Here is a 71,806-nt window from a genome sequence, read left to right as displayed (position 1 = left end):
GAAACCCCTCTATGGTTTTGAGTGAGGAAAAGGGAGTATAATCTATTGCATACTCCTCTTCCACTATCCTGTGTTTTGTGCGAGGGAGCTGATCATATCACTGTCTCACTTTTACTTGCTGTACGAGGGAGCTGATCATATCATTCTCTTGCTGTTACTTGCTTTGTTGAACTTAAGACAAGAATGAGCCGACACCGCTTAGTTCCAATGCTGTCTTCCGTGACAACAGGCGGCGCTTTATCGCGGTAAGCTGCTCGGGCTGCTGCCTATGACATTGTGTACTTCTGAAGGTGCAATAAGCCATGTTGCACCTTCATTTACTGTGTTTGCTGTTCAGAGTAATGCCTTACATGTATGTATACAGGCCATTTTAGTCCTCTCATAAAAAAAACGTCATCATATTAAATCTTCCTTGGGTCATAATGGGTCAAACCTTGAGTAAAAAAGTGCTTGCCCTCCCCTTTGGAATGCTCTTCCCCTTATGTTTCTGAAGTCTATTTCTCCAAAATGTAAGCGGACCATGGATAGGATTCCGGCCAGGTTTTGCCCCAAAAGCACTGAATTAGGAAAACCTTGAAAATCCTGGCCTTTTGACTCCACTTCCAACAGTACATTATGCGGTTCGAACCCCGTTTGAGGTAACCTTTTTAACTCGTTTTTAACCAGTGCATGCATGAGTCTCCCGTTTGAAGAATTGTGAAAGGTAACGGTCACCTTCTTCGTGTTTCCTTCTGGTAGTTTACTCCGGGGATTGCTGTTCACATCATGTTTTGATACATTTACAGGCCCTGTCATGCATCACATGCCATGTTTACTGGCGTAAGCATGAATTGGCTGGCGGTGTGTACTTGCTTAGATGCATGCATAGTCAAGACATTCAAGAATATTTCCCATCAAAATATAATTCCACCAGTTAGGGGTGTGCAGAATAGCCCTAGTGCAGATCAGCAGCTGCCGGCATAATAACAGAAGTGAAAATAAGGATAGGGCTGATAAAGTGAAAATAAGGATAGGGCTGATAAAACGAAAGGTCCATGCATGTGATAAGACAGAAAAAAGAAGGGAGCGAGGAAGAAAGAGAAAGCATTGGAGAGATAGATCGTAGTGAAAGAGAGAGGTGCAAAACACCAACTGAGAGAGAGAGAGAGAGAGAGAGAGAGAGAGAGAGAGAGAGAGAGAGAGAGAGAGAGAGAGAGAGAGAGAGAGAGAGAGAGAGAGAGAGAGAGAGATGAACAGAAAGAGAAAGTGATAGAGATAGAGACATTCTGATGACGTTTGAGGTCGCCACTTCTGCGGAACAACTGTCCGCATGCACAGCTAAACGGCTTGGCGGGTGGAGGAGCCGGAGGAGGGAGCGGTCCCCAGAGATCTTCCGTCGCCAAGCTGGACGATCCTGTGCCATGGCTAACCACTGCTGTTCAAGAATGTCCGCGGCATGCAAGTCGTCAACAATGACATCTCGTCAGCGCTTCTTGGGATCATGGCGTGGTCGAGTTGGCGACTATTCTCCGAAGAGAACTTGCTGAGGCATCCGCTCCGGAGTCCGGGCTCATACGTGCAGCGTGTTTCTTGCCTTGTTCTTGGCTGGAAGTTGTAAGTTCAGTGTTTGAGGTAAGCAGCAGCGGGCTTGCCCGCAAATAAGGCTGTGAACTGTCGTGTGAACACACACGCACACACGCACATCTTGTTCATTTTCCTTCCCTTCCCTACCCTTCTTCATCATCAGCCTAAGTATCAATATGATAACAAATGCAACCTGTACGATGAACGTTTTTCCACTGTCAGCGTCAGCTTTGGAGCCAAAGTCATTTACTTACTCATCACTGGTGTCATTTCCGAGGTGGATAATGATGGGACTGAGCATCTCTTCCTGGATGCCATCAGCGATGAAGGCCTCATCCACCTTTCCAGCACAGTGACGGCATGCGTTTGGCCACAGTGTTGCTGTCGCGCCGTTGAAAGACGTGCTGCTTTACGTCAGTGTATCTTGAGCATCTTGTTGTGTTTGGCAACCTCCTGCTTCACCCACGCTCGTACCAGTTTGATTGGGTTGAAAACACAACAGTAGGTAGGCAGGCAGGCAGCCGAACACCCTCCTACGCCGCTGCAATCTCATCACGGACGTATGTTGACTTGGTCTTGGGCTTGTTAGCCCTGACCGACTCGAAGAGCTCCAGTTTTTTCAGCACACTCGCCGTCCAAAGGATGTTGCGTTTCGATAGTCAGGTCTGGATTTCCGAGATGACGCCGCGTACTGTAGCGCGTTATCCATAGCAGTAACAGCACCTGGTGGAAGGTTCGGCAGAAGCTGTTCCGCCCATCATTCGGTGAAATGCTGAGCATTCATTTCATCATGATAGTCGTGGGATTTGGTGTTGCCCACAGACACCAACTGGCAGTTTGGCACGAATCCATCCTTTGAACCAGCATGCAGGATGATGAGGCGCTGTCCCTTTCCAGAAGGAGCTTCAGAGGGTTGCTGAGTACCAACAGGAACACCACTATCATACCGTTTTCTGAACACAGTATGATGGGTGTTGACCCATGTTTCATCAAGCTAAACGATGGGTCTGCCAGCTCCCTGTGCCTTGATCTCCCTTAGGTAGAGACACAGCCACGTGACGATGTCATTGCGCTCCATCAGCAGCATTGTGTTGCCCTCTGTCTTGCTATAGCGGAATCCAATAGAATGCAATGTTTTCCAGAAGGTGGTGCGTGCCATATCTGCAAACTGTTTTATGTCCTACTTGCCGAGGGCCAACACTTTGTCGACGGTGGAGAGCTCTTTCTTCAAATGGACAACGTGAACCTTACTTCTGATGGGACCTCTAGGAAAGCTGTCAACAATAACTTGTCGGCGACCTTGAGTCTCACAATCTCCACCAGAAGCTAGGTCGTCCTGCGGCTATGCAGCGCAGTCAGCTACATGACACAAAGCAATAGCAGCAGCACCTATCCTGCTGATGGTTGTTGTTGCCACACCGTCCTCCTCACCTCACGCTCGAGATATGGACAAAAAATGTCAAGGCCCTTCCAAGGCCCATTTCCCCATCATTTTTCACTCATCCCCCCCCCCCCCCCCCCCCCCCACACACACACACAACACGATCATTACCATACGTTACTCATCCTGGAGTGTGTTCGCATAAGCATGACCAACAAAGTTGGAAGTGACATAGCGAGTCACGACTCTGCCGTCGTCCCAAATACGCACTAAAATATCCATCTGCTTCAACTGAACAACATCGTTCAGCTTTCGTCGAACATGACGACATAGTCGTTCGACGTCTTGATCTGAAAGTTTCACGAACAGAAAATAGATACAACACGAACGATTGATTCGGAAATACATGTACAGTACTGGCGACGCCACGACAAAGAAACTCACCTTCGACGTGAGAAGAGTCTGCAGGTACGGAGCGATTCCGTACGTGGCAATGTAATTGACCTTCTGCTCGCCGCAGCGAAACTTCTTTGCGATGGCCGAGTCCGGAAACATCTCTGCAAACAAGGCGCTCATTCCTTGCGAACTTCGGAACGAGAAGTTTTTGGCAATGACAGTCAGAGCCCAGAGGACCTCAGCTTTCAGCGTCTCCCTAGTGCTGACGAATTGCACCAACGTTGAACTTGGAGCAACTGATTCTGCAGCAGCTGCAGTAGACGACGGCGACGACGGCTGCTGGGGCAGGAACGATCTCATGCCAACTGATGAGCTGGCACAGGAACGCATCTCACGATGTTTTTTCCCGTCAGCATGGCTGCTAAGGGCAGCTTCGCCCATGGCGGCGACTGAGAAAGTCGTTCTGCACAGCTTACACCGAGCACGGTGTTTATCCGAATCGCCGGCCAGCCATGACTTGTACTTCTGCTCCTCGAGCCACTTCGCTTGAAACGAGCACTTGCCCATTTTCTTCGTGTCACAGGAAACAAAACAAAAGTGATTGATGGAAGCCCAAGTCGAGCAAAAGCTGTTTTCAATGTTCGACAAGCGCGACGTCAACGGAAAAAAGTAACCGTTTTTAGAAGGCTAATGCCGCGGTCACACACAGCTACGGCGGAGGTGGAAGTCCCGCCAAAGACATGTGTGACCGCGGTCTGAGGTGTCATTTTTGAACAAAAACCGTTTTTCAAGGCTTTTCAAGGCCTTTCTGCGCTTTTTTCCAAAATTCAAGAACTATTCAAGGGCCTTGAAGGATTTTTCAAAATTCAAGCACTTTCAAGGCGTTCAAGGCCCTGTGCGAACCATGCGTTTCTCATGCCCCTCCATTTCAAAGAAATCGAGAAAGCGCAACACTATGGAGTCTGGACCTCTCCCCAGGAGAATAATCTTTCCTGCCTGGCATGGCGACGTTAGGAAACAAACGCGGAGGAAGAGCATCGGCATTCAGTCACAGCAGAAGCAGCAAAGAAACAACACGTCGTCTTGTCAACATGCATGCTTCAGTTTCCTGCACACGCTCCACGAAATGCTGGCTTCCGGTTCTTCAACAACATTCTGAAATTTTTCACAAGTATTAAATCTTTCGTGCCTTCTCTTTAGGTGATGTACAGGCAAGAGGAAACTGCACGATTTCAGGATGTTATTGAATAACCTCAAGTGTCTGCTGCTCCTACTAAGTGTTATACAGTCGTCCCTCTCTGATCCAGCACTTGATAATCCAGCACCCTCGATAACCAGCACGATTTTCAGTAGCCAAAATGTCCTCTTCATGCACATTGCAGCAGTCAATCAGATTTGTTAATCCAGCACCCTCCCTAATCCAGCAGATTTTCCGTGGCACAAATGGTGCCGGTTTATAGAGGGACCACTGTAGCTGTTTTGTCTCCGAGGAAACTTTTACCTGTTTCTAATTTCGTGACACTGCACCGTGTGCGATAGCCGAAAATCACCAAATACGGAAGCTCACCAGAGCCAGAGGTCATCCTTTGATGAATGGACTGTAGGGTATTGTGTAGTACCAGGGTGTTGGGGACTGTAGGTCTTCCAACTGCTCGCTGCCATAGTCTGTGCATGTTGATTTGTACATGACTTGTGTTGGTGTGGTTGTTTGTCCTGGTTAAGTCTAACATTCATCAGTCTTTGTCCGTTGTGTGTTCACTCTCTGCCTTGTGTTCAGTCAATGGTGGAAATGGCCGTGAATGAGATGATGATTGGAAAGTATCAACATGCCCTGAGTATGCAGCTGCGGCCGCATGAACTCACCATGCATCCAAAGAGACTCGAAGCCAACATCGAACGCTCCAGGGATGTACCCATTCTCAGTGCCACCGCAGGTAAGTGAATCGATGACCCGATATTTGGGTATGCAGGGTCCTCAAGAAGTGTTTTTATATCCAATGCCAGGAGAAAAGTGTTATTATTATTATTATTATTACCAGGTTCAAGTCCTGCTTGGAAGCGGAAGGAATTTTTCCAGCCGTGCTGCGACCCACAGTTAATTGGGAACTCGTGGCCTGGCACGAGGGTAACATGGATGCAGCTAATGGGATTTCGGTCTTTGACACTTGGTGGTGGGTCTGATCTACTCACCTCCCACCGTTTAGGCGCTGCATCTGCGCCTTTGATCCTAGAGGGTGGTGGCGTTCCCATGGCGGATGCGGAAAACTCGGCTTCAGCCGAGTCTCACGCGAACCGTGAAATTAAAAAAAAAAATTATGCACTTACGCGTCAATGTCAGCGGTGGAAAACCGCCCACAAATTCGCACGTGCTGAATGGACTTGGGAATTGGGAAATGAAAAATAAAAATAAAAAGAGCAACGACAACAGAAATAGAAATACAATACAAGACGTACCTGCTAGGAGAAAAGTATACTAGTAGCATTTATTCATAGAGGTCTTGCAGTATGTTACATCTGATTCTAGGCGGAGCGTGTATAAACGAGGCTTTCGGTCTAAGTGGAGGGTGCATGAACTAGGTCTTCAGTCAATCAGGAAGTCCTGCAAGACCACTATGGTCGTGTCTCGGCTGTTCTGCCTACCCATACGGGTGGCGGTCGGGAACGTGGTGCACTCAGGCGTATAAGGTCCAGATTGTTTTGTTCCCAAGCTTCAACACGAGTCAGTTTCCAAACTCAGCCGAAGACTTGAACACGGGTCGTCCCCTTTTAAAAGTCCGTTTTGCCGCAATTTATTACAATCGCGTTTTCTCGTTTTCACTATAGTGAAGTGAAATGCGTACGCTTCAGCTTGACATGAATATTACCGTAAAGTACCGCCAGAGCGCCCCGTCTCGCCAGAGCGCCCCACCTTGATTTTACAGCCAGAGAAAGGAAAATCGTATGGCAGAGTGCAACGAAGTTTGTACGATGTAAGAATCTTAGTGTACTAAGGTCACACTTGGCAGGTTTTGTGTGGAGCTTGTGTTCGCTCGAAGGTACGGATTGACTGCAAAACGTGCTATATGTGTACAAGGTTCATGTCGTATGACCTACAAACAGCAGACCACCTCCACAATACGACCACGAAAGGATGAGATGGTGGGGCGCTCTGGCGGTACTTTACGGTACTAGCTTCAGGCTTGCCTGTACAATTCGGCACAGCTGCCCTAGGCCAGCTCAGGTTTTTGGTGGAAAATCCATTGCGGTGTGTCCGTGTTTGTTTTGTTGTGAGCAAAACGTTTCAATGATCTCAGGATGACGACCCCTTGCCCCCCTTCTCAGCCCACCGCAGCCAGCCGCTACTGTAGGAACCTGATGCAGGTGCAGTTGACTACACTAACCCACATGAATATGTGCGTACGTGCGTGTGTATAATTTGCAGAGGACATTCCACAGCCGCCGAATGTGGACAGGGACGAAGGCAAGCCTATCTTGTATACACTGCAGGAGGGCAGAGCGGCAGCCAATCGCCGTGCCAGAAGCAGCAAGCTGGCCATGTTTGAAGTCATGAGCCAAGACGCAATCAAGAAGCAGCTCGAGTCAACGTGATGATGTTAGTAGTTTAAGATAGAGCAATGACCTGTGAGCTTCCTGCCGCTTCGTGCCTAGCATGCATTGCCTGTACACGCAATTCAAACGATACGAGTACACGCACACAGTCCATGTGATGTACATGACGATCATGCATGGTGTATCACTGCATCCGCTCGCTGGGTCCAGCAGCCACAGTAATCACAGCAGCGTGCTACAGCAGTGGGCATCTCGCATCATGACATGCGTGACACCCTAACTCTCGCCCTTATTTACCTGTGTGGGTGTCAAACTTGACATCCTTTTTTGGGCAATTTGCGAAATTATGAATTACAGTTGTACTGCAGTAAAACCTGTCAAGTTGACCCCTGTGATAAAGCAACCACCTCTCCCGGAGGACCACTACAACTGCCCTGGATATGGTGACCATCTGCACATGGCAAGTTGGCTTGAGTGGTCGTCTTTAAAAGACAGGTTTCACCATAGTGGTTGCTATGTGCAAGTGGTATCCAGCAAGAATGCATGAACTTCGGTGAATTGAGCCAATGCTGTGTGCTAGGCGTGCTGTGCTGCCCTGGACATCCTGTGAAATAAAGAAAACAAACACTTGAATGAGTATGGTCAGTGAAAACCGCAGTGAAGACGGAAAGGCAAAAAAACCACAATGATAACTCCCTCGCTGCTCGACCGGTTTGGTCTACCCATGTGGCCCTGTACCTACCTCGCCCAATGGCTAGTGCTCAAACAGTTGGGCGAGGTAGGTACAGGGCCACATGGGTAGACCAAACCGGTCGAGCAGCGAGGGAGTTATCATTGCGGGTTTTTTGCCTTTCCACGAGAAATTAGCATGTCTACCAGTGCGGGAAGGGTCAGAAGAAAAACCTGGCAAACCTGGTAAGCTCGAGGGAACAGAGAACAATTGGCCTGACAGATCAACATGGCAAGCCGGAGCTGAGCACAAGAACACACACACCTGTAAGCCTGACAGATCAACATGGCCAGCCGGAGCTGAGCTCAAGAACACTCACACACCTGTAGCACCAGGACAACACTCACATGATGGACTATTCACAGCAGACAGTGCCCTTTCAACCCATGCACGAGCGCATGCACGCACACACACACACACACACCCTTGAATCTTGAAACTGCCACCTAAAGGCGATGCAGTGCCTCAAAGAGGCAAATAGGATGCAGTGCCTCAAAGAGGCAAATAGGGCAAGGGCAGGGTACTTCTTGAATTTGTGTTGAGCCAGATACTGGGGACATGTAACTTCCGAGAGCAGGTCCGGCATGGGACGGTGCGGCACTCGGAGCCAGTCCAAGGACATTGCAATGCAACAAAGTACAGGCTAGCCATGCCTAATAATAATAATAATAAACACAGCTCGCATCTTCCCTGAACCTGTTAGACAGGAGCAGAGTCGACGCACCTGTCAACAGTGTCAAGCCAAGTTAGTCTATCTCCTGCAGCTTGGAGAGCCATGCCTAGTACAGGTCCTCCCTCGTTAGTAGATAATCTCTGGGCCATCGAAAAAGTTATCTTATAACGAGACTTATCTTGTAGCAGGACTTGCAGCTAAAGGTAAAATAGGCACTACTTCGTACTTACCGGGGCTACCCTCGATACAACATAAATTTTCGATGCTTCAACTCGTTATAAGATAATTGAATATCTCCAACGTAACCCTTCCTTGGATCCAAAGGATCTTCCATATTCACGAATACATAGACATACTACGTTTCCTCTTTCTGCTTTATCCTACGTGTTTTGGCCTTGGTCCTGCATGGTCAATATTATTTTATACTGAGGGTTTGGCACTCCTGGGACCTGGGCAAAGGGTCGTTATACCGGATTTTATGTACTAACGGATTATGTTGTAACCGGACCTGTAAACAGTTGTATAGACCACATTTCGCCACGGGATTTCAGATTTCTATTTACTAACGGGGTTTATGTACTAACCGGACTCGTTGTAACAAGGGAGGACCTGTACTACATATAATTATGTCATGTAGTATTGGCATAGTGCAATGTCACAGCAGAGCATAGCCCGGTGATCATACCACTACCTGGCACTTGATACTACCAGTACAGTCTATGTGTAGAACATACATGTGCATAGAGAAATGTCCAAGGTCAAGCAGAACTGCATACCCGGACCAATGCCAACATATTTTATCAGAGGGGAAGTCCGCTGGAAAATGAAAAAAAAACTCAGGATCCGTAGAGATGGGGGGTACTGACTCATGTGGCCTTTCGTGCAGAATGGTAAGATATTCCCAATCAAATATCGCGTACAGGAGCCAGGCGTACATCGTGAAGCGGGAGGATTCACTGGAGTGGCAAACCAGCTAAACATATCTCGGTGCTGCGGCTTTGCTACTCCATACAGATCATTCCAACTGATGGTGTTACTGTACAGGGGCATACTCGAAGGGCTTGGGAACCGGTACGACCAAAGGACGGAGCAGCGAGCTGTGGGGGGGGGGGGGGTCCGGGGGTCCTCCCGGGGGAAATTTTGTAAAAAAAAAAAAGACAATCCTGTGTTCTGGGTACTTCTGGCACATTTTTTACTAATTTTTAGTCATAGAATTTTATGGTTCACGTGCAGAAAACTAAGTTGCCATGAACCCAGTGTGCCTAATGGCCGTGTTGAGTCAGGTATGAGTCAAACAAGAGTCAAAGATCTGACGGGTCCCGATTTTTTATTACGGTTTTGCACGTTCCAGACGGTCCACACTTTTCGAAACGTGGTACGGCCATGGTCGTTCCAGTCGTAGCGGGTGCCACGCCCCTGATATAATAATCCTCGATGCCTTGTCATTAGCTTGCGGGTTGTGACCTGCTGGATGATGCTCATGTGAATGAATGAGGTACTAGGAAGAGTATAGATTAATAGTCCCTTTTTGGCCCATTCACAATACCACTTTTTGCGACACGACATGCGACACCTGCAACGTGCTGCGACGCGCGATTCGCCATCTTTTTGGTTTTGCAACATCCCTGTGCACTAGTTATCTAGTCTACAGTGCTGCTCAATGAAATCCAGTCACGTAACTCAAGTTTGCGCCTTGCACCATCTCGCAGCCCAGTGTTGGCAGGTCTACCGCTGTGCAACACCCGGCGTGCACTTGAGTGATGCGACTGGATTTCATGGGAGCAGTACTGTAGTGTGCAGTGCATGTACTTTCACTGCACGTACACCTAGAGTAGGACTGTACTCTATTTATGTATGTTTCGCGGCGCATGTAGCAAAAAATAAATTTCAGTATAAACTTCTGGCAGTGGCCTTGCGACTGCTAGCATACCAACGACAGTACGCGCCAGGCACTTGCACGTCGCAAGTGCTGTGTGTTGCACAACGTGTCCCAGAAAGTGGTTTGTGAATGGGCCTTCACGGTCCTGTCACTCTATAGCCAATACAGACTGTGCGATGTAGCTATGCAAAGATTTAAGTGAAGGTAGACGTCCAAATAGTGCTTCCTCCAACAATACTAGAAGTTATGCGAATACATTATCAGTTGAGATGCGTTGGCAAAGTCGCAGACTCGTGGCACAGAGCTGCACTTGCACTAGTAGTGACTCGCGCTGCACCTATTCGGAAAAAGATGCCGACTCACGCTCGCATACTCGAGTCCATTTGAAAATCTCGATGAAATCATTCGCATAGCCTCTATAACTGGGGGTAAAGACTGGCTTTGCTTGCACTGTGGCTGGCCAGTGTGGGGTGGTGGCCGAACACCAGGTGTATACTGTTAACTGCCTATTGTTTACAACGTATCGATGCTTGCTAATTTTGCGAGAAGAGCATAACGCAAATACAAACTTCAACAGTGGGTGTATAATGTGTGCCAGCAGTGCTCTGCAAACATTTGCCATCGTGAACTCGCTGGTTCTGAGAGATCGCGACAATTTAGTGACGCAAACGGCATTGGGCGGATTACAGTACTACCGTAAAATTCCGTAAATAAGCCCACTCTAAATAACGCCCATGTCCGATAATAAGCCCAGTTTTAGGCGGTGTACACTTCAAGTCCGTTTTAGCGCCCATGCCCGAAATAAGCCCAGGGCGTAAAGTGGACTCAAAATGACCAGCGCGTGAGCGTGCGTTCGCGTACATGCCGGTACCTGTTGTGCCTTGTACTTACCATAGCAAGTGGTTTACCTATCAAATCTGTAATTTATCGCTACATTCTTGGTTACGCCCAAATTTCCAGCTGTGGTTTGATGTACCTGTACCGCGCTCAGTGTGAATGGTGGTTCACTGAAACTAGTGGGTTGCTGATAGCTTGATCTTCTGCAGATTGCGTCCGAAATAACGCCCATGCCCAAATATTCGCCGGAATTTTACGGTAGTACAGAGAGGCCTCGCTTATCTGCTCCTCTTTTATCCGGATCCCTCGCCATCCGGAAGAAAATCGAAAATCGTTGGTTACGGATTTACAGCATTTGTCATGCATACATACAGTATATGTGTTCGATTATCCGGTTCCCTCCCCCATCCCTGGTCAATAGGCGTTTCCCAAATCGGCCCGTTTTTCGCCTATTTGGCTTTTCGCTAAGCTCAGAAATACATCAGATTCGGCTGCAAAATCAGCTGCAAAATTGGAATATATTGGAAAATCGGCTAAAAGAATTGTTGGCATATTGGCTTCAAAATTGGTAAGATACTGGAAGTTTTGGTAGATTTTCGGCGATTGTCAAAGAACCCCTCCAAAATCAGCGAAAAGTTTACAATTTTTCGATAAGTCTCGTTTTTGGCGAATTTTTCGGCCAGCCGATTTGGGGATTTTTCTAGTAACGATCTTCCTAATGGCTAATGTTTGTTTGAGAGGAGGTCAAAGGACACGAGTCACATGACCTCAACGCACTAGTACTACAAGTACTGATGTAGAGAGCTCGAGCGGTCATGCTTACTGGCAGCAGGTTGCCAGCAACATCATTCGTTCGTAAATGTCTTTGCTACAACATAAAATGTTGTTGTTTTGGTAGATTTTCGGCGATTCTCAAAGGAACCCTCCAAAATCGGCGAAAGGCTTAGCGATTTTTCGACAAGTCTCTTTTTCGGCGAATTTTTCGGCCAGCCGATTTGAGGAAGCCTACTAACCAATCCGCACTCCCATTCTTTCATTATTTAGTGTGCTACGATGTGACGGTGCTCAATAGCATGAAATACGGCTTACAATACTCAACCACAACAGCGACAGCAGCAGCAGCAACCTGGCAGCTCAGATTCATTTAACACGTCACACCTGTGAAGACTTTGGGATAGACGACAAGCTGCTGCCATCACAACCAGTCTCCCTTCTTTCAAAATTAATAGTGGCTGCAGTGACTGAGTCAGACTACCGGTAGATTGTATTGCATGGACCAGTATGCTAATGCCGTAATGGCAGTGCAAAGGAACCGGCCTCCAAGCGGAAGTCATAAACAGTGCAGACTAGGCCCCGGTGTAATATGCCCGAAACTTTGCCGAAAATGCTTTTGGGAAATTCTCGTAAACCTTGCCGAAAATGCTCACTTTTTGTCATCCTCAGCACACGCCGTCAAAACCAGGGAGTCAGAAAATACTCAATAAGAGACTTGTTCGAGTCTGCCATGGTAAACAATTCATAAACTACTCAACAAGAAGCTAACCCACGGAATGCGGAAGTGACGTTCTTGTTTGGGAAGTTTTTCTTCTCTCAATTTTGATACACAACGGCCAAGTGCTCCGTTTCCCCCAAAATGCTGCATCACGAGCCCAAAGTGCTGGGTTCGCGGATTGTACCGAAAATGCTCAAAAAAATGCCGGCATATTACACGGGGGCCTAGCGCAGACACGTATACACTTACTAGTGTTGCCATTAGTATCACTATCCGTCGACCAAAGCCAGCTGGTCCATAGACGATAGTGACGTATTTCTGGACTCAGTGAAATGCAGTCTACTCTCCACGTAGATTTACTCGCGAATTACTTCCATGGCACCATACGGTTACCGGGAGGGAGTCGTAAAATACGACTCCCTGCCGGTATTAAAGGGGAAGTATACCCTAAAATCAAATTTTCACCAGTTGTAGTCTTCGGGGTGCTGAGTCGAATGGTCTTGGTCCGAGGAAGCTGAGACGCTCCCTTCCTACTTGAATCCCAATCGAACTCGCGCACTTCCACCGAAACTGGGTGACTGCGCCCTACGAGATGGGGATTTGTATGCAAAATGTCACTAAAAGCGCCATTTCGTTCTTATAAAAGCACGGATGACCGCGATTGGCCCATATGTTGTAGTCTTTTGGACGCTGAGTCGATTGGTTTTGGTCCGAAAAGGCTGCGATGCAGCGTTCCTCTTTTATTCCCAATCGAACATGGTTGAACAAGCGGTCACGTGCTCCTGCGTACACCAGTCACCTGGTCACCGTGCCTGCAGGGTACAACTTACTAGCCTGTTTGACCTTTTTTGGGTGCAGTCCTGTCACTCGAGTTGAACTCGTGTTGAACCTTGGTGTGAAAGTTGTCGCCTGCTGGCGCGGTGACCAGGTGATTTGGGCACCCAGGAGCACGTGACCGCTTCTTCAACCATGTTCGATTGGGAATAAAGGAGGAACGCTGCATCGCAGCCTTTTCGGACCAAAACCAGTCGACTCAGCGTCCAAAAGACTACAACATATGGGCCAATCGCGGTCATCCACGCTTTTATAAGAACGAAATGGCGCTTTTAGTGACATTTTGCATACAAATCCCCATCTAGTAGGGCGCAGTCACCCAGTTTCGGTGGAAGTGCGCGAGTTCGATTGGGATTCAAGTAGGAAGGGAGCCGCGGTCGCAGCTTCCTCGGACCAAGACCATTCGACTCAGCACCCAGAAGACTACAACTGGTAAAAATTTGATTTTAGGGTATACTTCCCCTTTAATGCCATGCAGATCATAATTATGGCCATGCGCCAGGCCAGGAAGAGTAAAACCCTAAGAAGAAGAAAAAGGTCTAAACAGAAATACCAAGTTCACCAGCAAACGAAGCAGCAAGCTAACCGTCTGAGAGCGAGCCACCTCAGCGGCACTACAACCTATGTTAGAGTGACTGGGCCAGGAGTGTACGAGTACTTACAAAGACGTGCACGCTTTCTTTTCCGAAACAAACACTGAAGACAGGTACGGAAAGCGGGCGGAATGTTTTCAAGCGAGCCTCCAAGTCGGTTCCGCACCTGCCCAAGAACATCCTGCGGGCAGGCTCTCTTCTCGAGCTCCATAGGCTAGCCAGTATTGATACGTTCCCAATCTACATATGGCAGCACTGAGACAGAACGTCCACTCCGTCGCTGATTGTATACTCGCACAGCCCAGAGCAACGCACACTTACTTACGTACAAGACGGCCAAGTGTTTCACACCACGATAGGTCGGGCCAGGGTGAAGACCTGTTACCAGAATCTTGAGTTGTGAAACCCAACAACTACATCTACACGCTCTGAATAATACCTTAGCTTAGGCTTTGATCTACCTAGGCTACCGCCTACCTTGTAAGCTGGTCGTGTTTCTCAACACCAGTTGTAACCCGGACGTGCTAACTTTGCTTTTCCATCGCCTATCGGTACCGGTCTGTGCGCACTTGGCAGGTCTACCATGTACCAGGACACCGCCATATTTACTATGATGGGCCATGGGGCAAGTATAAGTGAAAATAGTTGATGCCGCGTAACGTTCCGCGGCATCAACTAACCGTTACTTAAAGTCTTTACTTATTTGCCCCAGTCGTGCATGAAGGAGCTCCATCATGATAATTATGAGGTGGAGCCGCAGCCCCTACTGCCCTAGCTGGCGAAACCTTTTACCATCGCCATCGGTCAGCCAACACTGATCCTGATGCCCGTGCCGACCTGCGGGTGAAGGGATTCTGGACTGATACTGATAGCCGTAGAGCATTCTTCGATACATGTACTGTACATGTACAAGGGTGTTTTATCCCCATGCGTCAAGCTAGTATTGTGCTCCCTGTACCGAATTTCTTATTTAGCGCGAAGGTTTGAAGGCGAGAAGAAGCGTGTCTACGGTGAACGTGTCAATGAAGTCGAGCATGGCTCCTTCACACCTTGGGCTTGGCTTTAGTGTTCTCCTCCTGTGGTGGCATGGGCCCAGAAGCAGCCGTGGTAATCAAGAGGCTGGCGCACGGCTTGGCCACCAAGCGCAATGCTGCCATAGCCGGGTTGTAGCTTCTGCGGTGCTGCTTGGCATTTTCTCTCGCCAGGTCTGCCATCTGTTACGTCCGCGGATCATGCTCTGTTCGCCGTCGTCACTTCGACCTCGCGCCTGTCCACCTCGTCTGGCTCGACATTAGACCAGGGAGCCCTACACATACCATAATAATAATTATGACATGTTGCCAGGTGCCTGTTTACCACCACAATTATGACTTTCTTGCCCCCATCATGGTCTGTAGATGATGGTAGATGTTGTTGGTTGACACTTGACAGCATGTAACGACATGTTTTCAACAAAACAAGGTTTATCTAATACTGTAATAGTAAATACCATCATGATAGATCCGCTACCACGTGTGCATGGACCGGTCAGGGTAACATCCTTTATTGCTGAACCCACAAATTGTGATACAGATTGTAAAGAACCATTCGAGGTAAAAGGAAAAGCCGCTAATGAAAAAAGAAGAAGAAGAACAGGTTATTGTACCATGCCATGTACGAATTGAAGTGCACGGGCCGGTTGGCAGTAAAAAAAAAGAAGAAAAAAAAGAAATGAAGTTCTCACATTCGCGTTACAACTGCCAACATTATTATTACTGGTGTTGAGAAACAGAACAGGCAGAGGCGGTAGCCTAAGTAGATCAACAGTACTATTCAGAGCGTGTAGATGAAGTAAGTCGTTGGTTTTCACGACTCAACCTCCGCCCGCTGAAGATCACGAACATAATCGCGCAATGCCGGCAGTGCAATGCAGCCGTGAAAAGAGACGACGCAATCAGCCAGTGCTATGGCATGGCGCCGCGGGTACAGTATGTCCACCGGTATGACGGGCGGAAGACGCGCCAGCGGCCAAGCAGCATAGCATAGCATAGCATAGCATAGCATAGCATAGCAGGCATGCATGCATGAACACCAGAACAATGACTACTGTAAAAGCTATTACTAAGTATTCTAACGAGGCGCATATATGGCCCAGAATCTGCGAAAACCAGGCTTAGGGTGAAATTTCACAAAATGACTTTTTCCCATTTTCAGCTTCTACTGGGCATGGGCGGTCAGGAAACAAAATATTACAGGTGTGGGTCCACTAATAGTGGTATTAAAAGTATCTCAAACACACCAGGGTATTGTGTTAAAAAATCCCAAAAAAACACAAAATTGTTATCACAGGAAACAAATGAAGAGAGATCCACCAGACTGAATGAAGAGACATGGATGATTCTTGTTTAGGTGACATGACAAGGTAGGCATCCACCAGACTGAATGAAGAGACATGGATGATTCTTGTTTAGGTGACATGACAAGGTAGGCATGTGGGGGCAGGCTTGTTGTGGCCCCTTGGTGGTGCAGGCTGTAGTGGCCATGCACAGTTCTACATGAATTTTGTTTGCTTCTCACTCAGCACATTCTGGGGCTGAATACATGTATGTTGTGTTTGAAGTATGATGCACTGGCATACTCTGGCGCTATACACCACAAGGAAACCCGACTCCAGTTGAGATGGCACCTTTTGAAGGGTGAATCTAGTACAACTGTTCAGAATCAAGCAAGAACACAGCCTTTCAAACTGTTCCACTATTCATAGGCATAGTGTGCTGGCGTGCTGCAGTATCTGCTTGGTGCTGACCAGCAAATATCAGCACGCCGTACAATCCCTTGCAGCTAGCTGTCCAGCGAGGAAAGTCTCGAGTGGGGGCCTCTCGATCTGCTCGCTCATTCGCCTGGCCTTCAGTAGCACTTCATCGCCAAGGACTTCAATTCAAAACAGTTTTCACACTGCGCTTCAAGCCTTTTCCTCGTGAACTTGCTGCAAACGTGTGAGCTCTGCTGCGCGTGTTCCCTTTGCGTGAGGCCCAGAAACAGCTAGTATCTCCGTACTTCGATTGGCTGGATCGATGTCGTCCAGTTTCTCCTCGCTATCGCCATCACGACTCTAACTGGAGACGATTTCTTCACCATTTTCCGCAAGCAGCAGCTAGCGCAGAAATTTCGCCATCCCTGAGTGTAAGAGATGGAATCCGTTCGATCAGCTCAAAAACTCTTCGCTGTGACTAGAGGAGTAGCAGGGAATATTCTACCGGAAGCACTTTGACTTCCCTGACTGCTGAAACCCTTCCTGCCATGACTGCTACTTCTTCAAACAAGCGAGATTCTCTTTGCCTTTGGCTTTGGTTCCACTTCACTGCACTCGATCGTCCACGCGCGCGACACAACCTTTTTACAAAACATCATTTTTCTCAAAAAAATGATTTTCACCCTAAGCCTGGTTTTCGCAGATTCTGGGCCATATAACGATTTCCCAAAATTGACTAGTTTACGTGTACCAAAGGTAATGATTTTCACTCATTCTCAACGCTCAATAGGACAGTATATGTATCGATTTCTGTATAACGATTTCTATTTTAACGACAGATGTCTCCTCGTTAACTCGTTAGAGTTAGCACTTCATTATATATTATGGCTTTTACAGTATGTGTTTCTGGTGACAAATGACTTGAAATGTATTCGTATTCATGGCAACTGAGCAGCGGATGCATGTCAACCAACTTACTTACTTACTTCGTGGTTAGTACATGTATGACTTGGTACATGTACTTATATGTAAATATGTTGGACGGTTGCCAGCATGTGGTCACGTCCGGCACAAAGCGAAGGGACACACTGTGTTGTCACTGTTGAGAACAGTGCTCCCGACTACGACCATACACCACTGTACACCCGGTTGGGAGAGTAAAAACATAACACAACGAACCAGGAATAACGCAGACAAGAATACAAACGAAAGGAATACGGCTGGAAGGACATTGCACAGGACGCACATCCAACTACAGCACGAACAAAAATACTTGACAGACACACCAGACGTATTCTACTCCAGTGCTCTTGCTAGTGCTGCTAATCGTTCCATCGTTGTTTCAGGTACTGTTGCTGCTGCTGCTGCTGCTGGTGTTGACTTCGGTAGTGACTGGCAGGCGCTTTCATCCTTCTGATAGCATTGCGATTTTTCGGGAAAGCACAATAATGCATATAACGCGCACAGACAAGAAGGCACACACATACACGCAGACAAACCGGAAAAGGGGATAAACATAATCATCGGCTAGTCCAAAAGACAGCATACACACAGACCTGGAACAAGTATCCCTATTGTTTGTTACACCAATGCTTTTGCAAGCAGTGCGGGAGCAGTGGAGTAGGGAGAAAGAAGGATCACGAGCCCAGTACTGGCCTGAAGGTGAGTCTCCCGGCATGTCTCAGCACACAGGGATAGTTGTGATAGCCGACATGCAGCAACTAGAACATCTGTCCATTTGCACGAGGATCCAAGTTGGGAGAATCCCGCATGCTTAGTCCGTGCTATTGGAAATATCTGAGAGCACGTCACGGCATTCCTTGCAGTTTCACTGCTTGTTCTCATCTACATGTATGTACATGTAGTTATGCACGAGTCACAGAGTACCACGTGTCTGGTTTGTTACTAATACTTCTGAAGTAGTTTCATGCCACGTGGCAATCTTCAGGCAACTGATAAGATGCACTTGTATGGTATTTATACAGCGATATAGGAGGGGAATCAGTTTGTTGGAGGTCTGGAGATTCCAATCTCTCTACATGTAGTCAGGGATATTTCGCAACAGCTCCCCTTGCAGCCCACTGAACAAGACTATCTGCCATAATACCTAACTATCTCTGGCGGTACGGGTAGAGTGTGTAGCTTTCACAGGACCTGCACTCATGTATTTACCGCCTTTTCACCAGGTGTGTCTACCACCTGAGGTGCATAACTCCAAACTAGTTCTGCAGTAATATTAAATTTTGTAATTTTAAAGGTCAATACAGTAGTTGCTGGAAAAGATCTAAAAGTTGTGCCCAGCTATTGTAACGCTCGGTATAACGTTATTAGAGCAACTTCATTTTGCTTATTTGAAGTTATTTCTTCTGAAGTGCATTTTGCGAGTTGAACCAAGTTTACATCGCTCTTGGGCGTCGCGCATTGTATCACAAAGCCCTTCTGTGAACTTTGCTTTGCTCTTTTCACTGTCAGAACACATTGCTAGTGCCAACTGTTCATAAAATCAACACAAAGTTGAGAACGTACCACAGCTGCCGACATTTCAGTGAGGACCTCCAGAATTCGGACCATCTCCGGCTTCCATTTCTCCAGCTGCTGTCGCGACGTCTTGACCAGCGAATTTAGTCTATCCACGCGCTTGAGCCATTTAGTGTAATCCAGGTGACTCCAAGTCCAACCAGTGCAAACTTTTTGCCAGAGCTCGTACAGTCGATACACCTCCTCCAGTTCATGCTCAGCCTGCACGTTTGTCTCATCTCCAGTAGACCATTGTCGACGCAGGTCAGAATGCATCGCTTCCGCATCTCTGCTCAGCACATCCCGGGGTTTCCCATCGTACTCCGCTATGCGTGCGTGCAGCGTGGCTAGACTGCCCTCCACTAGTACAGCTCTCTGTTTCTGGCTGTCAATCGTATCCCGAAGAGTCTGACAAGCAGCCTCGGTGCCCTCGCATTCTTCGGACAACGAGGAATTATTTGTTCGAAGCTCGTGAGAATTCTCTTGCAACTTGGCACACTTCCTTTGCACAGTCTGTAGCTCAGCAAAGGCAATCCCGATAGCCTGAATATCACACACGCAGACATGCGCACATGCACGCGCACACACACACACACACACACACACACACACACACACGCATGACGACATATACATCAAGCAAGAAGTCTCCACACACCGGCAATGGTCTAGGACCTGAAAAATGAACAAAATTAATGATCTGGTTTAGGCTGTCTGATAATCGCTTTGGTATCAACAGCTTCCGGAACAAATAACTTTGCTTTTTCTGTGCTCAGCATGGGGCTTAAAATTCAACTTGACGATTTGAACAGCGAAATGGAGGCTTCCGCACTAACACCCGCCTTAGCAAACAAAGAAGAGTTGTCTGTAAACTGAACCTCCAAAGCAGCAGTAACACACACACGCATGCACATTCGCACGCACGCACACACAAACACACACAGACATGAACACACAAGCACCCTGCCGCCAGCGCCACCACATTTAATTCACTCTACACCCACACGCAGACACACATGTTGGCTCCTTACTTTTAGCTTTTCTTTGTCGATTGTGACGTCATCACCTGCTGCAGTCTGCATAGTTCCGCGAGATTTCTGTTGCAAGTAAGTTGGTACAACAAATAACAGAATAATGGGGAAGATTGGAACCGTGCAGGCTTCTTTACACCCAGCAAAGATTCTGATTTTTGACTTGTAATCCCCACGTAGGACTTTCTTATTTTTTACAAAGACCACTTAAATACCAAACATGAGATGCAGCTAGCGGAAGCACACACGACCTGAATCGTGGCAGTGATCCGGTGGGGTTTAGGGAGCTCCGCCGACCTAGGGTCTCGACTTCATGGCCACCTAGACGCACCGAGAGTGGGTGGGGGGGGGAGCGAGAGAGAGAGAGAGAGAGAGAGAGAGAGAGAGAGAGAGAGAGAGAGAGAGAGAGAGAGAGAGAGAGAGAGAGAGAGAGAGAGAGAGAGAGAGAGAGAGAGAGAGAGAGAGAGAGAGAGAGAGAGAGAGAGAGAGAGAGAGAGAGAGAGAGAAAGAGAAAGAGAGAGAGAGAGAGAGAGAGAGAGAGAGAAAGAGAGAGACAGAGAGACAGAGACACAGAGACAGAGAGGGAGGGAGAGACACAGAGAGAGACAAAGAGAGAGAGAGAGACAGAGAATGAGAGAGAGAGAGGTTGTGAAATTGTTAAAGTGAAATAAAAGGAACATTGAAAACATGAGATGATTGGTGAGTTGACTGCAGCCTCAGCTATTTGGCCAGCAAAGTCATAATTGTTACAGTAGGCCAGCTATTACATGGACAAGGGAGCCACTGTGCTGCAACATGGAGCGAGGGAGATTATAAGCTAGCGAAAAAGACACGGTCTCACTATGGCTGAGGTGGGTGTGAGAGGTCTGCTAGAGGCTCTCAGTCGCCCAGCTCCAGTGGTGCAGCTGGAGGTGACGGTGGATACGGCACTTAAAGGCTTGCAGGCCCTCCAGGTGTGGGGGTCTCAGCAGCATGCTTTGGGGCGGAGCATTCCATGTCTGCACAGCGCTGGCAGGAAATGCGCAAAGACAGCTGTTTCGCGTGCGTGCTGGGAGGTTAATTGATAGCTGGTGTGGGTGCGTAGGCTGAGCAGACTCGCGGGTGAGCTGTATGTCCTGAGGTCGACGTTGGGCACCAGGTGGGGGGGGGGGAGGATCTTCTTTAGCAGGTTGTCCGCATCCCGGCAGAATAGCTTGTACAAGTATGCAAGCGAAGCCACTGTCCGCCGCAGAGATAGACTAGGGAGCCAGGAGCCCGATCCGATGATGTGGATGGCTTGTCGCTGGATCTGGTCTAGCTTGGCCAAGTGTGAGGGTGGCGCACCAAGCCAGACCAGGGGACAGTACTCCAGCACAGGGCGGACAAACCCATTGTAGGCTCGGAGTCGGCCAGGGGGCTCTAGGATAGCAGAGACCTTCCGCAGGAAGCCTAGGCGTTGCTGTGCTCTGGAGCGGATCGTGCGGATGTGCTACGCATATGTCAGCTGGGAGTCAAAAGTGACCCCCAGGAGCTTCAGGTGGCCTGCTTCGCTGACTGGCGGAGCGTCGAAAGTGGTTCCCGGGAGCTGCCAAGGCTGGCGATGATGTGCGATTGTCATGGCTTGGGTCTTGGAGGGCTCAAACTTGATTTTCCACTCCATGCCCCAGCGAGACAGTGCATCCACACCCTGTTGCATGATAGCAGAGCTGCCAGGTATGGACACTCTTGAGGTGATGAAGTTGAAGAGCGTAGTGTCGTCGGCATATGCTGCGAGGTCCATTCCAGGAGGGAGATGGTCCTCGGCGTCATTTGTGTACAGGATGAACAGTGTCGGTCCCGGGATGCTGCCCTGGGGGACGCCAGCTCTCACTGGGTAGGGCTGAGATAGCTCCCCACCAACAGCTGCGGCAAGGTTCCGGTTGCTCAGGTAGTCGCGGAGCCAGCCAAGCAGGTGACCAGCTACGCCATATCACTCTGCCTTGTGGAGCTCTCCGGTGTGCGAGACACGGTCAAACGCACCAGCCACATCCACTGCGATCACCCTTACTGCACCACCGCTTGCGGCCACCCTGCCCCACTGCGAATTCAACAGGGTGAGGATATCCTGGGTGCCAAGTCTGCTGCGGAACCCATACTGGCTCTGGGAGAGGATATTGTTTGACTCAAGGAATTTCCTGAGGGCACGATTGACGATAGCCTCCATCACCTTGGACACTTTCCTGCGTGTATTACACAGGGCTCTGTTTGTACCATGAATTGCAAGAACGAAATGTGTGACTATATAGCGCTGAGCCGAGTGTCAGGTATCCCTGCAGCTGGCCTAAGGGTGTTCGTTGCCACAACCGGTTTTTTCATTAAGTCACAACGTGCACATGTCACAGCTCCACCCTTTCCAATTTGGCCCTACATACCCAAAAGGACCAACGGTACTCGCACACCACTACCACCCCCCCCCCCCACGCAACCAACACCGCAACCGGCAACTACAGTGAAGACGACGACAACCACAACAACAACGACGACAACGACAACAACACTAGCTATAAGAGGTAGCTTACCCAACATGGAGGAATTGGCTGAGAAATACCTAAACACAGGGATCAGATACAGTAAGCATGGAGAAATGCAGGAATTCTGACACTAGCAATGATAATTTGTTATAGTTTGTTGCTCGATCCACCTCTACTGACTTTTTTTAATTCTTAGAAGTACACAAACAAGGGTTAACTTGAAGCGGCGACATTTCCCTCAACGGAGGAGTGTGGCTGATAAACTGATGGGGTGATTTTTCACCTGAAATAATCTACCATCTCCCTTGCATCTGGTAGTAGTTTGTCATGTGCTGACAGCTACAGGCCATCGTTGACCTCTCCAGTGTACTTTTCAGAGAGTGCATTTCATAGAGAGAGAAAAACAGACATGCGGTACAGTAGATTCCCATAATTATTATGAATATGGCTCCTGGCAATTTGAGCGTTTGCTTTCTAAATTTATCAGGAAGACTTGCTCTGGATATTGGAGGCTTGATATAGCATACGGAAGTTAGTTGCTCCCACATTGGAGCGCATGCCTTTCCCGCTGACATGACTTGACACTTGACTGACCCATGACTGCCATACAGAGCACACGAGAAGTCCATCGAACCTTCAGTTCCACTCAGCAAACCTGCTAGAAAGCACCACTTCCTGCCCAATACACTGTGTTTCGGAGAAAAGTCATTCCCTATGAGTTGTGCTTGAGTAGGCTAAGTAAGGTTGTACCTGAAGAGCACCACCTATGTAGTGCTCTCCATGCTGCCAAACCATCAACAAGGATACAAACTGACAGAGAAAACGTAGAGTGCGGCCTCCAGTGTGAGAGCAACCAACTTCTTTATTGAATTAGCATGACTATTGTACTTGTCAGGTAATTTCACTGTACATGTACATTTATTATTGGACTCGGATGGAGAGCCCGGGATAAATTTATAGAAAAGAAAAGGACCAAGGAACCACAAGTTACGCTATAACGTCCACTAATACCACCAGTTACTAAACAATCAGCTCATGCGGTAAAATTGCACGACACTGACCGACGGTACTGACGTTCTACAGCTAACTGGCTAACAGCTCTAGCACATCTTGGATGCGCACTCCAACCTTCAAGATGTGCTAGAGCTGTTAGCCAGTTAGTTGTAGAAGGTCAGTACCGTCGGTCAGTGTCGTGCAATTTTACCGCATGAGCTGATTGTTTAGTAACTGGTGGTATTAGTGGACGTTATAGCGTAACTTGTGGTTCCTTGGTCCTTTTCTTTTCTATACATTACTTCAAAGTATTATTATTTATATTGTTATTGCCCATGTGTGTCGGCATCGGGAGACTGAATAAGTCAGACTCCCTAGCTTTCACTCAGGCCGTTCAGAGCGGGAGTGAAAAATAGACTAAAAAGTGACAGGAAGAAGAAGAAGAAGAAAGAAACAAAAGAAAAGCACACATCGATCCTTGATACAAAAATGAAACACATCGAAATGTTGCGAAGCTGCAATGTCAGCAGATATGAACCAACACATGTGTATCAGGCTGCATGTCCATCTGCAGATATGAGCCATCTATTATCCTGGAATATGCCGGGGCATCGACATTAACATACAATCTAATGACGGCTTTGGCTCTGAAGCGAGCGCTCAGTTCATGAGAAAGAATATTGGAAAGAGAGCAAGAGAAAGAGAAAGAGAGAGAGAGAGAGACAGAGAGCAGGAGAAAGAGAAAGAGAGAGAGAGACAGAGAGAGAGAGACAGACAGAAAGAAGAGAGAGACAGAGAGAGAGAGAGACAGAGAGATAGAGAGAGAGAGAGAGAGAGAGAGAGAGAGAGAGAGAGAGAGAGAGAGAGAGAGAGAGAGAGAGAGAGAGAGAGAGAGAGAGAGAGAGAGAGAGAGAGAGAGAGAGAGAGAGAGAGAGAGAGAGAGAGAGAGAGAGAGAGACAGACAGAGAGAGAGTGAGAGAAGAAAAGAAGAAGAAAAGCGGAAGAGAGAGAGAGAGAGAGAGAGAGAGAGAGAGAGAGAGAGAGAGAGAGAGAGAGAGAGAGAGAGAGAGAGAGAGAGAGAGAGAGAGAGAGAGGGAGGAGAGAGAGAGAGAGAGAGAGAGAGAGAGAGAGAGAGAGAGAGAGAGAGAGAGAGAGAGAGAGAGAGAGAGAGAGAGAGAGAGAGAGAGAGAGAGAGAGAGAGAGAGAGAGAGAGAGAGAGAGAGAGAGAAGAGAGAAAACACTTTCACAGAATGTTCACAAAGGCCATCACTCGAGCGGCAGTCCCAGGCACAATAGCCTGGTACACGGCCAGCCATGCGCGCCGATCCTGTGCCATGCACCTCATCTGCTCGAAATCCTGCACACTCTTGAGGGGAATGCCAGCCATCGCAAGGTCACTTTGGAGGACCAAGGGCAAAGTGGACCTGGGCCTGCCTCTGTACTTCCCAGCGCCTTCATAGCCTAGTGTGATGGGATCCGCTCATCATCCTTACCAGCAATATGGGATATGGGACCAGAAGGCTCTACCTTGAGGCCCGGACAAGAGTGCTGATTGGGTCACCATCAGTGCGCCGGTAGAGCTCCTGGTTCTTGACCACCGGGGGGGGGGGGGGGGGGGGAGGAGTGTTGGATACCGATCACACATCGCAACTGTTGGCGATGGCATGCATCCAAGGAATTCAGTTGCCATTGGCTGAGGCCCCATGTTGACATGATATTTCTGCGGTGAGCAGCTCCTTCAATAGTATTGTCACTCCAAGTCATCCGGACACCCTACAGATGCCCCATGGTCCCTGCACCCGCACCTCACTATCAGCTCTCCTGTCAACGACCTGTCCGGCAGTACAGCGACTACTCGCCACAATCAATCCTGACAAGGCTACAGGCAGTGACGAGATCCCTGGCCGTCTGCTGCGAGCCTGCAGTGATATTGTTGCCCCGCACTTATGCGACCTCTTCAATGCCTCCTTGCATTCTGGTCGCCTACCGATGCCGTTCAAACACGCCCTTGTAAGTTGTAAAGCCGCTTTACAATGCAGGGGACCCAACAGTTGCCACTAATTACAGACCCGTGTCATTATTACCAATCGTTGCGAAGCTGCTTGAAAAGATAGTCCATTGCCAGCTTGTGAGGTTCCTCGCGGCAAACGACGTGCTGCCGACCACACAATTTGCATATCGAACAAACCACTGCACTGAAGACGCTTTGGTACTCCTGACGCAGAACATTCTCAATGCAAAGGACGCACGACTAGCCAGTCACCGGGTGTGTGTTTGCTGGACATGTCGAAGGCTTTCGGAAAAAAGCATGACATTCTTTTACTCGATCTTTTCGAAGTTGGTCTTCATGGCACTGCACTCCAATGGTTTGCAGACTACCTCGAAGGACGCACCCAACAAGTGCAAATCGCTGGATCCGTCGGTGTCTGTGGCACATGTTCCCGCAGGGTTCCGTTCTGGGACCCGTGCCTTTCAACATCTACCTGTACACCAGGCATGTGCCTACCGTTGTCAGCCCGTCTCTCTCAGTACAGTTTGCTGACGATATTGCTCTCCCGTTCAGCCACCCTGATTGCCATGAAGCAGGCGCGTGCACCGTATGAGTTTTTTGGTGTCTGGAAACCACCTTTTTTCGGGCAATCTTGCCAAAGGAAAATCGTGCCTACTGGATTGGTTATCCTGCATACGCGTCGATCGACGGGCAGTTTACAGTACAGTGACTATGTCCTTATTTCGAAGTGAGAGAGAGAGTTGCTTTGCATGCAGTTCAAAATACATTATTCTCTCCTTCTTCAGTGGAGAGTAGCGACAGAGAGATCGATCTCTAGATCTGGTTCGCTCCTGGATTGGCGATGACGTTCAAGAAATCCGTTCTGTCTCGAAATTTGAGTAAAGCACGCGCGATGCAAGTCAGTTCAAGGATATGATTGACGATATCTCGTTCCAAACTGTTGACTCAAATAAAGATCTCCACAGCCTTTCTTTCTCGCTCATGTGCGCAGCAGAGATGTTCGTCAAAAACGTTGTCGACTGGAAGACGTAAAAATGTGCGCCCAGTCCATGATCCACTTGCGCTGCTTCAGAACGAAGCTTGGCTCCGGCCGCGACTCAAGGACGCGGAGCTTCGCTTTTCTTCCGCAAGCTTCCATCGAACCAAGGCCCATAACTCTTTATTGAAATCATGTGGAACATTGCCAACACATGCACAATGCTGAAAACTTCGTCATAAGAACAGAAAGAAAGATCCGTCGAATGTAAGCAGTGTTTTGATGAAACAAACATGCCTGGAGTGGACTAGTGAAGTACCATAGACATAGTGATATTACTAGTCTTATAGACTGTAGTGTAGCCTGGGCGGCTAGGCCTATCAAACTGTTACGTGTTCAATATGACAAACATGTCATTGTATACGAGTACATTGACTTTTGCACCCTCTTTGCAAATGCTTTTTCAAGTGCTGGTATGTAAAAGGTAACCCGTTTTATCCTGTTACCGGTTATACATGTACCAACATTTTCATGCAACATCGTCCCCTCCCTCCATTCCTCATTACTCTTATTTCTGTCTTTTCTACCTCTGTACCTGGTTCCCTCTTAGACGCGTTTGTGCCGGCATGATCTGATGATAGCAGTCGGACGAGCCCAGCATCTCATCAGCACCAGTATTCATTGGTGCCCTGCACCCCTGATCTTGAGTCCCCCCCTCCCTCCTCCCTAGGCCTAGCCCTCGCCGTTATCTCCGACGGGATGTTCGGGGGATGCGCACAAATACAATAATAATATTATACAGTGGGTCCCCCAAAAAAATTTACCAACTCTAGAAACCCCCCTTTCAAGACTCGGTGCACGCCACTGATGAAGTATCGCACATTCTCACAAAGTCTACAACCGAGATTGCTAACCACCTCCAGGAACGGAATCTAATCCTGAACACTAGGAAAAGCCATGTCCAGGGAATTTCCGGCCAAGACATTTCTGCCAAATGCTGTGGAAACTCGCTACCAGTAGTCCCCCAATGCGAGGTACCTGAGCATCACGATAGACGAGCACGTTCGATTTGACGAACACATTACCAATGCTATAAAGAACGTCTCGCAGAAGGTGGTAGCACTCTGGAAAGCCCGCCGTTACCTTACAAGAAGGTCCAGAGAATAGTACGTGAAATACGTTGTGATGCCAGATTTGCTCTACGGGTCCAGCAAACCGTGCGGCATGCGCCGTATTCGGCCTGCCACCTCGCACAAGCGCCCAGCCTCTGCTTACTCGTCTGCAGCTGTATGGCATCGAAGAGCTCCACAAGCAAAATAACCTTGTTATGATCTGGCGTTGCTCGAATGGTCGGGCAAGCAATGTACTGCAAGCCCTTCTAGAGCGTCCCAGTACTCGCACAACGCGCACGCAACGCAGCTTGGGCCTTCAGGTGCCCAAATCTGCCTTCGAAGCCGAAACACTGTTTTCTGACGATCGCTTAGTGCGTGAAACTCAGAGTTAAAATAATTTTTCCGTCCTCTTATTGTTCAATCTGATTATAGATTGGTACTGACACTCCATTCTGCGATGAACGGTATCCGGTCCATGTACATTAAATGATTTATAAAAATTAATTGCATTCATGGGGTGTCCATCTGAAATACATGATTTTAAAAACACAATGAAAAAAACAGCCCAGTATCTTCTCACCTCTCGACGATGGTGCCAAACCCAAACCAGTCGTCTGAAACCACTGTTTCGGCAGTCTCTCAAGCAGCACTTGGAGCTCGCTGACTCGTGCCATTGCTGTCTCCATTACCTTGAGCAACTTCTCCACATCCAAACAGAGCAGCTGTGTGGGTGCAGCATCCTGTGTGTCCTCCTTGTTGATTGCAATGAGGCGTTTGCGCAGGTCGCTGCGCCGTTCTGAAATCTCTTTCAGGACAGCAGCCAGTGGTTTAGTCTCATATTTCAGCATGAGAACGTTCAGGTTTTCATGCTGACCTTCGAGTTCAGTGATTGATTCTGCCAGGACTGCGTGATGCTGTTGGAGTTGCTTCATGTCACTGGTGTGGCCCTGGAGACGCTTCTCCAGGACACAGTTCTCCTCACGTAGCCTGCTGGTGTTCTCCTTGAGCTTCTCATGCACTTGTTGCGCCTTTACAACTTCTTGGAGCAGGTGATCTGCTGAGCTGGTGTGAAGTGCTTCTAGGTAAAGTTGAGCGTCAGTGAGGACGGGACGTTTGTCAGGGTCCGGTTCGAGCAATGCCATCACCAACGTGTTGAATTCCGGCAAGTATTCGCTGGGTAATGGCTGAATGTTGACATCTTCCATGTCGTACACCACCTCAAGATCACCGCCGCCTCCATCTCTAGTTCTGTATATGCGGTATACGATTGGATAGTTTGGTAGCGGATGAGTTTTCATCACAAACTCGTATATTAGGACGCCCACAGCCCAGCTGGTCTGTCTGTCAATGGCGTACTCAGTCCAAGGAGACCGTGGGCGAGTATGCTGATTGTGAACCTCAGGCGCAACATGCTGGTCGTTGTTCCGTTCACAGGGAATGTATTGTGAGCCCTCTTTGAGGTACAGGTACTCCTCATGGCCAATTCCTGCCAGGACAATGTCACCATTGCTCTGCAAGTTGCCATCGCTCTTCATTAGCAAGTGCTCCAATTTCAGGTCGCAGTGCACTATGCCATGGTCCCTCAAGAAGCACAAAGCATCCAGCAGTTGCATGGCGAATTTCTTGGCCTGTGCGTAGGGCGGTGGTCTGTCGCCAGGCAGTGGCCTGTCGCCAGACAGACCGCTGCGGCAGACTACTAGCGGAACATGGAGATCAAACAATACAAACTGAGCACGGCGACCACCACGCGTAAAAACCGACTGCTCGATTGTGCCCTTCACATCCTCAGTTAGCTTCTTCCACAGGTCATCCTCGATGGTATCCTCAAACCAGGTCAAAATACCAACGATATTCTTGTGTCTCAGGACTCGACTGCGTTTCAGCCACTTCTGGTCTCCAGTACAGTTGGACTGGCTGGTCATCGTGTCGTCGATTGCAGTTTTAGGTGAGGGCGACCGAGCGTAAGATGTTGCCGCTGCAGCGTCCGACCAACTAGTAGTACCGATTTCGTGGTAGAACATCTTGAGCGCGTATAATTTATTAGGCGGCAGTCCTTCCAGCGTGCATCGTACAGCGAATACACTACTCTGAGAGCCGCTGGCTACCAATCCGACGAACTGGAAATCCGAGGAGCGAGCGCGGTGCAGGATGGACGGCTGCTCTTCAACATCACTACCAACTGCTTCGAAACTTGAATGAAGCGAAGCCATTGGCATTGGAGGCACACACCCGTCACGGCGTGACCTGCAACACAGTAGCTTCAGTGACTTTGACTGAATCAATGATTATGTACCGGTAGATCTACACAGCGAGCGCGAACCTTGCGGACTGAATGACTCCGAGATGCAACCTTATGCTTGTACAGTAACATCAACCAGAGACAGTAGTATCCAGGGTGTCCTTATCCCAACACTACAATAAAAAATCTATGATTATGTCCAGCTGATCACTGAGCTCTCGCACGAGCCATGAAAACGAAACGAAGGAGAAGCATGAAAACTTTAAAGGCAAAAGCGACCTACAAGTTGAGCTGTGTACGACCCGAGCTACACTGTTTTCTGGTTACTACATCATACATGTTTGTTTTTGTTTTTTTTTGTTTTTTACGAGAAACCACGAACGTAGCTCGAGAACAGAATAATAGTGCATGATAGAGGTCACTGCAGACACAACTGTGGTGGTGAAACTGGAGCATCTCCGCCGACCTGAGGCTGAGGCTGAGGTCTCGGCTTCAGCGACATTTCAATGCACCAAAAAGTGGGGAGGAGAGGCACAGGGGCTAGGGGGGAGGGGAGGGGGCCGGGGGAGTACACCACTCACCAGGCATGGTACACTTGTATGGTGAAAAATGGGCGCTTGAGTAGACGCTCTAGGCGCTCGAGCTGATGTGAGGTGAGGCCAGCAGAGAAACAGTTTCTAGCATACATGAAGTCAGGAAGGATCAGGGACTTCAGGTACGTGATGCGGCACGGGAAGGGCATGCAGCGCCTGTTTCTAAACAGGACAGCTATTTTACAGGCAGCTCGCTTGGCGATCTGGTTGACCATTGTGGTCCACTTGAGATCTTGGTCCATGTGGACACCAAGATACTTTGCGGATTCTACTTGTGCCAGTTGAACTCCAGAGCACATAACGCTGACACGAGGGTTCACAGAACGATGGGCAGGGATGAACAAAATCTGGGTTTTACTCTCGTTTAGTACCAGGTTCCTGCTGGCAAGCCATCTGGCCAGGTGTGTAACTGCAGAAGACATACTGCGTTCCAGCTGATGTTTGTCCCTGCTACTAATATAGAGCATGATGTCATCTGCGAACTGAACTGTCCGCACACCATACGGTTGCACTTCAGCTGCCACACCACGGACATAGAGGACAAACAGCAGAGGACCAAGTACGGAACCCTGGGGCACACCACTGCTGGGCTGGAATACCTTGCTGTGCTGGTTCCCAATGACAACTCTTTGCTGCCGGTCACTTAAGTAGTCTGCCAACCAATTCAGCGCACTTCCACCAACACCAATACTGAAGAGGTCGCGGATGAGGGTGCCATGTTGAACCTTGTCGAATGCCTTCGACATGTCAACAAAGGCGGCGCAAGTTGAGAGTCCGGAGTCTTTGGCATTGGCAAAGGCCTCTGATGCCATCACAACAGCATCCTCTGTTGAGTGCTGTTTCCGGAATCCGAACTGGCAATCTGGGTAGAGGCTGTGGGTGGTCAAGAATTCAGTGAGTTGCGAATGTACGATGCGCTCAAGGATATTTGAGATAATAGGCAACAGAGCCTTGTCATAGCCCTTGGCGGATTATACCGGCATAATATTTGGCATAATCTTGGGATTTCGTCAAAAAATTATGCTCCGGCATAATAATATACGGATTCCAACGTGTAAGGTCGGCATAATCTTTCGGTTTAGACAAAATTATGCTTAGGGCATGGCCGTGTGTGTATGCGTGGTTTCTCAATCCTCTATGTACAGCGTGCATACATAGTGGAACCGAGCATAATTCAGCATATTTGTTGGCATAATCAAAAGCATAATAATTAGACGATTGGCCGAGCATAGTCCGCCAATGGCTACAGGGAGGGCTCAGAGGGCATCTATCTGTGGCTGAGTACCAGTCGCGACTGCGGAAAGACTTGTACAATGTATGTGATACTAGTTAGTAGCATCGCGCTTGTCAAGTTTTAGACGGGTTGTTGTTGTTGTTGTTGTTGTAGAAGTTTATTTAACGTCGCACCACAAACAGGCGATTTCGCCTCCTTTATTTATTTATTTATTTATTTATTCACAATCACGTGGCACTAGCCAATGAAATGGTGATGTGGGCGATAGCCAGCCATGGCGGTGATAGAGCTAGACGGGAGAAAGAAAAAGAATGAAAGGGGAACTGAAAAGTAAGAGAAGCCATTACTGAGCTAGCACGGCTGTCTAAATTTTCGACCTGGGATTTCCAGGTTAAGAGTTGGTCAATAATGACGCCAAGATGCTTGTGTTTTTCAACGATGCAGAGCGGGGTTGTGGTGCCTGGAAAGGTGAAGGGACTGGTTTCTAATGAAGATAGGTCACAGGAACAACTGGGGGGGGGGGGGGGCAGTTTTCGAAGAGTTGGGCTGCAAGAGTTGGGCTGCAATTTCCATTTTTCCATCCAATGAATAACGCCATCTATGTTGGACTGTAACTTGGCACTAGCCTCGGGGAGAGTGGGTGATACATGTGGACGACAGAAGGAATGAGAGAGGGGGGGGGGGCAGAAGTACGGAGAGAGGAAGGGTAGAAATAAATAGGGGTGAAACGAACGAACGAAAGTTCGAATATTCGTTCGAAAAATTTGAAAACGAACGAACGAACTCGCAAGATTGATAAACGAACACAGCAAGCAAGCATAAAGATCGCTTGTGACTAGATCACGAAGGAGCCGCGGAGGTTGGGAGATCGTGAGCTTGCACGCTGATCGACTGTGTTTGCCTTGATGATCACTTGAAGTTGAAGCAAGTTGAAGGAGTTGAGTGTCGCGTCGGGACAAAGTTTCTTGAAATATTTCTGTGTGTCCGTTTGAGTTAGATTTGTACTCGTAGTGAAAGGATTCGAGTCGCTTGTGACATCTGTTCCTGAAAGCAAACGTGCACTCGTTGCAATCATGTCAAAACATTCGAGCCTTTCATCGCGATCCGGAGTTGGAGCGGAATTTGATAAAGTGGTCGGGAAAGACGAAGTCATTTTCTCAATTTCAAAAATTTTCTATCACACAGCAGAGCGACGACAAGCAATCTTCGTACCCACGTCAAGAAGTACCGTTCTCCTGCTCTGACGACCTGAGCTAGCGATGAGAAGAAAACTCTCGTCCGGACGATGGTGATGGACTTTGCAGCTACCTGCAAAACCCTGTGATTCAGCTCAGGCGGACGCGATAAAAAAACATTTCTGTTCTGGCAGTGTATATGTATCGTACACCGTCTGAACTGTGGCCAGCCAAGTACAGAGAACGCCAGTACTGACAGACTGTAATAAAATAATAATAAATTAACTATGGTCTTCAAAAAAAAATTCATCCATGAAATACATAATGGAGAATGTTCGTTCGAGTTCGTTCGTTAGTGTGAGAGTTCGTTCGTATTCAAAATTCGATGTTCGTTTCACCCCTAGAAATTCAAATAAATAAGCAAATCAAATAAACCTGGGTTGACTATTCTGCCATGGCAGCTGGGTAGGTGAGTGGAAATCTGTCAGTCACCGCCGAGTGGTGCAGACCTTCTCAAGCTCGTTATCAAGCGGACCTACCGTAGCATCATGGATTGGTGGCCCTGCTACGGACCTTCCCACGCAGAAAGGAATGCAGGCATTCAAGGAAGGCGCCAAGTCTCTCAGGCCGCAGTCGAAACTGGCACTCAGCCACAGATGCCCTCTCAGTGTGAACCTTCCCTGAACACCCTTTTTACTCTGCTACGTGTATCATCTTTCCATTTGTCACCCTCCCCCTCCCTGTGTCCGCTCCTTCCCACTTTTTGGTGCACTGAAGTGTCGCTGAGGCCGAGTTCAGCATCTGCAGCACAGTGGCTAGGTGGTATAAGGGGTCGCTTGAGATTTATACTATTGTGGGTTCGAATCCTGCTTATTCTCTTCCTTTGTCTTCTTTGAAAAAAAATACTATGAAACTGCAGGCAGCCTCAAAACTTCTTCTCACTTTGTCTTCTTTCTTTCAAATTGTCTTTTTGAAGTGGAGAGAAAACTTCTTTGGCGGGACTTGAGAAATTTTCTCTCCACTTCAAAAAGAAAATTTGAAAGAAAGAAGACAAAGCAAGAGAATAAGCAGGATTCAAACCCACAACTGGGCTGCAGATGCTGAACCCTGTTGTTCTAATACAGTCTTGTACCCAAAATAGGCAACCGCCTATGTACACTATAGTACAATTAATGCTATACTAAAAAGGTTAAAATAGCTCCTAAAGGTTCAAATTTTGGGGTTATGGCAAAGGAATCGTGATAAATAGGATATTGACCTCGACTTCGGTCTATAATATTATGGTAAATATAGACCTCGTCTTGGTCAATATCCTATACTTATACAGTGTACCTACCTTAACACAGTATCACATAAAAACATAGTGTGGTGAGTGTGTGTGTGTGTGACCTCCGAGATAAAAGTTCAGACTCGAGTATACTAGTAGTAGTACCAGGAAGCACAAAACCGCACGGTCGCGACTCACACGGTAGATGCTGGGATACTTTGTGCCACTGGTATAACATAAAATTAACAACCAATGTAACATGTGCCAGATGGTCGAAAATCTACAAGCCCAGTCTCTAATATAAGCCCGGGGTCCGGACTGGTTGAAAAATATAAACCCTGGGCTTATATTGTTATAATGGAGATAATACGGTATGCATGTGCATAACAAACACGTCATGTAATGCATGTGGATTTCGAACGTGCATGTGCATGACTGTGTCTTGCATGCATAGTTCAAGCCAAAAGTCATGCATAGCAACTACACGGCTGCACTGCGCTGCGCTGCGGCGAGTGTGCAATGCCCAGCCTAGCACTAGCAGTCAGCACGCGTGGAGTGACCCAGATCAGAGGTCCGGGCATGTGACACAGACATGGGCCATGGCCCATGCATTCCACTCCGCCTGATATACAAGAGGAAAGTCGTTATATTCGATGCATTTCCAGGTCTTCGGGCACCAAAAAAGTGTCAGTAAATTCGATCTGTCGTTATTTTCGAGGTCGTTATACCCAATCTATAATGTGCAGAAGGGAACTTCGGCCCATGCGGTTAGTTGGTTGGTATACTGAAGTACATTGTACATGTATACTTGGCCCACTGTTATGTCTGGCAGTAAGGGCCCGCACACAGCATTACACAGGTTCGTATGGTTATTCTAATAATGAAAGAACTGAAGGACAAGGAAAAAGAGCTCACATTCTCGGACGTCTAGTCCAGCACGGCAAGCATGCAAAACAGCCCATGAGCCAGGCGCGCATGCGCCTGGCTCACGTCTACGTATACAGCATATACAGGAATCGCTCCCCAAAAAAAGAATGTTCCCTGGGGCAAAATTATAACAAATGCAACGAGGCAGTCTAATTCGACGCCAACAAATATAGAGGTAGCTGTTGAAACTACACCGGCCAGACAATACAAAAGCAAAAAAAAAAGTGATTGCACACATCTACTTATTATAACAGTTACTGCAGCTTCCGAAATAGTCAATGAGAGCTGGGCAGTAGATCGAGGTAGGAAAGACTGATGAAGTCAGCCCGTATTGCATAGCGTGATACTGAGCGAAATTTGGCCAGGTTCTTGGGGATCCTTCAAGAAGAACTTGTTCTGCGGGAAATGCGATAGTAAAATATTCAAGTGGCTGTATACCTGCAATAGTACCGGTAGTGTCATATCAAAGCACAAATTTCTCATGGCTGATTGCGTTTTTTTTCACAGCATGTTGTTCACAGTGTTATGTAATCAAACTTCGACTTCTGAGCGAGGGAAGAGAGTTGGAGGTTCAACCATGAATCCTGAAAGCCGCGACTCTTGTCCGGGCCTTTGGCTTCGATGGTTTCAAGATAACAGTGAGCCTCCACGGCATTGACGAGGCGTGTGGACTGCTCCGGGTGGTCTGGTTTGATGTTATTCCATGACAAAATCAACTCACAGAGCTCCGTGCATTGCTTAACTATTTCAGTTATGCACTCGACGGTTGCAGGCCCGGCATTGTTCATGCTGGAAACGTCAACGTAGCGAGCATGCGTGCATGTCGAGACTGCCCGGCATACAGCCACCAGACCCTCTCGACCAGTCGGGTTGTCGCCAACATAGACATCAAGTAGGTCAGCTTTCAACGCATCGATGGCAGATACGAGGAGCGCAGAATCGCGTATCGCAGCACCGCGAACGTCCAGAACGCGAACGTCCAGGTTCCTCCGGGCGCTCAGGCTTGCGCTGACCATGGAAAAGCCAGCATCCATCATTATGCAATCTTCTAGGTTTATGCTAGGAAATGAAATACAATCGTGATCGGAAATGATATGGCTAATTGCAGAGCAGGCACGGTGATCAAGCGAAGCAGCCACACGTTCGATGGAAATGATAAGGCCATCAGGAAACACAAGCGGCAATAGAGTGCATTTACCTTTGCATGATGTAGCGTTGAACGAAGCGTGTTCGCAAAGCGCGATGAGAAGTCGCAGCAGGCAAAACCGCTCACGTCCTGTTTTAGCCGGTCTTGGTTTGATAGCAACATTCTGAGCTTCTGCCCGAAGTAGTTTGTGAAACCCTTCTGCAGCTGTTTTGTCTATCTTCTGTAACGCGTGCAGGATCAGTGTCGACGTTGGCGTCTTTTCCAATTTTTCCCAGAGCTTCACCATTGTTAGAAGATACAGACTGTCCGAGTGTTCTTCTTTCACTGGAAATTCGTTTTTGATCCTGCCGTCAACATCCTTTGTGTGGCCCGAAAGCAGGCTTTTGGCCAGCGCCTCCAGGACAGGTCGGGCGAGGACATCGGTCAGGAATTTAAGAACCATCTCCCTGTGACGGGGCAGCCGGAGCACCACTGGCTCAGCATGTAGTGCTGGAGCCGATCCTGAGCCTCCACTTGAGCCTGTGTCGGAAGAGATCTCCGTCGAATCTCCACTTTCACTGTTGCCGAACATATCAGGATCAGGATTTCCCCGTGCCCACTTATCAGGGTTGGTAATGGAATCTTCGGAGCTGTTGGAAGAACTTGACGGAGGGCCTTCTTCACAGCTTTTAAGCACGTACCCGGAATTGTCATTGTGGGATGATGACTTTCGCCCTCCCCGCGTGGTTTCGTGCTGTGTCTTCATCCTTGGTGAGCTATACAGGTCTTTTCCAGCAGAGTCCATAGCCAATTCGCTTTCCTGGGATGTCAGTGGGGATGCATCTGGTGGGGATGCATTGTTGCTTTCATCCGTATCTTTGAGGTCTTCGTCGTCTCCGACGTCTTCGTCGACTCCATCGTCTTCGTCGTCTCCGTCGTCTTCGTCTCCGTCATCTTCGTCTCCGTCGTCTTCGTCGTCTCCGTCTCCGTCGTCTTCGTCGTCTCCGTCTCTGTCGTCTTCGTCTCCGTTGTCTTCGTCGTCGTCGTCACCACTGTCCTCACTCCGCTCACTGGGCTCGTCCTGACTGGCAGGGTTGTCTTTGGAAATGGCGTTCTCCCAGATCATTTCCAGGACAACTCCGACGTCTTCAGACGGCAACATTGCAAGCATAAACTGCCAGCACAGGGGTGAAATGGCTTGCATCGTTTCAAGCTCCACCGTGATCTCCATTAGCGACGCTTGCTTGCACCAGTCGCACAGGCGTGTCTTGTACAATGCAGCAAAGTATTCCTGGAAAGTCGCGTGATGAAACCAGCAGAGTATCTCACCGGCAGCAATCCCTTCAGGGCTTGATCGCAAGAATCCGAGACCATGCACCGCTGGCTCGACTTTCGACTTGGCAAACTCGTATTGATTCTCCAAAAGCATGCTGTACGCCAAGCGACCAAGGCTGCGCACCGCTTCTGATTCTTGAAGTGCAACACTTGCCGCTTCCAGGCCGCGGGTCACACAGTCAGTACTACGGCCCGCCAGGATGCGCATTACCATCATCTCGTATATACGCGTGATGCTGTGAGGCACTTTGAAGCCAGCCTTATACATAGTACACAGAGTAGCGGCATACAGCGGAGTGCGGAGCAGAGTTTTCAGCTCTGGGTCCTTTTGCAAGTGGAGCATCATAAGCTGCGCCTTCTCGGGTTCCAGAGCTCGACGTATGTAACTCTTCACACCTGAATCAGAGAACCCAAGAACTTCCACTTTCCGACGATATTTTCCACAGTGGGAGAGATTCGACGCATCTTGGCATGGCCGTGATGTCACTATAACGCTTGCCGCACTCACACTGCCTTTCCGTAAGACGAGGTCGTTCATGTACGTGCTTAGACCGGAAAGTCTACATTCATCAAGTCCATCCAGGATCAAGCACAATCGGTGTGGATTAGAGCGAAGGTGACGTGCCAACTCTTGCAGCTCGTCATCATCCATATCCATGCTTTTCAATTTGGTGGAGAGAAGCTCGTGCAAACTCTTGGCCTTTTGTACTGCTGGTTTTCGCAGAGGCACAGCAAACACAAGATCGAACCTGTCTCTCCACAGCTCTCCTCTACTCCATTTGTACACGGCAGATAGGAGAAAAGCAGTCGATTTCCCGGTCCCACCACTACCAAGAGCTAGCGCATTGTTTGCTGAATTGGTTCCGTGATCGGACTTGGACGCCAACAGTTCGTCCAGTGGCATTTCATGTTCCAACGGCCGCTCGGAAGGCTTTGAGCCCACCATTGACTCATCACAAAGCAGGCTTTTCAGCCGAGCCTGATCTAACAGTTGAAGATTGACGTAGATCTCCCCCAAAGGGATTTCTACATCAGTGTCCAATCCACCACTCAACTGGAGTCCAGTTGCCTGAATGGCGTCCGAGATCAGCCGCCTTGCTTCGTCAACGGACCGTGGCGGCGGATTTCTTTTTGCTGATGGTTCCATCACTATCCGTGCTCAGCCTACTTAGCGCGAAGGTCAGGAGCATTATTCCTTTGGACCTAGCGCTAGCTCCGAAACATAAAAAGAAAAGATAAGTAAATCGACGGTCACGATCGATTGATTGGTAGACTCTACCATACATGCATGCATACCGCACGGCTGTTCCCACTTGGCCATCTAACAATATGGCGGCTTTTGCGCCGTTTTTGACAAATCCCAACGGTATTTTATAATACGAAGCGAATTATTACATTTTCACATCAAAACCATGACGAACCGAATTTTTGTACTTGCTGACACGCGCGTCAGACGCGTTCTCGATCGCCTCGAAAATATTGTGAGGAAAGAGATTGAGAGATGAGAACAAAGGAAACAATCTGAATTATTTTGAGAGGAGAGAAAGCTAAAAGAGCTCGATGGAAGGCCGAGAATTTCAGATAGGCCAGCAAACAAGATGCAGAGATACACTAACTTTACTGTGAGGATTTCCTCTTCCTGCTGACTGGACGGAGCGACTCGTGTTGTGGGAGAGTTGCAATCAAATGCGTCTGTGCAACAGACTTGAGGCGCTCCAAGGGATTGCGGATGGCCTCGTGGTGTCTCCTTAGCTCGTTGAAGCGGGCGTGAATGCTCTCACTCCCTTGCTCTGCGAGGAGACCAAGACCAACGCCTCGCCGTCGGATGGACGGCACGACATGCACCTCCAACATGTGCAATTTCGGCGTGATGTGGCCGAGCTTTTTGCTGACGACGATATCTCGGCATGCAGTCATAAATGTCTCCACCAAGCCTTCTAGCTTGGATATGGTGGCCTCGTCCACAGGCCTGCAGTGGCTGAAGAGGGCAGTGCACTCGCCATACAGGGACATCAGGTGCTGGTAATCCTCATGAATTCGATTTGCCTCTGGGAGCAGCAGAGCAGCAGCGGCGCACGAGAAGCTACTGCAGATAAATGTGCTGGGGTTATTTCAGTTGTCACTGCTGGCTGAAGAGCTATGTGCACATGGTTGCCCACAAAAGCACCTCCATGGTATGCTTGCCTATCGATTCCATTGCGCTGGAAAACTGGCTCGATGCTTGCTCAACATGGCCCCTCACACTTTTTGTTCTGTTTTATTGCGGCCATTTGGTCGGTGAGTGACTGTCTCCACGCAAGCAATACAGTACGGCGTGCATCACCATTCTTCCACTGGTCTTGTAGGTGTTGTGTCACGCTCTCCACTGTGGCAGCAGGTATCAAGCTGAGAAAAGAGAACAGTGTACTGGACTTGCTGCTGCACTACATGTAGTTGTTGGGTAACTGCAGAAATCTCCTCATCCGTTTTGCTGGCTTCATGCAGTGACGAAAGCTTTTCAAAGCTGCCAGCATCACCAGCTACTGCTGTAGCAGCAATGGCTGCAAGGATGACAGTGGCAGCAGGAACGCCTGCAGGAGCGACAGTGGCTGCAGGAGCAGCTGCAGGGACGGCAGTGGCAGCAAGGACGGCAGTGGCAGCAGGAACGGCTGCAAGGACGGCTGCAGGGACGGCTGCAGGGACGGCAGCAGGAACGACTGCAGGGACGGCTGCAGGGATGGCAGTGGCAGCAGGAACGGCGGCAGTGGCAGCAGGAACGACGGCAGTGGCAGCAGAAACAGCGGCGGTGTCTGCTGTAGTAGCAACGGCGGCAGGAACGGCGGTGTCTGCAGCAGCTGTTCTTCTGGCAAGCTCAATGTCGAGGGCTTTGAGCTCAGCCTGAAAAGCAGTCAGCATCCATGGGAAAATACCCAGATCCAGATGAAGAGCCGGGATTACAACATTCTCCTCGGGAATAGGTAAGATCACTGGACGTATGCTGTTGTTGTAGTTCTTTGCATTCTTTAGATTTGAGCCACTGTTCGTGAATCCAGTGAAATCGTTGTACAGAGTTTCTAGTGTTCTGCTGGTAGAATCGGCATCTGGGTTTAGGGCTGGTGGAATGTCCATATTCTTCTTCTGACATAGACAGTGTAAGCATGGTCGGGTGCCACTGGACCCCGACAAACCATATGCTTTCGTTTGATATTCGTAGTCGCCAAAGAAAAACAATTTGAACGACTTGTTCTTCCATGTTGCTGTTTGCAGATCTCTGACCTCGTCACGATAGACTCCTAGCGCGGTTTCAAGGTTCGATGGCGTGTCTTGTGCCTCGAAGATGCAAATCGGGATAGTGTTGAGGAGTGAATTCGGCCGCTGCACATTCACGATCTGCAGGACAAACTTGAAAGATCCTCCGCCGTGATCACCACCGAGTTTGATCCACAGTGGACGGACCAGTTCGCAAGCAGTTGACAGAACAGGTCGCTTGGCTTTGCCAGTTCTGAAGCACGCAGGGTATGTTGGCAGGCTGGACACTGCGCACCGTTGGTTAATGTTTGGTTAATGTTTGGCATATGCATTTCGTGCAAAATACTCTAGAACAGCATGGTGACCGAACACCATTGCTCGGCATGCTGCGGCAGATCATGCATTGTACTGTGGCTGCTGCACTGCTGTCGGCAAATCTTGACATAGTCAAATTGCACTCTGCTTCATAATCAGGTGCAGATATGTCATACGCCTCACTTTCAGGTATATCCATGCTATTGCTAGATGCATAGGGTTTACCGGGTGTTAGCGGCCGTCGTGAGTTCCCTTCGGGAACGGACACGATAATTTACTTTTTACTTTTATTGCTAGATGCACATGCACTGCTACTGCTTGATGTCATTTTTGCTGCATGCTCCGCTTGCTGTTTTTATCCGTTTGCTTGGTCGGCCACCCTTCGATTTTTCTTGAAACTTGGTGCAGACTCTGCAAATCACAGGTTCATGTCTTCTAACTAAATGTTACTCCTTGTCCACAACCACCGCCACTGGGATTGAACTTCTCTGTGCTCTGTGATCTCTTCAGCACTCTTTGGCAAAGAGCACAGATATATGTTGGGTGAATGGTAGGGTCGTCATTACAAACATCAATACTGAATACGTTTTTCATCGTTTCAGTGTAGTCAGACACTGGATATCTCGTCTGTTGGGAGCACGCAGTAAATTTTGCGCCTCCAACACGGCATAGATGCTGTAAATGCGCTGCATGGTGCTCCATGTCGTGCGATGCGTCGCAGATGTGCATATCTCTCACTGGAAACAGAGAAAAGTAAAGGCCCATCGTATTTTTGATTTCACCATCGTATTCAAAAGAACTTGCGAAAATATAACGGACAACTACCCGAGGATGCGAGGAAAACCTCGAGTGGTGACTGAATAACTCCAGAAGACGTACCACGAGCGTGATGAAGGTAGCTAACAATATACTGACAGCAATTTCAGTCGATAATTCCACTGCGCCAAAACAGAAAGCAACTTCCTTCTCCTTCGTCCGATCAAGGAATGTTTGGTACCAAAATGTTGCTGTGCGCGTCAGCTTTCCACTCCCGCGGATTTAGTATCAAAAATGTGGGGCTAGCGGCGGTAAATCGCGGAAGAATGATAGCAACTCACCTTAATCTCAACGTAAAAATGATTAATCTTTGATTTTTTGCAAAAATCAGCGGGTACCCCCCGCCATGTTAGATGGCCAAAAATCGCTGGCTGAAACAGCCGTGACCGGTACATGCAGTGTTTCAACCAGGGAAGAAAAGTCATGCTAGATTTACAGAGTTTGTTTTAGCATGCATGTGATCGGTGATGTTGCGATGATGCGATCGCCGGTATACCGGTGCGGTATGCACATTGTAGATCTACTTACAAAAAAACTTGAAGAAAAAAATTGTATTTAAGGGGGTTCGGGACAGTTAGCCCCAAAAATTTAATTTCAACATCAGCCCAATCTGACATCAGGTTTGAATAGGTACAGCCTTATATTTTCGCTTAGTAACATCAGTTTTTCAATTGCCCGAATAGGTCTTGCCAAAAACACAATTTTCCTTGATGACACAAAATAACACAAAATCCCAAAATTGATGAGAAATCGACCATAACATCAGTTAGGACAGAAAATATGACATAACATTTTACAGACTGTTCGAGGTGTTGACTAAGATGATATCAACACCGAAAAATGTACACTTTGGTTGATGATGGTTTTAAGGTAGGTACACTTATACAGTGTACCTACCTTAACACAGTATCACATAAAAACATAGTGTGGTGAGTGTGTGTGTGTGTGACCTCCGAGATAAAAGTTCAGACTCGAGTATACTAGTAGTAGTACCAGGAAGCACAAAACCGCACGGTCGCGACTCACACGGTAGATGCTGGGATACTTTGTGCCACTGGTATAACATAAAATTAACAACCAATGTAACATGTGCCAGATGGTCGAAAATCTACAAGCCCAGTCTCTAATATAAGCCCGGGGTCCGGACTGGTTGAAAAATATAAACCCTGGGCTTATATTGTTATAATGGAGATAATACGGTATGCATGTGCATAACAAACACGTCATGTAATGCATGTGGATTTCGAACGTGCATGTGCATGACTGTGTCTTGCATGCATAGTTCAAGCCAAAAGTCATGCATAGCAACTACACGGCTGCACTGCGCTGCGCTGCGGCGAGTGTGCAATGCCCAGCCTAGCACTAGCAGTCAGCACGCGTGGAGTGACCCAGATCAGAGGTCCGGGCATGTGACACAGACATGGGCCATGGCCCATGCATTCCACTCCGCCTGATATACAAGAGGAAAGTCGTTATATTCGATGCATTTCCAGGTCTTCGGGCACCAAAAAAGTGTCAGTAAATTCGATCTGTCGTTATTTTCGAGGTCGTTATACCCAATCTATAATGTGCAGAAGGGAACTTCGGCCCATGCGGTTAGTTGGTTGGTATACTGAAGTACATTGTACATGTATACTTGGCCCACTGTTATGTCTGGCAGTAAGGGCCCGCACACAGCATTACACAGGTTCGTATGGTTATTCTAATAATGAAAGAACTGAAGGACAAGGAAAAAGAGCTCACATTCTCGGACGTCTAGTCCAGCACGGCAAGCATGCAAAACAGCCCATGAGCCAGGCGCGCATGCGCCTGGCTCACGTCTACGTATACAGCATATACAGGAATCGCTCCCCAAAAAAAGAATGTTCCCTGGGGCAAAATTATAACAAATGCAACGAGGCAGTCTAATTCGACGCCAACAAATATAGAGGTAGCTGTTGAAACTACACCGGCCAGACAATACAAAAGCAAAAAAAAAGTGATTGCACACATCTACTTATTATAACAGTTACTGCAGCTTCCGAAATAGTCAATGAGAGCTGGGCAGTAGATCGAGGTAGGAAAGACTGATGAAGTCAGCCCGTATTGCATAGCGTGATACTGAGCGAAATTTGGCCAGGTTCTTGGGGATCCTTCAAGAAGAACTTGTTCTGCGGGAAATGCGATAGTAAAATATTCAAGTGGCTGTATACCTGCAATAGTACCGGTAGTGTCATATCAAAGCACAAATTTCTCATGGCTGATTGCGTTTTTTTTCACAGCATGTTGTTCACAGTGTTATGTAATCAAACTTCGACTTCTGAGCGAGGGAAGAGAGTTGGAGGTTCAACCATGAATCCTGAAAGCCGCGACTCTTGTCCGGGCCTTTGGCTTCGATGGTTTCAAGATAACAGTGAGCCTCCACGGCATTGACGAGGCGTGTGGACTGCTCCGGGTGGTCTGGTTTGATGTTATTCCATGACAAAATCAACTCACAGAGCTCCGTGCATTGCTTAACTATTTCAGTTATGCACTCGACGGTTGCAGGCCCGGCATTGTTCATGCTGGAAACGTCAACGTAGCGAGCATGCGTGCATGTCGAGACTGCCCGGCATACAGCCACCAGACCCTCTCGACCAGTCGGGTTGTCGCCAACATAGACATCAAGTAGGTCAGCTTTCAACGCATCGATGGCAGATACGAGGAGCGCAGAATCGCGTATCGCAGCACCGCGAACGTCCAGAACGCGAACGTCCAGGTTCCTCCGGGCGCTCAGGCTTGCGCTGACCATGGAAAAGCCAGCATCCATCATTATGCAATCTTCTAGGTTTATGCTAGGAAATGAAATACAATCGTGATCGGAAATGATATGGCTAATTGCAGAGCAGGCACGGTGATCAAGCGAAGCAGCCACACGTTCGATGGAAATGATAAGGCCATCAGGAAACACAAGCGGCAATAGAGTGCATTTACCTTTGCATGATGTAGCGTTGAACGAAGCGTGTTCGCAAAGCGCGATGAGAAGTCGCAGCAGGCAAAACCGCTCACGTCCTGTTTTAGCCGGTCTTGGTTTGATAGCAACATTCTGAGCTTCTGCCCGAAGTAGTTTGTGAAACCCTTCTGCAGCTGTTTTGTCTATCTTCTGTAACGCGTGCAGGATCAGTGTCGACGTTGGCGTCTTTTCCAATTTTTCCCAGAGCTTCACCATTGTTAGAAGATACAGACTGTCCGAGTGTTCTTCTTTCACTGGAAATTCGTTTTTGATCCTGCCGTCAACATCCTTTGTGTGGCCCGAAAGCAGGCTTTTGGCCAGCGCCTCCAGGACAGGTCGGGCGAGGACATCGGTCAGGAATTTAAGAACCATCTCCCTGTGACGGGGCAGCCGGAGCACCACTGGCTCAGCATGTAGTGCTGGAGCCGATCCTGAGCCTCCACTTGAGCCTGTGTCGGAAGAGATCTCCGTCGAATCTCCACTTTCACTGTTGCCGAACATATCAGGATCAGGATTTCCCCGTGCCCACTTCTCAGGGTTGGTAATGGAATCTTCGGAGCTGTTGGAAGAACTTGACGGAGGGCCTTCTTCACAGCTTTTAAGCACGTACCCGGAATTGTCATTGTGGGATGATGACTTTCGCCCTCCCCGCGTGGTTTCGTGCTGTGTCTTCATCCTTGGTGAGCTATACAGGTCTTTTCCAGCAGAGTCCATAGCCAATTCGCTTTCCTGGGATGTCAGTGGGGATGCATCTGGTGGGGATGCATTGTTGCTTTCATCCGTATCTTTGAGGTCTTCGTCGTCTCCGACGTCTTCGTCGACTCCATCGTCTTCGTCGTCTCCGTCGTCTTCGTCTCCGTCATCTTCGTCTCCGTCGTCTTCGTCGTCTCCGTCTCCGTCGTCTTCGTCGTCTCCGTCTCTGTCGTCTTCGTCTCCGTTGTCTTCGTCGTCGTCGTCACCACTGTCCTCACTCCGCTCACTGGGCTCGTCCTGACTGGCAGGGTTGTCTTTGGAAATGGCGTTCTCCCAGATCATTTCCAGGACAACTCCGACGTCTTCAGACGGCAACATTGCAAGCATAAACTGCCAGCACAGGGGTGAAATGGCTTGCATCGTTTCAAGCTCCACCGTGATCTCCATTAGCGACGCTTGCTTGCACCAGTCGCACAGGCGTGTCTTGTACAATGCAGCAAAGTATTCCTGGAAAGTCGCGTGATGAAACCAGCAGAGTATCTCACCGGCAGCAATCCCTTCAGGGCTTGATCGCAAGAATCCGAGACCATGCACCGCTGGCTCGACTTTCGACTTGGCAAACTCGTATTGATTCTCCAAAAGCATGCTGTACGCCAAGCGACCAAGGCTGCGCACCGCTTCTGATTCTTGAAGTGCAACACTTGCCGCTTCCAGGCCGCGGGTCACACAGTCAGTACTACGGCCCGCCAGGATGCGCATTACCATCATCTCGTATATACGCGTGATGCTGTGAGGCACTTTGAAGCCAGCCTTATACATAGTACACAGAGTAGCGGCATACAGCGGAGTGCGGAGCAGAGTTTTCAGCTCTGGGTCCTTTTGCAAGTGGAGCATCATAAGCTGCGCCTTCTCGGGTTCCAGAGCTCGACGTATGTAACTCTTCACACCTGAATCAGAGAACCCAAGAACTTCCACTTTCCGACGATATTTTCCACAGTGGGAGAGATTCGACGCATCTTGGCATGGCCGTGATGTCACTATAACGCTTGCCGCACTCACACTGCCTTTCCGTAAGACGAGGTCGTTCATGTACGTGCTTAGACCGGAAAGTCTACATTCATCAAGTCCATCCAGGATCAAGCACAATCGGTGTGGATTAGAGCGAAGGTGACGTGCCAACTCTTGCAGCTCGTCATCATCCATATCCATGCTTTTCAATTTGGTGGAGAGAAGCTCGTGCAAACTCTTGGCCTTTTGTACTGCTGGTTTTCGCAGAGGCACAGCAAACACAAGATCGAACCTGTCTCTCCACAGCTCTCCTCTACTCCATTTGTACACGGCAGATAGGAGAAAAGCAGTCGATTTCCCGGTCCCACCACTACCAAGAGCTAGCGCATTGTTTGCTGAATTGGTTCCGTGATCGGACTTGGACGCCAACAGTTCGTCCAGTGGCATTTCATGTTCCAACGGCCGCTCGGAAGGCTTTGAGCCCACCATTGACTCATCACAAAGCAGGCTTTTCAGCCGAGCCTGATCTAACAGTTGAAGATTGACGTAGATCTCCCCCAAAGGGATTTCTACATCAGTGTCCAATCCACCACTCAACTGGAGTCCAGTTGCCTGAATGGCGTCCGAGATCAGCCGCCTTGCTTCGTCAACGGACCGTGGCGGCGGATTTCTTTTTGCTGATGGTTCCATCACTATCCGTGCTCAGCCTACTTAGCGCGAAGGTCAGGAGCATTATTCCTTTGGACCTAGCGCTAGCTCCGAAACATAAAAAGAAAAGATAAGTAAATCGACGGTCACGATCGATTGATTGGTAGACTCTACCATACATGCATGCATACCGCACGGCTGTTCCCACTTGGCCATCTAACAATATGGCGGCTTTTGCGCCGTTTTTGACAAATCCCAACGGTATTTTATAATACGAAGCGAATTATTACATTTTCACATCAAAACCATGACGAACCGAATTTTTGTACTTGCTGACACGCGCGTCAGACGCGTTCTCGATCGCCTCGAAAATATTGTGAGGAAAGAGATTGAGAGATGAGAACAAAGGAAACAATCTGAATTATTTTGAGAGGAGAGAAAGCTAAAAGAGCTCGATGGAAGGCCGAGAATTTCAGATAGGCCAGCAAACAAGATGCAGAGATACACTAACTTTACTGTGAGGATTTCCTCTTCCTGCTGACTGGACGGAGCGACTCGTGTTGTGGGAGAGTTGCAATCAAATGCGTCTGTGCAACAGACTTGAGGCGCTCCAAGGGATTGCGGATGGCCTCGTGGTGTCTCCTTAGCTCGTTGAAGCGGGCGTGAATGCTCTCACTCCCTTGCTCTGCGAGGAGACCAAGACCAACGCCTCGCCGTCGGATGGACGGCACGACATGCACCTCCAACATGTGCAATTTCGGCGTGATGTGGCCGAGCTTTTTGCTGACGACGATATCTCGGCATGCAGTCATAAATGTCTCCACCAAGCCTTCTAGCTTGGATATGGTGGCCTCGTCCACAGGCCTGCAGTGGCTGAAGAGGGCAGTGCACTCGCCATACAGGGACATCAGGTGCTGGTAATCCTCATGAATTCGATTTGCCTCTGGGAGCAGCAGAGCAGCAGCGGCGCACGAGAAGCTACTGCAGATAAATGTGCTGGGGTTATTTCAGTTGTCACTGCTGGCTGAAGAGCTATGTGCACATGGTTGCCCACAAAAGCACCTCCATGGTATGCTTGCCTATCGATTCCATTGCGCTGGAAAACTGGCTCGATGCTTGCTCAACATGGCCCCTCACACTTTTTGTTCTGTTTTATTGCGGCCATTTGGTCGGTGAGTGACTGTCTCCACGCAAGCAATACAGTACGGCGTGCATCACCATTCTTCCACTGGTCTTGTAGGTGTTGTGTCACGCTCTCCACTGTGGCAGCAGGTATCAAGCTGAGAAAAGAGAACAGTGTACTGGACTTGCTGCTGCACTACATGTAGTTGTTGGGTAACTGCAGAAATCTCCTCATCCGTTTTGCTGGCTTCATGCAGTGACGAAAGCTTTTCAAAGCTGCCAGCATCACCAGCTACTGCTGTAGCAGCAATGGCTGCAAGGATGACAGTGGCAGCAGGAACGCCTGCAGGAGCGACAGTGGCTGCAGGAGCAGCTGCAGGGACGGCAGTGGCAGCAAGGACGGCAGTGGCAGCAGGAACGGCTGCAAGGACGGCTGCAGGGACGGCTGCAGGGACGGCAGCAGGAACGACTGCAGGGACGGCTGCAGGGATGGCAGTGGCAGCAGGAACGGCGGCAGTGGCAGCAGGAACGACGGCAGTGGCAGCAGAAACAGCGGCGGTGTCTGCTGTAGTAGCAACGGCGGCAGGAACGGCGGTGTCTGCAGCAGCTGTTCTTCTGGCAAGCTCAATGTCGAGGGCTTTGAGCTCAGCCTGAAAAGCAGTCAGCATCCATGGGAAAATACCCAGATCCAGATGAAGAGCCGGGATTACAACATTCTCCTCGGGAATAGGTAAGATCACTGGACGTATGCTGTTGTTGTAGTTCTTTGCATTCTTTAGATTTGAGCCACTGTTCGTGAATCCAGTGAAATCGTTGTACAGAGTTTCTAGTGTTCTGCTGGTAGAATCGGCATCTGGGTTTAGGGCTGGTGGAATGTCCATATTCTTCTTCTGACATAGACAGTGTAAGCATGGTCGGGTGCCACTGGACCCCGACAAACCATATGCTTTCGTTTGATATTCGTAGTCGCCAAAGAAAAACAATTTGAACGACTTGTTCTTCCATGTTGCTGTTTGCAGATCTCTGACCTCGTCACGATAGACTCCTAGCGCGGTTTCAAGGTTCGATGGCGTGTCTTGTGCCTCGAAGATGCAAATCGGGATAGTGTTGAGGAGTGAATTCGGCCGCTGCACATTCACGATCTGCAGGACAAACTTGAAAGATCCTCCGCCGTGATCACCACCGAGTTTGATCCACAGTGGACGGACCAGTTCGCAAGCAGTTGACAGAACAGGTCGCTTGGCTTTGCCAGTTCTGAAGCACGCAGGGTATGTTGGCAGGCTGGACACTGCGCACCGTTGGTTAATGTTTGGTTAATGTTTGGCATATGCATTTCGTGCAAAATACTCTAGAACAGCATGGTGACCGAACACCATTGCTCGGCATGCTGCGGCAGATCATGCATTGTACTGTGGCTGCTGCACTGCTGTCGGCAAATCTTGACATAGTCAAATTGCACTCTGCTTCATAATCAGGTGCAGATATGTCATACGCCTCACTTTCAGGTATATCCATGCTATTGCTAGATGCATAGGGTTTACCGGGTGTTAGCGGCCGTCGTGAGTTCCCTTCGGGAACGGACACGATAATTTACTTTTTACTTTTATTGCTAGATGCACATGCACTGCTACTGCTTGATGTCATTTTTGCTGCATGCTCCGCTTGCTGTTTTTATCCGTTTGCTTGGTCGGCCACCCTTCGATTTTTCTTGAAACTTGGTGCAGACTCTGCAAATCACAGGTTCATGTCTTCTAACTAAATGTTACTCCTTGTCCACAACCACCGCCACTGGGATTGAACTTCTCTGTGCTCTGTGATCTCTTCAGCACTCTTTGGCAAAGAGCACAGATATATGTTGGGTGAATGGTAGGGTCGTCATTACAAACATCAATACTGAATACGTTTTTCATCGTTTCAGTGTAGTCAGACACTGGATATCTCGTCTGTTGGGAGCACGCAGTAAATTTTGCGCCTCCAACACGGCATAGATGCTGTAAATGCGCTGCATGGTGCTCCATGTCGTGCGATGCGTCGCAGATGTGCATATCTCTCACTGGAAACAGAGAAAAGTAAAGGCCCATCGTATTTTTGATTTCACCATCGTATTCAAAAGAACTTGCGAAAATATAACGGACAACTACCCGAGGATGCGAGGAAAACCTCGAGTGGTGACTGAATAACTCCAGAAGACGTACCACGAGCGTGATGAAGGTAGCTAACAATATACTGACAGCAATTTCAGTCGATAATTCCACTGCGCCAAAACAGAAAGCAACTTCCTTCTCCTTCGTCCGATCAAGGAATGTTTGGTACCAAAATGTTGCTGTGCGCGTCAGCTTTCCACTCCCGCGGATTTAGTATCAAAAATGTGGGGCTAGCGGCGGTAAATCGCGGAAGAATGATAGCAACTCACCTTAATCTCAACGTAAAAATGATTAATCTTTGATTTTTTGCAAAAATCAGCGGGTACCCCCCGCCATGTTAGATGGCCAAAAATCGCTGGCTGAAACAGCCGTGACCGGTACATGCAGTGTTTCAACCAGGGAAGAAAAGTCATGCTAGATTTACAGAGTTTGTTTTAGCATGCATGTGATCGGTGATGTTGCGATGATGCGATCGCCGGTATACCGGTGCGGTATGCACATTGTAGATCTACTTACAAAAAAACTTGAAGAAAAAAATTGTATTTAAGGGGGTTCGGGACAGTTAGCCCCAAAAATTTAATTTCAACATCAGCCCAATCTGACATCAGGTTTGAATAGGTACAGCCTTATATTTTCGCTTAGTAACATCAGTTTTTCAATTGCCCGAATAGGTCTTGCCAAAAACACAATTTTCCTTGATGACACAAAATAACACAAAATCCCAAAATTGATGAGAAATCGACCATAACATCAGTTAGGACAGAAAATATGACATAACATTTTACAGACTGTTCGAGGTGTTGACTAAGATGATATCAACACCGAAAAATGTACACTTTGGTTGATGATGGTTTTAAGGTAGGTACACTTATACAGTGTACCTACCTTAACACAGTATCACATAAAAACATAGTGTGGTGAGTGTGTGTGTGTGTGACCTCCGAGATAAAAGTTCAGACTCGAGTATACTAGTAGTAGTACCAGGAAGCACAAAACCGCACGGTCGCGACTCACACGGTAGATGCTGGGATACTTTGTGCCACTGGTATAACATAAAATTAACAACCAATGTAACATGTGCCAGATGGTCGAAAATCTACAAGCCCAGTCTCTAATATAAGCCCGGGGTCCGGACTGGTTGAAAAATATAAACCCTGGGCTTATATTGTTATAATGGAGATAATACGGTATGCATGTGCATAACAAACACGTCATGTAATGCATGTGGATTTCGAACGTGCATGTGCATGACTGTGTCTTGCATGCATAGTTCAAGCCAAAAGTCATGCATAGCAACTACACGGCTGCACTGCGCTGCGCTGCGGCGAGTGTGCAATGCCCAGCCTAGCACTAGCAGTCAGCACGCGTGGAGTGACCCAGATCAGAGGTCCGGGCATGTGACACAGACATGGGCCATGGCCCATGCATTCCACTCCGCCTGATATACAAGAGGAAAGTCGTTATATTCGATGCATTTCCAGGTCTTCGGGCACCAAAAAAGTGTCAGTAAATTCGATCTGTCGTTATTTTCGAGGTCGTTATACCCAATCTATAATGTGCAGAAGGGAACTTCGGCCCATGCGGTTAGTTGGTTGGTATACTGAAGTACATTGTACATGTATACTTGGCCCACTGTTATGTCTGGCAGTAAGGGCCCGCACACAGCATTACACAGGTTCGTATGGTTATTCTAATAATGAAAGAACTGAAGGACAAGGAAAAAGAGCTCACATTCTCGGACGTCTAGTCCAGCACGGCAAGCATGCAAAACAGCCCATGAGCCAGGCGCGCATGCGCCTGGCTCACGTCTACGTATACAGCATATACAGGAATCGCTCCCCAAAAAAAGAATGTTCCCTGGGGCAAAATTATAACAAATGCAACGAGGCAGTCTAATTCGACGCCAACAAATATAGAGGTAGCTGTTGAAACTACACCGGCCAGACAATACAAAAGCAAAAAAAAAGTGATTGCACACATCTACTTATTATAACAGTTACTGCAGCTTCCGAAATAGTCAATGAGAGCTGGGCAGTAGATCGAGGTAGGAAAGACTGATGAAGTCAGCCCGTATTGCATAGCGTGATACTGAGCGAAATTTGGCCAGGTTCTTGGGGATCCTTCAAGAAGAACTTGTTCTGCGGGAAATGCGATAGTAAAATATTCAAGTGGCTGTATACCTGCAATAGTACCGGTAGTGTCATATCAAAGCACAAATTTCTCATGGCTGATTGCGTTTTTTTTCACAGCATGTTGTTCACAGTGTTATGTAATCAAACTTCGACTTCTGAGCGAGGGAAGAGAGTTGGAGGTTCAACCATGAATCCTGAAAGCCGCGACTCTTGTCCGGGCCTTTGGCTTCGATGGTTTCAAGATAACAGTGAGCCTCCACGGCATTGACGAGGCGTGTGGACTGCTCCGGGTGGTCTGGTTTGATGTTATTCCATGACAAAATCAACTCACAGAGCTCCGTGCATTGCTTAACTATTTCAGTTATGCACTCGACGGTTGCAGGCCCGGCATTGTTCATGCTGGAAACGTCAACGTAGCGAGCATGCGTGCATGTCGAGACTGCCCGGCATACAGCCACCAGACCCTCTCGACCAGTCGGGTTGTCGCCAACATAGACATCAAGTAGGTCAGCTTTCAACGCATCGATGGCAGATACGAGGAGCGCAGAATCGCGTATCGCAGCACCGCGAACGTCCAGAACGCGAACGTCCAGGTTCCTCCGGGCGCTCAGGCTTGCGCTGACCATGGAAAAGCCAGCATCCATCATTATGCAATCTTCTAGGTTTATGCTAGGAAATGAAATACAATCGTGATCGGAAATGATATGGCTAATTGCAGAGCAGGCACGGTGATCAAGCGAAGCAGCCACACGTTCGATGGAAATGATAAGGCCATCAGGAAACACAAGCGGCAATAGAGTGCATTTACCTTTGCATGATGTAGCGTTGAACGAAGCGTGTTCGCAAAGCGCGATGAGAAGTCGCAGCAGGCAAAACCGCTCACGTCCTGTTTTAGCCGGTCTTGGTTTGATAGCAACATTCTGAGCTTCTGCCCGAAGTAGTTTGTGAAACCCTTCTGCAGCTGTTTTGTCTATCTTCTGTAACGCGTGCAGGATCAGTGTCGACGTTGGCGTCTTTTCCAATTTTTCCCAGAGCTTCACCATTGTTAGAAGATACAGACTGTCCGAGTGTTCTTCTTTCACTGGAAATTCGTTTTTGATCCTGCCGTCAACATCCTTTGTGTGGCCCGAAAGCAGGCTTTTGGCCAGCGCCTCCAGGACAGGTCGGGCGAGGACATCGGTCAGGAATTTAAGAACCATCTCCCTGTGACGGGGCAGCCGGAGCACCACTGGCTCAGCATGTAGTGCTGGAGCCGATCCTGAGCCTCCACTTGAGCCTGTGTCGGAAGAGATCTCCGTCGAATCTCCACTTTCACTGTTGCCGAACATATCAGGATCAGGATTTCCCCGTGCCCACTTCTCAGGGTTGGTAATGGAATCTTCGGAGCTGTTGGAAGAACTTGACGGAGGGCCTTCTTCACAGCTTTTAAGCACGTACCCGGAATTGTCATTGTGGGATGATGACTTTCGCCCTCCCCGCGTGGTTTCGTGCTGTGTCTTCATCCTTGGTGAGCTATACAGGTCTTTTCCAGCAGAGTCCATAGCCAATTCGCTTTCCTGGGATGTCAGTGGGGATGCATCTGGTGGGGATGCATTGTTGCTTTCATCCGTATCTTTGAGGTCTTCGTCGTCTCCGACGTCTTCGTCGACTCCATCGTCTTCGTCGTCTCCGTCGTCTTCGTCTCCGTCATCTTCGTCTCCGTCGTCTTCGTCGTCTCCGTCTCCGTCGTCTTCGTCGTCTCCGTCTCTGTCGTCTTCGTCTCCGTTGTCTTCGTCGTCGTCGTCACCACTGTCCTCACTCCGCTCACTGGGCTCGTCCTGACTGGCAGGGTTGTCTTTGGAAATGGCGTTCTCCCAGATCATTTCCAGGACAACTCCGACGTCTTCAGACGGCAACATTGCAAGCATAAACTGCCAGCACAGGGGTGAAATGGCTTGCATCGTTTCAAGCTCCACCGTGATCTCCATTAGCGACGCTTGCTTGCACCAGTCGCACAGGCGTGTCTTGTACAATGCAGCAAAGTATTCCTGGAAAGTCGCGTGATGAAACCAGCAGAGTATCTCACCGGCAGCAATCCCTTCAGGGCTTGATCGCAAGAATCCGAGACCATGCACCGCTGGCTCGACTTTCGACTTGGCAAACTCGTATTGATTCTCCAAAAGCATGCTGTACGCCAAGCGACCAAGGCTGCGCACCGCTTCTGATTCTTGAAGTGCAACACTTGCCGCTTCCAGGCCGCGGGTCACACAGTCAGTACTACGGCCCGCCAGGATGCGCATTACCATCATCTCGTATATACGCGTGATGCTGTGAGGCACTTTGAAGCCAGCCTTATACATAGTACACAGAGTAGCGGCATACAGCGGAGTGCGGAGCAGAGTTTTCAGCTCTGGGTCCTTTTGCAAGTGGAGCATCATAAGCTGCGCCTTCTCGGGTTCCAGAGCTCGACGTATGTAACTCTTCACACCTGAATCAGAGAACCCAAGAACTTCCACTTTCCGACGATATTTTCCACAGTGGGAGAGATTCGACGCATCTTGGCATGGCCGTGATGTCACTATAACGCTTGCCGCACTCACACTGCCTTTCCGTAAGACGAGGTCGTTCATGTACGTGCTTAGACCGGAAAGTCTACATTCATCAAGTCCATCCAGGATCAAGCACAATCGGTGTGGATTAGAGCGAAGGTGACGTGCCAACTCTTGCAGCTCGTCATCATCCATATCCATGCTTTTCAATTTGGTGGAGAGAAGCTCGTGCAAACTCTTGGCCTTTTGTACTGCTGGTTTTCGCAGAGGCACAGCAAACACAAGATCGAACCTGTCTCTCCACAGCTCTCCTCTACTCCATTTGTACACGGCAGATAGGAGAAAAGCAGTCGATTTCCCGGTCCCACCACTACCAAGAGCTAGCGCATTGTTTGCTGAATTGGTTCCGTGATCGGACTTGGACGCCAACAGTTCGTCCAGTGGCATTTCATGTTCCAACGGCCGCTCGGAAGGCTTTGAGCCCACCATTGACTCATCACAAAGCAGGCTTTTCAGCCGAGCCTGATCTAACAGTTGAAGATTGACGTAGATCTCCCCCAAAGGGATTTCTACATCAGTGTCCAATCCACCACTCAACTGGAGTCCAGTTGCCTGAATGGCGTCCGAGATCAGCCGCCTTGCTTCGTCAACGGACCGTGGCGGCGGATTTCTTTTTGCTGATGGTTCCATCACTATCCGTGCTCAGCCTACTTAGCGCGAAGGTCAGGAGCATTATTCCTTTGGACCTAGCGCTAGCTCCGAAACATAAAAAGAAAAGATAAGTAAATCGACGGTCACGATCGATTGATTGGTAGACTCTACCATACATGCATGCATACCGCACGGCTGTTCCCACTTGGCCATCTAACAATATGGCGGCTTTTGCGCCGTTTTTGACAAATCCCAACGGTATTTTATAATACGAAGCGAATTATTACATTTTCACATCAAAACCATGACGAACCGAATTTTTGTACTTGCTGACACGCGCGTCAGACGCGTTCTCGATCGCCTCGAAAATATTGTGAGGAAAGAGATTGAGAGATGAGAACAAAGGAAACAATCTGAATTATTTTGAGAGGAGAGAAAGCTAAAAGAGCTCGATGGAAGGCCGAGAATTTCAGATAGGCCAGCAAACAAGATGCAGAGATACACTAACTTTACTGTGAGGATTTCCTCTTCCTGCTGACTGGACGGAGCGACTCGTGTTGTGGGAGAGTTGCAATCAAATGCGTCTGTGCAACAGACTTGAGGCGCTCCAAGGGATTGCGGATGGCCTCGTGGTGTCTCCTTAGCTCGTTGAAGCGGGCGTGAATGCTCTCACTCCCTTGCTCTGCGAGGAGACCAAGACCAACGCCTCGCCGTCGGATGGACGGCACGACATGCACCTCCAACATGTGCAATTTCGGCGTGATGTGGCCGAGCTTTTTGCTGACGACGATATCTCGGCATGCAGTCATAAATGTCTCCACCAAGCCTTCTAGCTTGGATATGGTGGCCTCGTCCACAGGCCTGCAGTGGCTGAAGAGGGCAGTGCACTCGCCATACAGGGACATCAGGTGCTGGTAATCCTCATGAATTCGATTTGCCTCTGGGAGCAGCAGAGCAGCAGCGGCGCACGAGAAGCTACTGCAGATAAATGTGCTGGGGTTATTTCAGTTGTCACTGCTGGCTGAAGAGCTATGTGCACATGGTTGCCCACAAAAGCACCTCCATGGTATGCTTGCCTATCGATTCCATTGCGCTGGAAAACTGGCTCGATGCTTGCTCAACATGGCCCCTCACACTTTTTGTTCTGTTTTATTGCGGCCATTTGGTCGGTGAGTGACTGTCTCCACGCAAGCAATACAGTACGGCGTGCATCACCATTCTTCCACTGGTCTTGTAGGTGTTGTGTCACGCTCTCCACTGTGGCAGCAGGTATCAAGCTGAGAAAAGAGAACAGTGTACTGGACTTGCTGCTGCACTACATGTAGTTGTTGGGTAACTGCAGAAATCTCCTCATCCGTTTTGCTGGCTTCATGCAGTGACGAAAGCTTTTCAAAGCTGCCAGCATCACCAGCTACTGCTGTAGCAGCAATGGCTGCAAGGATGACAGTGGCAGCAGGAACGCCTGCAGGAGCGACAGTGGCTGCAGGAGCAGCTGCAGGGACGGCAGTGGCAGCAAGGACGGCAGTGGCAGCAGGAACGGCTGCAAGGACGGCTGCAGGGACGGCTGCAGGGACGGCAGCAGGAACGACTGCAGGGACGGCTGCAGGGATGGCAGTGGCAGCAGGAACGGCGGCAGTGGCAGCAGGAACGACGGCAGTGGCAGCAGAAACAGCGGCGGTGTCTGCTGTAGTAGCAACGGCGGCAGGAACGGCGGTGTCTGCAGCAGCTGTTCTTCTGGCAAGCTCAATGTCGAGGGCTTTGAGCTCAGCCTGAAAAGCAGTCAGCATCCATGGGAAAATACCCAGATCCAGATGAAGAGCCGGGATTACAACATTCTCCTCGGGAATAGGTAAGATCACTGGACGTATGCTGTTGTTGTAGTTCTTTGCATTCTTTAGATTTGAGCCACTGTTCGTGAATCCAGTGAAATCGTTGTACAGAGTTTCTAGTGTTCTGCTGGTAGAATCGGCATCTGGGTTTAGGGCTGGTGGAATGTCCATATTCTTCTTCTGACATAGACAGTGTAAGCATGGTCGGGTGCCACTGGACCCCGACAAACCATATGCTTTCGTTTGATATTCGTAGTCGCCAAAGAAAAACAATTTGAACGACTTGTTCTTCCATGTTGCTGTTTGCAGATCTCTGACCTCGTCACGATAGACTCCTAGCGCGGTTTCAAGGTTCGATGGCGTGTCTTGTGCCTCGAAGATGCAAATCGGGATAGTGTTGAGGAGTGAATTCGGCCGCTGCACATTCACGATCTGCAGGACAAACTTGAAAGATCCTCCGCCGTGATCACCACCGAGTTTGATCCACAGTGGACGGACCAGTTCGCAAGCAGTTGACAGAACAGGTCGCTTGGCTTTGCCAGTTCTGAAGCACGCAGGGTATGTTGGCAGGCTGGACACTGCGCACCGTTGGTTAATGTTTGGTTAATGTTTGGCATATGCATTTCGTGCAAAATACTCTAGAACAGCATGGTGACCGAACACCATTGCTCGGCATGCTGCGGCAGATCATGCATTGTACTGTGGCTGCTGCACTGCTGTCGGCAAATCTTGACATAGTCAAATTGCACTCTGCTTCATAATCAGGTGCAGATATGTCATACGCCTCACTTTCAGGTATATCCATGCTGTTGCTAGATGCATAGGGTTTACCGGGTGTTAGCGGCCGTCGTGAGTTCCCTTCGGGAACGGACACGATAATTTACTTTTTACTTTTATTGCTAGATGCACATGCACTGCTACTGCTTGATGTCATTTTTGCTGCATGCTCCGCTTGCTGTTTTTATCCGTTTGCTTGGTCGGCCACCCTTCGATTTTTCTTGAAACTTGGTGCAGACTCTGCAAATCACAGGTTCATGTCTTCTAACTAAATGTTACTCCTTGTCCACAACCACCGCCACTGGGATTGAACTTCTCTGTGCTCTGTGATCTCTTCAGCACTCTTTGGCAAAGAGCACAGATATATGTTGGGTGAATGGTAGGGTCGTCATTACAAACATCAATACTGAATACGTTTTTCATCGTTTCAGTGTAGTCAGACACTGGATATCTCGTCTGTTGGGAGCACGCAGTAAATTTTGCGCCTCCAACACGGCATAGATGCTGTAAATGCGCTGCATGGTGCTCCATGTCGTGCGATGCGTCGCAGATGTGCATATCTCTCACTGGAAACAGAGAAAAGTAAAGGCCCATCGTATTTTTGATTTCACCATCGTATTCAAAAGAACTTGCGAAAATATAACGGACAACTACCCGAGGATGCGAGGAAAACCTCGAGTGGTGACTGAATAACTCCAGAAGACGTACCACGAGCGTGATGAAGGTAGCTAACAATATACTGACAGCAATTTCAGTCGATAATTCCACTGCGCCAAAACAGAAAGCAACTTCCTTCTCCTTCGTCCGATCAAGGAATGTTTGGTACCAAAATGTTGCTGTGCGCGTCAGCTTTCCACTCCCGCGGATTTAGTATCAAAAATGTGGGGCTAGCGGCGGTAAATCGCGGAAGAATGATAGCAACTCACCTTAATCTCAACGTAAAAATGATTAATCTTTGATTTTTTGCAAAAATCAGCGGGTACCCCCCGCCATGTTAGATGGCCAAAAATCGCTGGCTGAAACAGCCGTGACCGGTACATGCAGTGTTTCAACCAGGGAAGAAAAGTCATGCTAGATTTACAGAGTTTGTTTTAGCATGCATGTGATCGGTGATGTTGCGATGATGCGATCGCCGGTATACCGGTGCGGTATGCACATTGTAGATCTACTTACAAAAAAACTTGAAGAAAAAATTGTATTTAAGGGGGTTCGGGACAGTTAGCCCCAAAAATTTAATTTCAACATCAGCCCAATCTGACATCAGGTTTGAATAGGTACAGCCTTATATTTTCGCTTAGTAACATCAGTTTTTCAATTGCCCGAATAGGTCTTGCCAAAAACACAATTTTCCTTGATGACACAAAATAACACAAAATCCCAAAATTGATGAGAAATCGACCATAACATCAGTTAGGACAGAAAATATGACATAACATTTTACAGACTGTTCGAGGTGTTGACTAAGATGATATCAACACCGAAAAATGTACACTTTGGTTGATGATGGGATCCAGGTCGTCATTTCCTGGAGAAGAACAAAAAGACGCAAAAAATGAAACTTTGAATATTTTTTGCAGCTTATTTTTGAGTTGCTTAAAGACGCAGCGTCTTTTCAGAAGTATTTTGATCTTCTTTTCAGCAAACGGCCTCATTGATCTGCATCGCTTGTATTGTATACCTGTGTTTATTGCTTACTGCTTACTGCTGCTTTATTGTTCCAAGTATCAGTTTAGTTTAGTTTAAATATCTCTTATTTTTTCTCACCCCACACCCCTCTACTCTGTTATCGGCCCTCTTAAGAGTTGTGTTCATCACTGTTGAGGCTTCCGATGGAAAATAAAAGAATACTACTACTACTACTAGTTTGCCCCATATGTGGATACTTCAAACACGTTCTATAAGTGGGTTGGAACAGGTTTACCGCGGCGAAAATAGGGGTCACCGTGCATATTCTGGAGAAAAATCCAAAAAACTGTCAAAATTTGCCTAAAATTGGTAAATTCACGTATCTATATTGCTTGTACTTCTCTGCTGCTGCTTTGGTCATAACTTATTGGATTTTTGGCTGTTAATAGGTGTTGCATAAACTCACTAGAGCCCTCGGCGTTCAGAACAATACAAGGATGGAATAGCTGAACTAGTAAATTTGCCGGAAAACCCTGGGTGCACGCATTATCGATAGGTACTTTTCTCCATGATTACTCTCCTGTTAACATGTTGGCACTTGGTTGTGATACATGTACATGTAGCTATGATAGCGCTTAGCACTGCCCCATATCAAACTACAATGAAAGCTGACATGTTGGAACGAATCAGACAACATTGAGTCCTCTTGTTCTTCAACTATGCGAGCTAGAACGTGTCCCCACACTGGCAAAAATGATGGTATTTTACGGTGCGCACAAACAAATGAAGCACTGTGCCACAGGGCGTTCCTTACAGTTGGGTTGCTGTTGGTTCTTCGCTAGGTGTTCAGCCACCACTAATATATTCTTCCTTGAGACTGTCACCCGCTTCTTACCTCCGACTTGCTCCTTCATCAGTCTGGAAATGGCTGGCTCACCACTTCGTTTGTAGGACAAGACAAAGTGCTTCATCACCAACCCACTGGCAGCTGCCCGCACAGCAACTGATTTAGAGAAGCACGTTGCTTGGACCAACGGTTGAAGGGTGGCCAGCCGCTTTTGCTGTTCTGCAAACTCCATCGCCGAACATGCTGATGCAAAAGTGACAGAGTGCTACAGGATACTGGCATCAGGGCGAGCTTCGACAATTTCAGCTAGGGCTGCAACATCCGCAACAGCATCATGAGCAGCGAACTCATTCCCGACGATGAACTATAAATCAATCTGAGGCTGTAGCTTGGGAGCTCCGGTATCGCGGTTTAGGGATCAGAGTGTTCACCAATCACAAAAATGCACACCATCGACACACACATCCGTGCACACATACACACACACACACACACACACACACACACACACACACACACACACATACACACGTGCATGCTCTCACACGCAATAGAACACACGCGCGCGTACACACACATACATTCACGCACGTGTGCGTACCCACCCACATGCATGTGCACACTCATGTGCATGAGTGGAGATGCCCGCCACACATGTCACACCAACATGCCCTGGGAGCGGTCATGCACGTGTGTATAGTATGTGTGCGAGGGCACGTCCACATGAGCGCATATGCATGTGCATGTTCATACATGCATATGGTGCACACATGCACAAACATGCAGGTCTATGCAAACACACACACGCTCGCGGCCGCCGCGCATACAGTGTGCTCATACATTTCCAGAGCCATAGGGTGGCAATGACTCCCAAATATCATGAGTAAATCTTATGAGATTGAAAAACGCACTTACCCAAAGCAGCTTTGGTGTTGCTAGTGGAAGCAGGGGGGCCAGGGTGTTGAGCAGTTACAGGGCTATCTGTATCTATAAAATTCTCCATCCCACACTGCTGACACGGAATAACAAGTACGCTGCCCAGGTCGTACCTCTTCTCTTCAACGCAATCAATGAGCGCCAGAGGTTTGCCACATCCAGGATTCTGGCACGCAGACAATCCCACAGCCAGATACCTGAGATGAACGATTCGTCGACCGTGAAGAGGGGCACTGAACGACCTCTTCGCGGGAGTCGAATCCAGTGGCGTTAGTGATGGAGATCGCCCTTTCCGTTTTTCAGGAACTCGATCGATCGTTTGAGTTTGCGAAGCGTCCCCCTCCTCGGCTTCTTGCATCGTCCAGTACGCAGAATGAGAGGCCGCGTCGTGGGTGACGGATTACTCTCCCGCGTCTTCATCTCCAGCACACGTCGGCAGGAGAACCGAGCTATCCAAAAACCGCCAATGTCAAAACAAATCCGCAAGTCCACTAGTGGCTGAGCTTCTTCCTCAAATCTTGTCCCGACTCGAGCACTGCGAAGTCATGGTCAAACTATTTTCTGTGCATGATCGCGTCCCATTTTTCCACTCCGAAAGGCATTATTTTTCAGAAAAAAATTCGGAAATCCAACATGGCGCTAACCGTCGCGAACCTCCTTAAAGAGTCGGCGTGGAGAAAGCAATTTTATTAGTGCAATTAGGAGTATAATCGATGCAGACATGGCCAGACAACAACGAGTTCATGGAATTTTTAAGGATTTTTATGTTATTCAAAATCGATTTTCGTGTTCCGCTCATCAGTGAATAGTATCGGAACTGAGGGTACTGTGTACAAAAATAGAACATTTTATAACAGCATAATTAATTAAAAGTGTGAACAACAAAGGAAGTGCTACAGCATTACATAATAGGTGTCAAACATAGTGCTAACGTATATAACTGAGTGCAGCCACAAAGCAAGAGGTGATACAGTGCAACATGACACAACATTTACATCTGATAACCAGCTACGAGAACAACTTTAGCGCGACTACGTGCTTCTTTTGTTTACAAAGAACAGGATTATGCACACGAATACATACAGCTTCCAGAACCTTCAACTGCTTAACATAACTTGCACGACACAAAACAGAAAAGTGAGAATCATCATATGTTTGACACCTATTATGTAATGCTGTAGCACTTCCTTTGTTGTTCACACTTTTAATTAATTATGCTGTTATAAAATGTTCTATTTTTGTACACAGTACCCTCAGTTCCGATACTATTCACTGATGAGCGGAACACGAAAATCGATTTTGAATAACATAAAAATCCTTAAAAATTCCATGAACTCGTTGTTGTCTGGCCATGTCTGCATCGATTATACTCCTAATTGCACTAATAAAAAAATTGTACTTGTAGACTACAGACCCGGACCCATGTACATGCAATTGTTAGATTGACAGCATGAAACTTTTTCCCTCCCCTTACTTTTATTTATCGCCGTGGTTGGCAATCACCCACTCTCTTTGGCCGGTGTTTCCACCGAGTGTTGCTAGTCTTGAGATGTTGTAATAAATATAAATATAAACGTCTTTGTGGTCCACTTCACAACAATAACACACACACAAGTCTCTGCTGTGAGCACGGTGGCTCGGCAATGGCTTTATTATTGATATATAGTATTATATCTCCTTCCTGATATTTTTTCTTTTTTGAATAATTGTACGCATAGGGCCTGATATCATAAGAAAAATTAGCACAAGACACTGCTGCTTCTATAGTCGCACAGCAAAACACACAGAAAACGACAAAATGTTACAATGAATGTAACAACACCCGTCCAAGCTAAAGGACCGACATCCCTGCTCCAGGACGGCATCTCGAACACACACGGTCATCATCCAGCTTTAGTTCAATCACTGTATTCTTCCCCTGCAGACTCAACCCCCCTGTCACTAGCCATACAATCTGAAGCTGTATGTAACCATACAATGGCCCACGACGCACACACCACCCCTACGTTTTTTAACTAAAAAAGAAAAGCAGTCGTAACTGCAACAGCCACATGGCCAATAAGAAAAACCAATACGATAAAATAATTATCGATATAATTACACACACCCAGAAGTCAGGGGTGGGATACAAACTGCACCAACGAAAAGCCACTGCGAAGTGACAGGAATGCGGTCCAGCACAACATTTTTGCGGACGCAAAAAGTTGTGGGGAAATCCCAAAATCGGTGCGATTTGCCAAATGTTCAGGTTATCCACAAAGACACAAGCTTTCCAACTCTCTTTGGCCGTTGGAAAGCGTACCAAGGTGGAGGACACTGTGTTCGGAAACAGTGACCTTAGTCCTTACTACAACCTTCCGCGGTTGGCAGAGCCCCGGTCCCTGCGGACCATTTGAACCATATGGGTATCGCACCCGGTTCTGACCCTCATTATGCTAGGGGGTTAGGAGACTACTCCTGATGTCGTCTTGTTTTCTTCGCTCTTTTGTATAAAGACTTCTTTTTCTTTTTTCCAACTTCTGCCCATGGCGTCCTTCTCTCAGCTCGTCAACTGTCAACAGTTTCTTTTTTGCTGAGAGAAGGACGCCATGGGCAGAAGTTGGAAAAAAGAAAAAGAAGTCTTTATACAAGTTAAAGAAAAGAGCGAAGAAAACAAGACGACATCAGGTGTACACAGTTTCCTCTGAGACAAAAATGCGATAATACTCATAAAAAGGACACACTTCAGGCTCATTACAAACATCTTGAAAGTAACCTCACAATTAACTAGACCACCTCACAATTAACCCCTTGAGCGCGGGGCTGTTTGTCAGTGCACCACGTAAGAAAATGGTCTTTTTTGAAAATATTCAAACCTTGGCTATGTCAAGTCGTGAAATCTTTGGGAGCCACAACCACAGGCAGTGGTAGGTAGGACCCAGACCAGCACTCGACAACAAGAACAAAAGCGAAAATCGGCCAAGGCACGCCAGGCCGAGCGGCATACTCAGGTCGATTTTTGAGAAATTGCACCAATTGCGTGGTATGCGCGCGTAAAAAAGAGAAAAAAAGAGCTGTGCTGATCGCTGTACATCGACAGCTGGGAACTGAACCCGGGACCTCTCGTGCACAAGGCATAGACACTACCAATCGGCTAACAGACCTGAAGACTGAAGATACGGGCCATTAGTTTGTATATAAGCGCATGACGTACTAGTACGTCATCCGTGGGGCACTGTGTGGGTGTTATGACGTACTAGTACGTCATCCGCGCTCAAGGGGTTAACTAGACCACCAGAAAAACAACCGGACAAGACACCTACTGGCGTGGCAGTGACAGGAACCGCATCAACCAGAAGAATGACAAGATCGGCAACGGCGGCGATGGCAGCGACTAAAGTACAGACAGAGGCAACGGCTAGGGTCCACTCGACTAGCCATGTGAAATCGGATGTGTCCACCGCACATGCTGATTGTTCTGATGTTAGTTCTGATAAGTATGAGTCGTCCATTGCTAGTCATTTGTTTGAGCATCCTGATTGTCGTGCTGTGTATTCAGATGATTGTTTTTCGATTGTGTCACGTGTACGCAGTGCTAGATTGCTGAATGTTTTGGAAGCTGTATACATCCACACAAGGAAACCCAACCTTTGCAAGCAGAAACAAATCAAATTCACACTTAGGCTGTTAGGTAGGTCGTCAAAACCTCGTTAGTTACATGTATGTCCAGTGGTTGTCTCTTGTTGTCGCACTACATGTCGCGCTTATTGAGTTTTCTCGCATTTGCACCTTTGTGTCATTATTGCAATTTTCGCTGTTTACTTTAGCTATCTTCTTTCTTTCTTTCTTTCTTTCTTTTTGCGCTGTTTTACCACCTTCTTACTGTATTTAATCCACTGTTCCTGTTCCTTTTCCCTTGCCTGTATTTCACCTGATGAGAAGGCTTGAAAGTATACTTGTGAAGACAAAAACTTTCAAGATGTTTGTAATGAGCCTGAAGTGTGTCCTTTTTATGAGTAACATCAGGTGTAGTCTCCTATTCCAAACCCCCTAGCATAATGAGGGTCAGAACCGGGTGCGATACCCATATGGTTCAAATGGTCCGCAGGGACCGGGGCTCTGCCAACCGCGGAAGGTTGTAGTAAGGTCACTGTTTCCGAACACAGTGTCCTCCACCTTGTTTCATGCTGTCAATCTAACAATTGCGTGAACTATAACAAGGTTTATCTAATACTGGTTTTTAACCAGTGTTAGGTTATATCATAGTCATGTACATGTAGTAGACGTAGTATACCCCCCCCCCACAGTTTTGCAAAAAATACTATTATGCCCTCCCCCCGGACCCATGCATGGCCCAATCCACTGACAAAACGTGTATAATATTAATAGTTTTTTTGCAAAACCGTGAGAGGAGGAGGGAACTCTCCAAAAACAACAAGTAACTCCAAAGCACGAAAAAATGGCCAAAGGTCTCCGACGGTTACGTCGGCAAGTGAGCCTCCGCCACTGCCAAAGCAGCGTGGGCTCCGCTGCAAATTTCAAACTAAAATTTATACGCCTACAACCGCGAATGCACATGATACATGATTTCAGAAGGCTGAAGGAAATCCTGCATCTAACAAAGGCCATAACATGAGAGTAGTGCTCACCCCTCTTCTCAGCCAACAGATGAGCAATGCGTTTATACAGTGCTGTTGACGCTGGACCCATTCCGCCACTGGCTGACATGACCGCCGGAACAAACGAGGCTTGCTCAACCTGCCTCACCCTCTTCTCATAGTGCCTTCTCTTTTCTTTTTCGTGTCGCTGATACACAATAGTATGTGGTGCCGATCGATTTGAGCGTGAGTGAGGGTTAAAAATCCGTATACTGTATCAATAAGTGTACGCTCAAAACGACTGCCCCACAAACCATTGGCAGCGACATCCAACCGGGCACGGTCCTCCACATTCGCAGTCCGGTAGCGAAGACGCTCCCCCGTCAGCGGTTGCAGCAAGGGCTCGATGGACACACTGGTGCACACTTCGTCTAGCAATCGGGCCGTGACGTCCCGAATTCCATTGTGTCTAATGGAGGCCCTCCATAGGGGCACGATAGGGAATGCGCGACAGTTGCCTCTTGGCCGCAAGAGCAGTGTGACGGTACCCTGGCCGGTGTCCATCCGTAACGGAGGCAAAGTCCGTCCCAGAACTCTCGGAGTCTCCCTTTGATAAACCCTTTCTCTTTCGCAACGTCAATGACATGTCGTAGCGACTCCGACGCACTGCCCGATATCGCGTCGGATTCCGTTTTCTTGGCGTCTCTCTTGGCCGACCTGATTAATACTACGGAATCACCGATGGAGCCGTCCCTTGACAAGATTATCCGAGACAGAGGGTTCGTCATCCAAACCGACGATTCGTATTGTTGGCATAGGGATACAGGATTAATCAAACCGAGCCCACCTAGACGACACGGTAAAGCCAGAAGCCGTCGGAGGGTGTCCCCTGGGGATGCACGGCAAGTTAAGGCGGGAATTAGTTCTGACTTCACAATGTCCTCCAGCGGTTGGAACATGGGTTCGGGTACTTTCATGGCACGACAGAGGAACGCCCACCTACCCCTGAGGCCCGTCACATACGCAGAATACGCAGCCTGCGGCTGGGTTTGCGCAAATACTGCTAGCTTCTTCAGTTCTCCCATCCATTCGTCCACCTTTGTTTTGATATAACTTGTCCCTTCCGATTGCTGCGCCAAGATATCGTGATCCCTCGTCCGGTATCATAACACCAGTGTCTCTAAACAATTCAGTCGCCTCCTGGTAACACCTTTCCTTGACGACAAGGACCGATTTCTTTGGGTTTACGTAATATCCATATGCCGGTCCTCTCTTGTCCCTTATGTCCCACCATAGACGGAGCCTGCGAAGACGAGCAGCAGCGGATGAATCGTCCGCGAACCATGACTGCACCTCACCCACCTCATCCGCCAAACATATCCGGCAAGGGTATTATTCCCAGCGTGTACATATATGGCAAGGGGATCACCCTGTGTTGTCCCTTCTTGCGACAGGATACTTTCACCGTCCACGTAGAGATGAGCTAGATCACGGTAGGTATTACCAGGGAATTAGAACGGTAGCAAGTGATGGACACAAGTACTGAACAGGTCTGTCGATTCAGTCTGTTTAACGCATTACTTGCGTCCGCCATCAGAATTTCTTCGGTGTCATCCAGCTCAAAGGCCTGCTGCATCGCATGTATTCCCGCCTCTATACCGCAATCTTGGCCAGCGCGTAGCTGTATACACCCAACCGCCTCCTGAACGGCTTGGCCGACGGCGGAGAGGATGGCCTTGCTTATAATACGTCGAGCGACCTCACCTATTCCAATCGGCCGGACACCGGGTTGCTTGTCCAACGCTATCAATCTGCACGCAGTGAAAGCCGACAAAGATGCTGAGTACACATACGTGGAGGCTAAACGCCTTGCACACGATGCTAGTGCATCGCAAAGGCCGTGGGAGGCGTCAGAGAAACTAGCGCAAAAATGCCTCCAGTTCTCGGCGTCAACACCACTCGGCCCCGCAGCACCCTGCGTACCGAGCGCTGCACTCTTAATCGACTGACGTCCAAGGCTGCTGAAATAGATCGGATGAGGTGGAGCAGGTGGATCACCACCAATAACGGCGTTCTCGCTCATCGGCTCTGCGGGTGGATGTTTGTCTTTCAGGATTCCCCGGACAGTGAGTCCGTCAATCTCGTCGGCCAATCGATGCACGCCTCCATCATCACCGCTTGTCAGGCCACGGAGCGCCTTACCCACTTTGCCCGCGGTGACATAATCTGCAAAACGCCTGGCAGGGTCAACTGACGGACCCACTGGATCACGTTTATGCTTGTCCTTGGATGATAGAAGAGAGGTCTGTATGGTGTCCGCTTCCCGTTGCAGCTCCGCAAAATTTCCCTTGGACCACTGGTCCATGCGGCGCTCAAGTATTTTTCCATATTTTAATTATTTATTATTGTCACAGTCCGGCTTCTGCAGCATTAGCATCTGGTAGACGGCTGCAATCTTGAGTGCGATCATTTTCATACGATCCCCCATCTCCGAAGCAGGAATAGAACGATGTCAAGGTAGTGATAAATCTTCTTCCAATATTTCCAGACGGCACAGAGAAAGAAGCATTCGGGCGAAAGTGAACACATTTGTAATGTGCAGCCTCTATGGCCCCAGCTGTCTCCACTGCGGACAGATCACCAAGCCTGAACGACGGGTCGGAGTTAGCGATGGGTTCCGGCTCGGACAGATCCAAGCAGGTCCGGACATCAGCTGAGCCCTGCACACGCAAGGTCGACTGAGTTAGGGGTGTTCACTTCAACAGCATCCCCGGAGAGAGAGAGAGAGAGAGAGAGAGAGAGAGAGAGAGAGAGAGAGAGAGAGAGAGAGAGAGAGAGAGAGAGGGAGAGAGGGAGGGAGAGAGGGAGAGAGGGAGGGAGGGAAAGCGAGAGAGAGAGAGATTTATTGTGACTTCAGTCCCCCGCAGCCCCTGGTTTATCACTCCATGTTACACGTCAAGCCATGCAACACCCCTCAAGTAGAGGATTCCACATACCTCCACCGGACCCAGAGCATTACGGCCTATTGGCACGGTCACTCCATAGCAAGTTCATAAAAAAAGGGAAAGAAGAAACATGAAGAAGGCTGAGAAGGCTCTGATAATGCTCGGAAACGATAAGTCGTGCCATGGGCCTTGTATTAAAACATTAAATTAAATTATTTTAGTGTTGTCGCGGCGCCTCATTCCAGCAGCATGCAGTCAATTCACGCATGCAAAAATCACAAACAGTGCCAAAAAATTTCCACGCAGAACAGAAATCGGGTGCGCAAGAAACACAAGAGAGTCGTGAAGACACCCATGCAAGTAGATACATGATTGAATAAAAATTAATTAGAGCAATTTTAAAGACTACAATTGATGCAGACATGGCTACACAACATAACGCTCCAAAATGCGGGAAGCAGGCTAACCGAGCATAGCGAGAGAGTTATGGGTAGTCTACTACATACAGTATGTGAAAGTATATATATATATATATTATGGCTCCGTGCTCCCACAAATAAATTTTCTTCGCCGCGTCAGGCGTTACACATGCTGCATAAATCCATATTGCTGTTATGCTTAGCCGGGGAATTAGCACTGCTTACGACAGCAACACCGTGAGGGGATTATTGTGGTCTAACGTGTTTTGTGGACACACTCTGCTCTACTCCAGTGTTCCGTTTGCTCGATTCCGTGCAAATAGTTCAGTTCTACAAGGTAGTGTACTCGGGTCAGGACTTGGTGCCACATGAAGTCCACACATCAGCAGGCACATGTAATAATTCATCTAGGGCAGGCACATGATCAGGGCAGGCAATGTCACATGGTCAAGGGAAGGCATTGCTACATGATTAAGGACAGGTGGTGTCACATGATCAAGTGAAGGCAGTGTCACATGATCAAGGGCATGTAGTGTCACATGATCAAGGGCAGGTAGTGTCATCAAGGGAAGACAGTGTCACATGATTAAGGGCATGTAGTGTCACATGATCAAAGGCATGAAGGGTAACATGATCAAGGACAGGCAGTGTTACATGAGTCATGATCAAGGACAGGCAGTGTCACATGATCAAGGGCAGGCAGTCTCACATGATCAAGGGCAGGCAGTATCACATGATCAAGGGCATGTAGTGTCACATGATCAGGGGCAGGCAATGTCACATGATCAAGGGAATGCATTGTCACATGATCAAGGGCAGGTAGTGTCACATGATCAAGGGCAGGCAGTGTCACATGATCAAGTGTAGGGCAGTGTCACATGATCAAGGGCGGGTAGTGTCAGATGATCAAGGGCATGTAGTGTCACATGATCAGGGGCAGGCAATATCACATGATCAAGGGAATGCATTGTCACATAATCAAGGGCAGGTAGTGTCACATGATCAAGGGCAGGCAGTGTCACATGATCAAGTGAAGGCAGTGTCACATGATCAAGGGCAGGTAGTGTCACATGATCAAGGGCAGGCAGTGTCACATGATCAAGCGAAGGCAGTGTCACATGATCAAGGGCAGGTAGTGTCACATGATCAAGGGCATGTAGTGTCACATGATCAGGGGCAGGCAATATCACATGATCAAGGGAATGCATTGACATTGTCACATGATCAAGGGCAGGTAGTGTCACATGATCAAGGACAGGCAGTGTCACATGATCAAGGGTGGGTAGTGTCACATGATCATGGGAAGACAGTGTCACATGATCAAGGGCATGTAGCGTCACATGATCAAGGGCGGGTAGTGTCACATGATCAAGGGCAGGTAGTGTCACATGATCAAGGGCAGGTAGTGTCACATGATCAAGGGCAGGCAGTGTCACATGATCAAGCTAGGGTATGTAGTGTCCCATGATCAAGGGCAGGCAATGTCACATGATCAAGGGAAGGTAGTGTCACATGATCAAGGGCAGGCAGTGTCACATGATCAAGTGAAGGGTTTGTCACATGATACGGGGCAGGTAGTATCACATGATCAGGGGAAGGCAATGTCACATGATCAATGTGATGATCAAGTCGCATCTTAGCTGATCGAGGGAGGGCAGAATCCACTAGTCCACTCGACCCGTCATAAAGAACATGATCAAGTCCCATTATACGCAAATCCATCCACAGTGAGAGTGTGTGGGATCCAGCATGAAAGGATGACTGTCATCTGAACAAATTCAGTACCGAAAATCAAACACACATAGCAAGCATTGGCTCTGGACACCTGTGTGGGATCCAGCATGGAAGGAGGACTGTCATCTGAACAAATTCAGTGCCGAAAATCAAACACACACAGCAAGCACCGGCTCT

The 71,806-nt window shown here is 48.3% G+C and overlaps 4 protein-coding genes across 6 annotated transcripts in view; 1 reads left to right on the top strand and 3 right to left on the bottom strand.

The window, feature by feature from the left end:
* The window catches only part of LOC135813926 (large ribosomal subunit protein mL52-like), a 9,643-nt gene extending 2,325 nt beyond the window's left edge, over positions 1-7,318 (top strand). The window contains exons 4-6 of the mRNA XM_065326956.1: positions 178-245; positions 5,118-5,274; positions 6,762-7,318. Coding sequence (XP_065183028.1) covers positions 178-245; positions 5,118-5,274; positions 6,762-6,928 — 392 coding nt within the window. The 3' untranslated portion in view covers positions 6,929-7,318. The remainder of the gene's footprint in view (positions 1-177; positions 246-5,117; positions 5,275-6,761) is intronic.
* Positions 7,319-15,442: 8,124 nt separating this feature from the next.
* On the bottom strand, positions 15,443-30,242 carry LOC135813925 (uncharacterized). Of its 2 annotated transcripts, none has more exons than XM_065326954.1 (5): positions 28,368-30,242; positions 22,744-22,772; positions 20,207-20,272; positions 19,185-19,718; positions 15,443-18,071 (listed from the first exon to the last, which is right to left on the bottom strand). In XM_065326954.1, exons 1-5 carry the CDS (start codon positions 30,001-30,003, stop codon positions 17,955-17,957), a joined length of 2,382 nt encoding a protein of 793 aa, XP_065183026.1. In that variant the 5' UTR covers positions 30,004-30,242; the 3' UTR covers positions 15,443-17,954. The 2 variants fall into 2 exon arrangements, with proteins under 2 accessions (XP_065183026.1, XP_065183027.1); XM_065326955.1 differs by having other exon boundaries at positions 15,443-18,068.
* Positions 30,243-52,308: 22,066 nt separating this feature from the next.
* On the bottom strand, positions 52,309-56,067 carry LOC135813924 (uncharacterized). The gene has a single exon (XM_065326953.1). It carries the CDS (start codon positions 55,976-55,978, stop codon positions 52,886-52,888), a length of 3,093 nt encoding a protein of 1,030 aa, XP_065183025.1. The 5' UTR covers positions 55,979-56,067; the 3' UTR covers positions 52,309-52,885.
* Positions 56,068-69,575: 13,508 nt separating this feature from the next.
* The window catches only part of LOC135813923 (uncharacterized), a 60,378-nt gene continuing 58,147 nt past the window's right edge, over positions 69,576-71,806 (bottom strand). For both annotated transcript variants that reach the window (XM_065326951.1, XM_065326952.1), the window contains one exon: positions 69,576-71,663. The gene's annotated coding sequence lies outside the window, so the exon portion shown is untranslated. The remainder of the gene's footprint in view (positions 71,664-71,806) is intronic.

The sequence above is a fragment of the Sycon ciliatum genome, chromosome 4 (genome assembly GCF_964019385.1).
Source record: "Sycon ciliatum chromosome 4, ocSycCili1.1, whole genome shotgun sequence".
NCBI lineage: Eukaryota > Metazoa > Porifera > Calcarea > Leucosolenida > Sycettidae > Sycon > Sycon ciliatum.
Note: the sequence above shows the minus strand (reverse complement) of the source record. Positions and strands in the feature narration are given on the sequence as shown.

Bases quoted from the DNA above. Each gene is read 5' to 3' on its own strand.
- LOC135813925 (XM_065326954.1), bottom strand. From the start codon at position 30,003: ATGCCAATGGCTTCGCTTCATTCAAGTTTCGAAGCAGTTGGTAGTGAT. The intron at 22,773-28,367 runs GTGAGAAGATAC...CCCTGTGTTTAG, and splicing joins TTTGGCACCATCGTCGAGAG to GTATTTCTCAGCCAATTCCT. The intron at 20,273-22,743 runs GTAAGCTACCTC...TACTTGCAACAG, and splicing joins AGCCAATTCCTCCATGTTGG to AAATCTCGCGGAACTATGCA.
- LOC135813924 (XM_065326953.1), bottom strand. From the start codon at position 55,978: ATGGAACCATCAGCAAAAAGAAATCCGCCGCCACGGTCCGTTGACGAA.